Source organism: Cantharellus anzutake (genome assembly GCF_015039405.1).
Source record: "Cantharellus anzutake strain C23 chromosome Unknown EI90scaffold_10, whole genome shotgun sequence".
Taxonomy (NCBI): Eukaryota; Fungi; Basidiomycota; class Agaricomycetes; order Cantharellales; family Hydnaceae; genus Cantharellus; species Cantharellus anzutake.
Window position 1 is genome coordinate 1568772 of NW_024066960.1, and position 69721 is coordinate 1638492.

At 48.1% G+C, this 69721-nt stretch overlaps 7 protein-coding genes across 7 annotated transcripts; 3 read left to right on the forward strand and 4 right to left on the reverse strand.

Annotated features, from left to right (window-relative positions):
• The first annotated feature begins 20326 nt into the window (after positions 1-20326).
• On the forward strand, positions 20327-22164 carry EI90DRAFT_110700 (uncharacterized protein). The gene is made up of 6 exons (XM_039051510.1): positions 20327-20608; positions 20663-20847; positions 20901-21317; positions 21380-21520; positions 21578-22041; positions 22102-22164. Exons 2-5 carry the CDS (start codon positions 20710-20712, stop codon positions 21743-21745), a joined length of 864 nt encoding a protein of 287 aa, XP_038919771.1. The 5' UTR covers positions 20327-20608; positions 20663-20709; the 3' UTR covers positions 21746-22041; positions 22102-22164.
• EI90DRAFT_3044922 (kinase-like domain-containing protein) lies at positions 21912-23243 on the forward strand. Its single transcript, XM_039059371.1, has 6 exons — positions 21912-22041; positions 22102-22176; positions 22233-22421; positions 22477-22545; positions 22609-22812; positions 22883-23243. Exons 3-6 carry the CDS (start codon positions 22236-22238, stop codon positions 23075-23077), a joined length of 654 nt encoding a protein of 217 aa, XP_038919772.1. The 5' UTR covers positions 21912-22041; positions 22102-22176; positions 22233-22235; the 3' UTR covers positions 23078-23243.
• An 11740-nt stretch (positions 23244-34983) lies between these two features.
• EI90DRAFT_3119495 (uncharacterized protein) lies at positions 34984-35502 on the reverse strand (the record flags this gene model as incomplete). The annotated part of the gene is made up of 1 exon (XM_039063214.1): positions 34984-35502. The coding sequence occupies one exon, from the start codon at positions 35500-35502 to the stop codon at positions 34984-34986; it is 519 nt and encodes a 172-aa protein (XP_038919773.1).
• Positions 35503-51076: 15574 nt separating this feature from the next.
• EI90DRAFT_3014045 (uncharacterized protein) lies at positions 51077-51849 on the reverse strand (the record flags this gene model as incomplete). The annotated part of the gene is made up of 3 exons (XM_039056734.1): positions 51077-51097; positions 51120-51616; positions 51684-51849. The coding sequence occupies 3 exons, from the start codon at positions 51847-51849 to the stop codon at positions 51077-51079; spliced, it is 684 nt and encodes a 227-aa protein (XP_038919774.1).
• Positions 51850-59878: 8029 nt separating this feature from the next.
• Positions 59879-61715, reverse strand: EI90DRAFT_110745 (uncharacterized protein). The gene is made up of 3 exons (XM_039051514.1): positions 60874-61715; positions 60336-60814; positions 59879-60276 (listed from the first exon to the last, which is right to left on the reverse strand). Exons 1-3 carry the CDS (start codon positions 61457-61459, stop codon positions 59986-59988), a joined length of 1356 nt encoding a protein of 451 aa, XP_038919775.1. The 5' UTR covers positions 61460-61715; the 3' UTR covers positions 59879-59985.
• A 452-nt stretch (positions 61716-62167) lies between these two features.
• On the reverse strand, positions 62168-63353 carry EI90DRAFT_2992298 (uncharacterized protein). Its single transcript, XM_039056131.1, has 3 exons — positions 63035-63353; positions 62839-62982; positions 62168-62789 (listed from the first exon to the last, which is right to left on the reverse strand). Exons 1-3 carry the CDS (start codon positions 63260-63262, stop codon positions 62259-62261), a joined length of 903 nt encoding a protein of 300 aa, XP_038919776.1. The 5' UTR covers positions 63263-63353; the 3' UTR covers positions 62168-62258.
• Positions 63354-64463: 1110 nt separating this feature from the next.
• Positions 64464-68943, forward strand: EI90DRAFT_3014047 (uncharacterized protein; the record flags this gene model as incomplete). The annotated part of the gene is made up of 18 exons (XM_039056735.1): positions 64464-64503; positions 64560-64628; positions 64691-64833; positions 64888-64991; positions 65168-65317; positions 65413-65500; positions 65532-65654; positions 65707-66093; positions 66146-66487; positions 66515-66725; positions 66785-67248; positions 67281-67454; positions 67524-67727; positions 67791-67943; positions 68037-68160; positions 68220-68532; positions 68602-68833; positions 68929-68943. The coding sequence occupies 18 exons, from the start codon at positions 64464-64466 to the stop codon at positions 68941-68943; spliced, it is 3336 nt and encodes a 1111-aa protein (XP_038919777.1).
• Between the last annotated feature and the right edge of the window lie 778 nt (positions 68944-69721).

Genomic DNA, 69721 nt, shown 5'->3' on the forward strand with positions numbered 1-69721 from the left:
AGAGAACAAGGACACCCTAGCGAACTTCAGGATATTCATCAGGAAAAATGAAAAGAAACGTCCCTCTCCCCCAAGCCGGAGCTTGAAATACACCAGACAACCCCTAGACACAAAAGTATTTATGGATGGCTCCTGCACAAACAATGGAGAAGTAACAGCCAAGGCAGGATATGGGGTATGGTTCGGTCCGAACGATCACTGCAACATTGGAGCTGCAGTAGATGAAAACCTAACCCAAACAAACAATGTCGCAGAAATGTCAGCAATACTCCATGCCATTGAATCAACCCTGAGCAATGCACGCCTCCACATAAAATTGGACTCCGAATGGTGCATTAAAACCCTAGGCCCGAACCTCCCCAAGTTAGAAGACCAAGACTACGCAGGAAAAAAGAATGCCAACCTGATCAAGGAAGTCATCAACCTCCTGAGAAGTAGAACAGCCATGACTACCCTCGAATGGATCAAAGGCCACTCCGGTATACAAGGGAACACCGAAGCAGACAAACTGGCAGCCCAAGGAGCTGCGAAAACCCTGGAGTCGAGAATCCCCACGACACCCAGAAACCTCCCACACTGCCCAAGAGGGGCCAGGCTCTGATCCCTCACCCAAGCTACAGCCCTGAAACTAATCAAAAGAGAAAAAAGGAGAAAAATGACCAACTCAATGTGCAACGCCACCATGGAAAACCTTGACAAAGTCAGACAAATGCTAAGCAAACTAGGAAACAGAAAACCCAACAATGAGAAAATATGGCTCGCAACCCTGAAAAACAAAAGAGACATACCAACGAACATCCGAAACTTCATATGGAAGGCGATCCACAATGGCCACAAAATCGGAGAATACTGGACAAAGATCCACAACTACGAACATAGAGGAATCTGCCTAAAATGCGACAAGATGGAAGACCTAAACCATGTACTGTTCGAATGTACACACAACCAGAGCCAGACGATATGGAAGATAATCAAAGACCTATGCTCGAAAAAAGATATGAACTGGCCAATCAACATAAGCACCACGCACATCATGGCCGCCCCTCTCTGGACGATAATGGAGGATGACGGAAAAATAATGACTGGAAAAACCAGAGCCCTAAAGATCCTCCTACTGGAAGGGGCATGGCAGATATGTGTCAGAGACCAGATCGAGACGAAGGATTGACTCCGTGGCAGAGGGCTTCAGCCTCAGCGACTCAAGCCAGGAGCGCTGTGCCAAGTTACACGTCTGTGCCCTAATTTACTTATTGGCAACGAGAACTAAGGGGGATCAACTCTAGTCGATTTTATTACTGAGGTGTAACCTATGTACAAGTTGAGTATATATAGTTACAGCAAGGGCGGGCCCGTGAAATGGCAGGGCCGAGTGGAGTGGAGCTAATGGAGTTAAACATTAGCCGATTGAATATTACCGACAAGTCGGGTTATGGGGTTAGCGGAATGGCAGGTGATAACCCAGAAACGGAAAGGAGGGATAGGCCCAAAGGTGGGCTTGCAGGGTAAGCGAGTGAATTACCCAGCGGAGGTGGGAGTGCGCTAGCGGACATCGGAGCTGTCCGGAAGCCTTTGGGGCTCCATACTTAGGGAGGCATAGGTAATATATTGAAAAGAGGGGGTGGTGACCATCGAGGGAAGCAGAGGTGATTGCGGGATATGGGAGCTCCAAGGTTAGTGAAGAAGGAGCGGAGGTAGTCCGAAGAGGTTGGAGGTAGTGGAAGTCGATGGCTGTGGATGGATATGACAATATGGAAGCTAAGATGCCACAGAGTGATAAACAGCTCAGAGGAAAATGCCATCGGAATATCAAAACACAAGGCACACAACACAATAAAGGCTGCCCTAAACGAAAGGCTGCAAAGCAAGAGAATCCTCACCAACAGCAAGAGATACGGAAAGAAGGCCTTACCAGAAAGTCTAGTCCTGGAAACCTGGAAACCTGGAAAGACCTAGTAACCGCATCCGAAAACATCCCTGCTAACTGGCTAAGTACCAGTGGGGTTTTAGTGGGTATTCCCGATCCCCCAGATCGGAGCGAGCCCCACACTCACGTGATGTACAGTGCGTAAATGCATTTCCCCACGGTGGAGTTACAGGTTTGGCTCGATACAACATCCCAATTTCACTCCCATCCCCAGGGGCACTCCCCCTAAAACCCAAACCCCCAGGTAGAAATCTACCCAGCGAAAGCTATGGAGGGTTCCACCAAAAAAGAAAAAAAAAAAACAAGGCAACAATCAAAGAATGAAGGGAGTAAAGTAGGTGGGGAGTCCGGGGCACCCTAGGGCAGGGTGCTGAACCCTGACACTACCTGGCAACTTCTACTTCCTTCCAATCCTGTTTCCTCTGACACAACTCAAGGTCCATCGCTCCTTTATTTTGTTCCCTCTGCCACTTGGATCTTATGACTATTCCCCTTGTTACTTTGTACATGTGTTGTCCTCCACTCATCACAGTGTATCTGGCCCTGCTGGATCACCATTTTTCTTCTCCATTGCAACAAAGTTGCAATGCAATTTTTCCCACCACGATTGACTGATGGTACTTAACCACCTTGGTGATCTGCTTGATGAGTTCAATGGGCACTTGTACTGCCTTAACAATTCATCAACAGATTTCCAAGTTGGATTAATGTCTTGATTTCGATCAGTCATGATTAGGTATAGATCATGAATGCCTCATGGCATTCTCATTTCTTTGGAGACTGGAATTCGCAAAACGATCTGCCCAATGAGTCCATGATGTGCATTGGCTTTTTGCCATTCATGCATTGTGGGTTTTTCAGGTTGATCTTGAGCTTTTTCCAGGTATAACCGGATTTGGGATGGATGTAGTGCCTTAGACACATATTCTTTGAATGAGCAAATTGCACCACTAAGGTATGTTTTTCGCTTTGCCCCCTTTTCTTTTACTTTTCTTTAGGTAATGTATAACCCAATATATCGGTACTGTAACCTCGATGTAAACAAAGAAGTTTTGAATTAGGGAGTATATAAATTTTAAGAAAGAGAGCGAGAGTAGATCAAACAAATGATCAAAAAAGGAAAAAAAAATTAAACAAAGAGTGGAATTGTGTATATACATTAGGTCATGATCAACCTTTTGTAAAGAAATTTTGGAAGAGAAAAAGAAGAAAAGAATGATGGAAGGGTGTTGCCATGCTGATCCGGATGGATAACACACATTACAGAGCCAAACCCACCCTCACTTATTCGCTACTTCCCCAAGCCATGTCTTTTCATGCAAGACAGTGAAGGGAAGAAGGTTGATTGGTTCTCATAGATGATCATAGTCCAGATCATCATTAGCACAACCCCTGTTGGATTATTGATTGTAAAAATAAAAATAAAAATGAAAAAGTAGAGTTCGACATACTCCATTTTTACTCAGACATGTACCTCCCAAAGACTCATCGCTAGGAGGCCTCTTCACTGTTTGAGGAGGTTCATGAACTTGGTCTTGTGAGATATTGAGTCTGATTGGAATGGATCCATACAGTTTCAATCGACATGACAGTCGTTGCTTGCTGTGTCCCCAAGGAATGTACATGTTGTCATCAGAATCATCTCCACTGTCCAAAAGTTGCTGGGGCCATCTGGTCCGTTGCTGTGATAGCCGGTTACGAATCCAATGTAGGCAAAAACTGCACTGCTGATGACAACAGCTAGGACAATCCCTAGGAGTGGCAAGGTTAATGGTGACGGATGTAGTGGTCATGATTTGGAAAGATGATAGATGTACAGCAGAAAACAGATTTGTTGACACTGTGATGGTGTCAGAGTCGGGAATATTGTCAGAGTCGGAATACTGTCAGAAGACAGATGGAAGACGGATGGGGTTCTGTCTGAGTCGGGGTCAGAGATTGTGGCAGAGTGTTAGACACTGGTCTGGGGTCGGCACCGAAGGTCGCCATTAGCGGGCCGCTATAGGCCGTGATGGCCGTGATGCTGCAAACAAGGCCCAAGGGTAGGGCATTTGGCCTCAGCGACTCTAAAGGAGCACTGTGCCCCCTAGCTGTCTCTTGGCCCTCATTTCAGACTTACTGGGGTTGCCTTGTTGGGGTCAGGACTTAGAGGTCGTGGTCAAATCGATATTAGAGCTAAAGTACTATAATGTAGTATACAGGATATATATATGAAGGCAGAATGAATTGAAGCGGACCAGGGCCGAAGGCCGAAGGGTCCGGAAGCAAAAGGGAACAAGGAGCGGGGTTGGCCGCACAGCAGCCAGCAATGACCGAGGGTCAAAACAAACAATAACAGATAAATAAAGGAAGGAGTGTAGGGCTGTGATAGCAGTGATGGTATCGTAGCGGTGCTGGACTCGGAGTTGGGCTGGAGTCGGGCATGGGAATGGTAGTGGCCCTGTAGGGGCCAAGTGGGTGGGGTAGAGGAGTCGCGCTGGGCACGGTGCCGGAGGCGGACTCAGGGCAGGAAGGTTGGTGTGGCTGTGGGGGAGTCGGCCAGGTGCAGGGGAGCCTAGGGGCAAGCAGGGGAGTGAGCAGGGAGTCCTCATGGAGGATAGGGTTGAGGTTGGGGCTCACGCTCACGCACGCATAGCGGGAATGGGCTCGGGCAGCATCGGGACGGCAGTAACTTGCAAAAAGTGTAATGGCAGTTCATGAACTGTCATGGAAGTCATGACATTTCATGAATGGTCACCAAACTTCATGAAGCAGCATGAAGTGTCATACACAGTCATGCCAGTTCATGACAAACCATCATGGAATTTCATGAACCTGCATGGGGGGTCATGATTGCTCATGACTTAATGGTTCTTCCAGGCAGGTTTTGAGTGGTTACATGCCTGTCTATGAAGTGTCATGAAGTGTCATGAGCCTTCATGGGGCTTCATGAAGGACCATGGACCCTCATGAATCACTATGAGTCATCCCAAGAATCACTGTGATTGATCATAAATTAGGATCCTTGGTACAACAATGACAATTGGGGGCATAATGGTTAATTACATGTTACCCTTAAGTTGAAAGTGATATGAAAGCATCACACAAGAAAGTCATGAATACCATCTGTCAGAGTGTGCATGTGCAGAGGTATGGGTGTGTCAGGGCACACCTGCCCAACCTGGCTCCACCCACCCTCACCCAGTATCCCACTTATCTCTATTCCCCACCCTCCATCACCGTTCTCCATTTCTCATTCTTCTTTCCTTTTATTCTCTATTCTATTTCTATCTACACAGATGACCTTTCTCCATTCTATGTATCATTGACCTGCCCGCAACACATGCATGACACACCCAGCCCTGGATGACCCGGACGGCTTCATGGTGCAACCCAGCATGCATGCATGCAGCACACACCTTTGGGATCCCCCATGGGGACACCCAGGTGACTGCGGCTGCATATGGGGTGATGTGGCAACCTCATGTGACCCAAGCTGCATGTACATAAATGTACCTGGAGTGGGAACCAAAGAAGTAACCTTCTTCTCACTATTCCCACTTCAGTCTAAGTGGCCAGGGACCATCATCTGCATCAGGCCCATCAGTATGCACACCCGCTCCATACCCTGTGAGGGCCCCAGTGCCAGGCATTACATCCAGGCCCCGACCCCAGACGCATCCCTGACAAAGTGGAAGCAGTGGTGTGTCTGGAAGCACTGTTCAGTGTTGGCAGAATGAGATTGTGGCCTCAGCAACTCAAGGGGAGTGCTGTGCCCTGAGCTTGACATTTGGGGGAGATCCCTTATTTGTGGAGCAGGGACTTAGAGTGGACTTCAAGCAAACTTGTGGATTGAGCAGGCCTGTTGAAGACAGGGCAAAACTCAGTGGGGACAGACTCAGAGGGGGGGGGAGCCCCCTTTTGCAGAAGTTGAGACTCTTTCCAGACAGGGGGGGTTACTCTAGTTGATTTCAGAGTAAGGTCCCTGAAAGTATTTACAAGGTATAAATAAGGGAGAGAAATCATGGGAAGGGCCAGTCAGTCCAGTGCAGAAATGAGTGGGGACTGTTAAATTGAATCAAGGACAAGAACCCAGGTAATGGGAAGTGAAGAATGAATAAGTAAACAAATGAGTGGTGAGGGTTATTGGTGTGGGAAGAATGACTGAATGGGACTGACAACCTTGGTGCCAATATAAAGTGGATCAAGTGCCAATATTGGTGAGTTAAGTGAATGAATAGATAAATGTATTAGGTACATAGCAAGAAATGGATAATGTGTTACCAAGTGTCATAGCCCTGCCAAAAGTGCCCATCTGTTACTGCTCTCCCGCTTCCCCACCACTTATCTTTCCCTGTCAGTCCTCTCCATAATTCGTCACTCAGTGGTGCCAATAGTTGACTCCATCTGTGGTCCCACATTGGCACCTTCTCCCTTCCCATCACCACTCTAACTTTCCTGATCACTCAGCTACATGCTATTCATTTATTGCTGAGCACCCACATGTCCTGTTCCTGCCCATTCACTTAACTTACTTTAGTGGCCAATATTGGCACCTTTGATCCATCCCTATATTGACACTTGATCTGCTACTATATTGGCACCCAGGTTGTCAGTTCTCTCAGGTTTCCTCCCTACTTTGCCTCTTTGTTTAATTGTTCATTCCACTCTCATTCATTCTCTCACTCTCTGTCTCCCTGGTTCTCATCCCTCATTTAGTTTGTCACATTCACTGCTCTGCCTCCCATTTAGGCACCAGACTGACTGGCCCCTCTTCTGTTCTCCCTTTTGTATTTATGCATTGTAGATTACTTTGTCTTCACTGGAGCCTACATCACCACAAGGTTCCCTCTGCTATGCCTGAAATACAGGATAGCCTAGAGTGTGTGGCACAACGCTCCCACTGAGTCATTGAAACCAACATCCCAACATCCCAACATCCCAACATCCCAACCCCCTGACACCTTGCAACAGAGTAGGCTATCAGCTAAGTGATCACTCACACTACCATACTCTGCTCCGCTTCCCATAAATACCCTTAAACACTGTTTCTGACACCAAGCAGCAAAGGTAGCTGGAGGAAAAGCAGAGTTCAGTGCAGTGCCAACACAAGTCCATGAGTTGGAGGTTGATCAGTCAGTGCTGTCACAAATAAGGTCTGTCACATGACAGTTCATAAGTGCTTGTGACATCTCATGCATATTCATGCATGCTGATGACTCATCATACATGTTCATGGAGCATTATGAATGTCCATGATGCATCATGGGACATTATAGCATTTTACATGATGGGGAAAGGTCAAATATGACACTCCATGACACTCCATGAACCTTCATGACAGGTCATGACAGGTCATGAAAGGTCATGAAGGTTCATGAATATCATGACCACTCATGAACCTCCATGAGGCATCATGTCATATTGTGTCACCAGCTGTCATGAACCTTGTCAGCACATGACGGTTCATGATGGTTCATGAAATTTGGTGACAGTTCATGACAATTTGTCATGAACTGTCATGAAATCCAAAATTTTCAATGTAAAAAATGTCTGATTCAATTCAATTGTCATGACATGTCATGAGGGGTCATGAAATTTTGTGACATGTCATGACTCCTCATGATTTCATGACGCAGGATTACACTTTTGGAGAGTACCTCCGGGATGGGCAGCTAATGGGCTGGAATGCACGGCTGTGACACAGAGGTCTGTTGGAGTGCACACACGTGGATATGCGGGCAGAAATATGCAGCACATCTGGAAGCGCTGTTCAAGGTTAGCAGAATGGGATCGTGGCCTCAGCAACTCAAGTGGAGCGCTGTGCCCTGAGCTTGATATTTGGGGGAGATCCCATATTTACAGATTGACACTTACAGTGGACTTCAAACAAGACTTGCAGGTGGAGCGGACCTGTAGGAGGAGCACGGACTCAGAGGGGGGAAAGCCCCCTTTGCAGAAGGAGGGACTCAGACCAGAACGGGGGGGTACTCTAGTTGATTTCAGACTGAGGTCCCCAAAAGTATTTACAGGATATAAATAGGGAGGAGGGAAACACAGAAGGGCTGGTCAGTCCGGCACGGTCCAGTGTGGAAATAAGCAGGGATTGTCAAACTGAATGAAGGACAAGAGCCTGGGAAATGGGAGGCAATGAACTAAAGCAAAAGCGGATCAAGTACCAATATTGACAGGTAATAAGAAGTGCATCAGCACATGGATCAAGTGCCAATATTGGCAAGTTAAGTGAATGAATGGTATGCTGCTGAGTGACAAAAATGGCCAGAGGACAAAGTGGAGGTCAGTGCATGGCACCGATGCAAGTCTGCAAATGAGTGGGGTCGGTGCAGTGCTGACACAAGTCCATGAACAGAGGTTGATCTGTCAGTACTGTCACACAAGGACAGCATGAAGGCCAACAGAGGTACAGAGGGAAGTGGGAGTGTTGACCTGAGCAGAGGTGTCAAGGGCAACCAGAAGTGGGCAGAGGGTGCAGAGATGGGCAGAGGGCATGGAAGTGGGCAGAGGGTGCGGAATGCACGGAAGCGGGGCATGGCTGTGACCACATAGCAGGGAGCAATGAGTGTGGTTCAGATGGAGACAAGGCAGGCATAGGAACTGGAGTGAAAGGTTGCTTACTATTTTGGGGACGGTAACGTTCCGTTCCCCCGTTCGCCTCAGGCCTCAGTTAGTCCATCTAAATATAAGCTTAAATGTGCTGTATATTCAACAGGGTAGAGGTAAAAGGCTACCAGGCCTTTACAACTACTCCGAGGTATATATATGTAAATTACATATCTTGGCACAAATAAATAAAGAAATAACCACATCACTATAATGGGAATTATAGCGATGCAACATAATATAAATATCACTATAATGGGAATTATAGTGAAGTAAGGTTAATCCCTTACATGGAGGGACTGAATGCCGGGAGCACCAAGGGCTCAGGAACTGTAGGTAAGGTCAGAATGCTGGCAGGGTCTAGGTTCTGATTGTTGGCCAAGTCTCATGCAATATGGCAGGGGGCCAGACATCGGGTTGGGGGCTGGTTAGGACAGGTTTCAGGTTGGCGGATTCACCTATTGGCATTGGTTCGCTGCTGATGGAGCCCCGGGATTTGTTGGTTGTGACAGATGGAGGTAAATGAAAAGAAATAAAGCAATGTTTTCTCAGCTTTAGCTGTTAGTACTGCAAACGTAAAAACGAAAGAAAAACACGGTTCCACAGATGCTTCTCAGACCATGTCTGACAGACAATGTCCAGAGACCTGTTTTCGTTAATGGTTATGATTAAGAAATTGTGATATAGACCCTTTTGTCTTACTTGATGTCCTTTGCTCCGGAAGTTGAATTGGGGTTGGGTATGTATGGATATGACAGTGGACGCTGTAGGCGGGATAATCGCCCACGCACAGACTCGGCTCGGATACCCACTTCCACGATCAGAAAACAACTTTCATTCACGCGACGACTCGGTACAAATTTGGTATCCAAAAATAGTCCTAATTCGTACGATTCTGACGATACCAAGAACGTCCCAATCGGTGGAGATTTGACGGAGTTCCGTGTTGGAGAAGTTAGGCACAGCAGGTCATGGGCATGTGCGGGCATGGGAATCTCAGGCGGCAACCCAGAATTCCAGCCTCACTCGTTCCCACGGCGTCTAATAAATTGGTAAAAATGCTCATTGGCTGCGTGAGAGTTATCTCCGGCTACATTTCCAATTTAGGCTCTTAATTCCGTAAATCCATTGAGATATCGCTTATTTTCTCTTATTTTTATATTTTGCCATCATTTCAGATATTGATTGATATTCTTTTATTGTTACTGTTACCCTTTTTTATTACTTTGCCTAATAAGGTATGCAGGTGCCATATGGTACCAATATTTCTCATCAATTATTCTAAAAATAATTGTTCCTTATATCCTGTACATACCGGATTTTGGAATAGAAGTTCTCCCCTCCCCCATTTTCTCTAAGGTGCTTGGATGCGCTAGAGAGGGTGTGAGTGTGTGGAATTCCAACAGTAGGAATAAGGGCAGTGATCTAGCTCACAACGAGTGAGTAGTGGACACTGAGCCCGGACCTTGCGGAATCCCAGAGAACCCACCGCGGAGTTAAAGATCGAGCATAGCAAAGTTTAGTCAAGAAAGTAGGATTTTGGAGAGTTTGGCCCCACGAGCTTAGTCGGCATAGAGAGCCGCGAGCCCTCTTGCAACGCTGCCTGGCACAGCAAGTACCTGCTACTCTGTTACAAAAATGGGGGCCGGAGGCACCCATTTTCGTCCATTCTGGTGCAGGAATAGGGAAGGGGGTTGGACATGAGGGTTTACAGGTGGTTTCACAGATGGTTTAACATGTTGTTTAAGAGGTAGTGTGGCAGCAGGTTTTTTGGTTGTAATTGATTTGTTAAACTTAATTACTATACAAATCATGTGATACAGAACCCATAAGAGTCTAAAATGGGAAATTCCCATTTCCATAACATCGAGTGGCTGTGACATCGAAATAGTGTTACAGTTAATGTAACAGAGGTTTAACAGTTGTCTTTACAATGACATTAACAGGGTGTGGATTTTGGTGATTGTAGATGGTTAAGTTGCCACTATTTACATGTCACATGATATTATAGTACACAGGGCCCATAAGAGGCTAGAAATGGGAAATTCCCATTTCCATAACATACTCATTCCACCTTGATTTTGATCATTAAGCAAATTAATCTCCACATTGTTTACATTTTGCATCCATGTCAGAAGGGAGAAAAGACAGAAACTGTTCAGCAATGAAACAAAGCAAATAGATTGCATATCTGCATGTGAATTGATGGGCAAGTGAAAGTGAGCGATAAAATGATGGAGACAGCCCCAACAAACATCAGCCCATGTGACTTGAGTTAAAAAGCTGGCTAGATGGCTTGCATGTTCTGATCAGTGGTTGACATTGAGAACAAGAAGGCTGTTTGGAGTGTGAGATACAACCAAAATCACAGGGAGAGTCGGTGACAATGCAGTCAAACACAATGGAGCATACTGTACTGACACGACCAACAACCGGTCATGCGTCATGCAGGGCAGCCGGTCCGGTACTTTTTTGAAAATTTGTCACACATCACACAAGTATAGTGGTTCAAAAGTCCGGTGTCATGCTATTTGGGCGGATTCCAGTGGCTGTGCAAAATTATATTCAGATTTTTCCTAAATTAGTATCTATATTGCTAAAAGCGGTACCTTGCCATCTCTTTGTCCAGATTTCTTGTTCGCTTAACCCGTTTACCTCGTCCTAACTCATCGCTGTTGACTAGAGACTCCACTGCAATAGCAAGTTCCCCAATAGACTCCACATCTTCCTCTTCAGCAGCAGTCACACCTGATTGAAGGCCACTGTCCACCTTGGCAAGGCCATCAGGTAAAGGTCTTCCATCAAGATGATCATAAACCTCTTCTAACATTACCTCTACATCATCCTCTATAGTGCTAGAGAATTCAGCTTCGAATGGTACTGTAGCAGAGCTGGAATGGATAAGGTTGTTGTTGGAAGGACGCTGGCATGGCACAGCTATTGCTTGGGCTAGAATGGCATCTTGTTCTGGAAGATTGTTGAGGATGGTACAGAGTGGAGGAGAAGTGAGGCTGGGTTGCGATAGATTAAATTCACCCAAACAGCACAATTCAAAGGCCTACATGCCAATACTTATTAGTTATGGTTATGGCATATGAGAAGGTGTAAATTACCTTTTGGATTCAACTCGGGTTATTGATTGAATGGTATGCATCAACCAGAGTAGCAGGGACCCGGTCCCTTAGTGTTCCAAGCTTTGTGTCAAGGACGATACTGCATGGCCCAACACCTCACTGTAATTGAGAATAAACTTCACGTACCACAGTGGTTTGCTGTGAATGCTTTATTGCAAGTTTGAGTGTGCATTGAATACCGACATCACAAGGTTGCCAAATCCCTGTGCAACCTCCAGGGACATAATCAAGAATGATCCACTGATAGTTATCAAACATCCAAGTTCGAAACTCCAGGGATGCATGAACAGACCAGACATCGAGCTGCCAGATGCACTCTTGAAGTGGATCCAGCGAGGGGTGCTCTTTCTCAGAAATAAAGTATGGAGCAAGAATATTTGTGACAAAAGACTTCATTGTCATCAAATTCGCCCAGTAATTCTCGGTACCCGAGAACTCAAATTGGAAGCCAAGTTGATCGGCTTTGTCATAAAAGGGAGAGCCCACAGCAGGGAGACTAGCTTTAGTCTTGCCTTTGAAGATTGCCTGGAATGGGAGAAGGGCACCACTAGCTGAGATGGCAATGTTAAGGGTAAATGCCCGCTTCTCATCCAGGCCAACAGTAGAAACTTGTTGAGAGCCTTTCCTCTCGTAAGTCGAAGCTGAGCTTTGCTGGTAAATAACCTGTGTCTGATCGGAGTTGACTCGTAGATTGCTGGGAATGGAATACAGTTTGGGACGAAAGTTTCTTGCAACGTTTTTCTGACACAACTAGACCTGAAATGTTGCCTTAAATTAAAATCCTACTATAAAACATAGGTATAAAACTCTAATGTATGAAGTTTCAAAAAAATGAGGGCAGACAATTTTTTTTTTGAAAAGATTTTTCCATTTGAGCAAATTCAGAGTATTGGATATGGCTGTATGCGATAAAAATGAGGTATGGTATCAAAATCTAATCATAGATACCAAGACTAAATGGTTTTGGCACCATTGTTTTGCTTCATCATCGACATCACTTAGCACATGTGACAGAACCAGCCTCAATGTGTCAGAAAATCCTGTATATTGTTTAAACGCCCTGGAAATGTTTCATGGCATTTTTTTACAACAACTACCCAACAGCCAATGAGAATACATTGGTCAGTTGTGGTGGTACTTTATGTGTTATATGAGACGGGTTTTTGACGATTTTGATGCTGTAGGAAGCATTTATGACACATTTATTAAGTTATTAAAAACATATTCAGAGCGTTTGAGGGGTATAAAAACGCATTCAATAATATCAAAAAATGGCATAAACAATATTTATCACAACATTTAGATGCCAAAATTCACGTTTAAACGTCAAATTTTGGCATTTTAAATGTCAAGTCTTGTGCTTTTGATCGATCTCGCGATTTCCGACACAATCCCTAAGGCTGATTTTATGTATTCCTGAACTAAAATAGCTGCATTGAACCCACTGATTGCTCTCATGTTGAGACTCAGCCACTTCAGTGTCAGGGCCCAGCCTCGGACTCGGAGGCTCCCTGACCTCAACCCCCATCTGGCCTGTCCTCACACTATGCAGGGCATGAGATGTATAGTAAAAGGAAAGATAATATATACACTTGCCTATGCAGGGCATGAGATGAGAAGAAGGGTAAAGGTCTCATCTCCCCGCATGGTTGCTATATAAAGGAATGGGTCACATGCCCACAACTATACAGCTCCTAGAGTTGTGTAGTGTGACCCAGAGGGAACATCCAGGTGGCAGTGCCCAGTAAGCATGGGAACGTTCTGGGCGAGTTGCTCGCCCAGAACTGTGGCTGTGACCCGTGGGAACATTCTGGGCGAGCTGCTCGCTCAGAAAGTTCCCACGCTATCCCATGTGCGCGGATACACAACACAGAAAGGCAACAACAAGGCAACAAAGGAATGGAAGGAAGGGATTGGTTGGGGAGTCTGGGGCACCCTAGGGCAGGGTGCTGAACCCTGACATTCAGTGACTTTAACAGGGCCTATGATGGTCATTTGAAGGGTATTTCCTAATTAGGAAGATAGGCGGACAATCATCTGGACTGAAATTTTTTAAAACTCAGTTTCACATAAATCTGCTCTGATACAATCAAAGAGCATCCAGAAACTATCCATTTGAGCTATTTACAATGGTATAATGCTTTGGTCTACAAGTGCTGAAAGGAAAGTTTGCCGGAAGCAAATTGAGTTGTCAAAAATTAGCGTCTCAAACTATAGTGGTGGACAGAGTGGGCATGACAGAGGAGTGAGGCATGGAGCTGAAAATCAGCATCTGTAGGGACCTTCTGAGCAGCACGTTGAAGGAGCGGAGCTGGATCACCTTATGTAACCAGTTTCCTACGTCCAATAACAATATTAGAGTTTGTGCTGATTTGCATACTGACTGTGTTTTGGTTGCCAAATATATAATTGTTCACTGTCTAAACAACAATAAACAACCCCCAACGATCTCACCTGATGTATAGATTGTCTATGAATAAATTTCTATATTGACTTTACTATGATTTCTAGTCAATATTACACCTAGATTTACCACTTTTCAGTAGGACGTGATTTTCCTGATAATTTACTGAAGGAAAACTACTAATAAAATAATTCCGCAATAAATGTTACTCAATACAGGAGTAACCAAACTGCTCTTTCTATTGCTTAGAGTGCATGCTAGTTATCTAGCAGGTTCAGGATTGCTCACTTTTCTCCTGTGGTGTGATAACCAAATATTACTGAGAGATTATTCAATTAAGAAGTCCCTCCACCAAATTCTCACTAATTCTCACTATGACACTTTTGTTCAGCTGTGTCTAACTAACCCTAACTCACGCTTAGAGTGACGTGTTAGTTTTATATTAGCTAACAACTAATATTTGCTTTTATCTTTTGGAGCAAATGAACCAACCACTGGTGAGGAGAATTAAACTTATATTTCTACCTGAGGTTTGAGAGGGGGCAGAAGCGGCGGCCTTTTATGCTTTTCAGAGGCCTCTCTACTCCAATGCCTCGCACTAGTTACATGTGCTACATTTGTATTATAGATAGTTCTAGAATGATATAGGGGCTTGGGCTGTGTAAGCTTAATAATGGACTTAGGACATGACTCAGCAATAAGTAATTCAGTTCTTTGTCTTTTGGGCCGATCTTGGCGGGGTCTTGTAGCGCTGAAGCTATGCTCTACACCGCCTTAATTACGAACGGTTATCTTTAGAAATGACTCAGCTATAAAGGAACTTTCTAGACTGTTCTCTAATTCACCCCTTTTTGTGAAGCTGCATCATTACTAATGTTCTAGAGCTTTCCCAATTAATTAACTGATCCGCGGACTTCTGAATCACTTTATGCTTATGATCCGAGATTCAGATTATCAATCATTCCTTTGTTCCGATTTATTTGAGCTTAAAATCAAAAGGTTTTGATGAATCATGGGAAAATATACAAGATCCGTTTTTTTAGCATTTTCTCCTCTTCTGATGCGATCAAAAACTGTCCGCCCGCGCCGGGAAATACTCTGTCATATGGTATTTGTTCCGCCAGACTTCCGGGCGCCAATATATTTCCCTTGAGTCACATTACTTTTTGTAAGAATTAGCAAATAAATATATATGAATTATAAGGTGTTTCGCCGTTTGAGCGATATCTCCGTCAGTTTTGAAGCTTTTAGAATGAAACAAAACCGTGGATAAATTTTAGAAACAGTCCTTTCAGATGGTAAAAAGATTACAGCCAAAAGTTTACTGGTTCCCGAGATATTCACATTTCTTTCCCAATGTTCCTTCTTATTCTGCCGTCTATGTGCTATTTTCTTGTTGTAGGGATATATTCTTTGAATATTACACCTATGCCAGGTTCTAGGCATGCTTGTAGTAGATTAAATCTCATGCTACATGGGTGTAGATAATTTATAATGATCTTCTAATGTCTGTCCAGTCTCATAAAGATCATGAGATCTGTTAAACATCTGAACTTGTCACCTGATTGTTGACTATTCTGATAGATCATTGTTTTATTCTTTGAATATTATTTCTTCTACAACGTGTTGCCCATTGTAATGTCCAGTTCATTCCCTCTGCAAGGAACTTCTGAACCCACTTCATGCTTGCAGCAAACATGCTCCCATCACTGCTGACGATGGTCCTGAATATTTCAGGCTGAGTGTGTGTCAGGGCACGGACGGTTATCCGGCCGGCCCTGACCCCTATCCGGATAGGTTGAGTACCCGTAAGCCGATATCTGCGTGTGATTTGCCGTAGTTAGAACGCAGGCTGTATTCAATGCGCTATTTCCGCTATCGCGTCATCCCTCACCCGTTATCGCCCCCTTATCCGCATGATCTATTCTCCTATTTCATGTCGCTTCTCTATCGGCTACCATGTGTTCCCAATGTAGCCGCGCTCTTATGAGTTGCGGAACTCATGTATATAAGGCCTTATCGCCAGCTGGGTTGGCCCCTCAGCTTTTACAACGACTAGTTTCCCGGGGAGATTCTTACATGCGAACTGACGCGCGGACTCTGACAGTGTGCTGGATATGTGCAATAATCATGCCATGGATCTGGTGGATGTCCAGTGCAGCGCTTGCCTGTCAGTGTCAGGATACCGAGCTGCTCGGAGCTAAGGTCAAGAGATCCAGTGGAGGTGGAGGTAAGACTAGGAAGGTCTGGGTCGGTCTCAATAGGAGAACCGCAAGGTGTGCTAGGCGACACAGGCTCCAGCTGAGCAGCGAGGGGAAATGAGTTGTATTCCAGCCACTATGTTACTATGTACAACATACCTGAGCAGCAAGGGGAAATGAGAGAAGAAAGCTGGTCTTCCTACTCGCTACTCAGGGTGTAATATACTGTAGCCCACACACACAGCTAATCTACGAGGCACTGTACATACCAACAATCAATGATCCAGGTTTGTCTGGCTGTGTTGGATCATGGATCATGGAACGTGGATCTTGGAGTGGGATCAGATCATAAGGCTGTACAGGGATCATGGATCATGGAATCTGGGCGATCATAGATCATGGAATCAGATCATGATGGTAAGTAGGCTGGAAGTGGCCGGAAGTGGGTGTACTCTGACAGTCAGATGCTCAATAACACATCCTTGATCTCCTTGATCATTTCTGGGTAAGATGCCTACCTTATCATGTGAGATCATATTAATGATGGTTCATAATTGTTGGCTTACCAGCACTCCTTTTTGTGTGATCATTCCACCAGGGCAATTTCCTTTCTCGACTTTTGCAAGCACTTTCGTCGACCAACATGGTCGCAATCCACTCCGATTGATCCACTTCCCAACTACATCAGCTCTTAGCAGATGGAATAGCTTCCAAGACCATCTCTGGCAACCTCTAACTATTTTTGTTGGGCTCATCTCCTTGCCCATCATTTCCGCTACTTCACAGATTATCGACCAGAAAATTGGTTGAAACCAATTTGTTGCAGATGCCAATTTACATGCTATCTGTCTAGAACATTGCATGATCATGGGGACACTGTGAGTGGCTTTTCGTTGCTTGTATTCCTTTAGCCAGCGCTGAATTGTCCTCTTCGGTCTGGACATCTCTGCGACATGCACTGTTGTTGGAGATCCAAATATGGGTGGAAGCACCTGTCCATTTATGACATTTTACATCTTTCAGGCTGCATGTAAGTCATCTCCATACACACCTTTGTTTTGCTTGCCATTATTTTTGCTGTTGTTGTATTATGGCCAACTCTCAACACCGTTCCTGCTGCCTCTCAGTTCTGGCTTGCATGGCCATTTTAAATTCTTGGGATCTTTCCTCAATCCTTTCAAATGCAGCCAAGGTTTGTCTGCGATATTCTTCTGGAGTCACTCGGCAGAAGTGCTGCAGCAGTCTGTCCTTTCTGCTTGCTGGTTGGGTGGTAATCTGCTGGCGCTCTTCCTTGATTAACTTATGGCTGAAAGTTGGAGGTCCTGAGCGTGGTTCCTCAGATGGCAGCATAAAGTGCAGGACTTGCTAGGGTACAAATCTGTAAGTTGATTCATTCCATTTGGCATGTTGATTTACTCACATTCTCTGTGTGATGATCGAGAATACTATTGAGAAACTGGACTCAGGTGAGTTGAATCACTGTGAAGTGAATATCTGGTTGGGAGAAGATGGCACGCCAATGCATTCAATGCAAAAAAGCCGCAAGATGTGGCATCTTCCTGGTATGCCGTTGGGAGCAAAGCAACCTTGAATTTTATTGTGGGCTTATTTGATCCCAAATAGTAGGACACATTCAGCCACCACTGTATGATCTCCATTGCTTCTGTCATTGCCCTTGTTGTGGAGTTGCCTGCTTTACAAAGGGAGTCACCAAGAAGGACAGTCGAGTCCCCTAGACTGATTATGAAGGGTACCCAATGATTTCTGTTGATGTGGAGAATCCCCCCAAAGTGAGTCACGTCTCCAGACACCAGCTCACTTCCAAGATGACGGAGTCCCTGATATACCAGAAGTTGTTTGTAATTGGCTAGACTTGTGTTGCACTGGGAGACACATCCAGTAAGGTGGTGAATATCGAGTGGGGATATAACTCTGGTCATCAGGTTCACCACATCCACATCGCTTTGTAGGATCTCAACATGGTGAATGACATCAGTCGTTGTCAGGCAAGAATTGGATAGATATCGCATTAGAATGCCAATACCACTCCTTCCAAAACCTGAAAACCCCTGGATTTCCTCATTCCATCGGCACAAGGTGAGTCTCTGTAATGCCACCTGTATTGCTGTCCGCTGGCTGGGGCATTGTGTTGCCAGACTCTCTGCCCATCTAAATGATTCCTTCCACAAATTCTGAAGATCCCATAGGTGGAGGTGGACTCTCCAGATTTCAAGAATGGTTATTGGGACACAATGGGAACCAATTTCAACTGAGGTAGGAAGGTTCTCGTCCACTGCATCCAACTCTGCAATAAGTTTCTTCATATCACATTGGCTAGGATAATTCACCAAGCGAACATCCTGCTCTGATAGTATATCCATCGATGGCTGTTTACTGCTGAGGTGTATGTTCAGGTTTCCTATTTGAGTTTGAAGGCCAGGAAGTTTGAATGATGCGAATTCCCTCACTGACAGGGCTTCATGGGGGAAGTAGGGTCCAATAAGAAATGTGGGGATATTCTTGTATGCGATGGTATCCTCAGCACACAAAGCAATTTGACTGGCAAGAGCGAAGCCATCCATAATGAGTAGTAGGACTTGAAAGGCGAAAATTTTCTGCATTTATTTCATTATATTTTCAAATTTTACGGACATTAAACACCCCAAGGGCTGGGCTGTGTCACACTGTTCCCAAGTTGCCAGTTGGCTGTCACGCATCACACAGCCATGCCAGTCAGAATGTCCGAACAAAATTTTTGTCACACTCCCAACCCAGCCGGTTGTTGGTCATGCCAGTACAGTAATTGGACATGATTGAGAATATTTGGAATGTGATGATGGAGAGTTGGACGTGGTTGATACGGTTTAGAGAGTGGATCAGAAGGGATGCACAGAGATTCATTGAAGTCAGAGGAAGAAGTCGGATATGGTGATTGTGAGGCCCCAGCCCATGTCTATATTCTGCCCACAACATCAATTGATGTTGTGTTGTCTGATAATTATGTCACAATGCTAATTTAGTGTTGCGGAAGCTTCTCTATTTATTTGTGCCAAGAATGCATTAGAATGTATATAAACCCTCGGGGTAGCTGTAAAAGGCGGATCAGCCTTTACTTCTACCCCATTAATATACAGCCCATCAAAGCGTATACCTAGATGGACTAACTGAGGCCTGAGGCGAATGGGGGAATGGAATGTACCATCCCCAAAACAAGTAAGAAACCTTTCAGTGATGCAGGGTCAGGTGGATGGTCTTATGGCATGAGTTGCATTGTAGTGGAGTGAGCTGAAATCCTATTGTCATATGGTCAGAATGGGAAAAAAGGACCTAGGTTACTAACGGAATAACCGCTTGCTCTAGTAGATAGTAGCTATAAGGTAATATACAATGAGTATAAGATATAAGAAATAAAAGGAAGATAACTAACCTCAGTCTCATTATATGCACGAGAACTGAGGAAGAAGGAAACTAATTCAAAAGATTGAATACAGTTTGTGGCCTTCACGGATAAGTCCGAAGTGACCAAAATAAGTAAGAAGAAAAGGTGTTGTGACCAAGTAGTCACGCTACCGCGGGAATGTGGCTGTCCAGGCGAGTTCCTCGCTCGGATGTGGGAATGTGGCTGTACGAAAACTCGTCCGGCCTCCCATAGCACACGGTTCCTCCAACAGTTACAGAGGACCCTGTGCACTAAAATTTGCAGGACCCACTATGGAGTAGCAGGAATTGATTAGTGACTAGGATACCTGGTGGGAAAAAAAAAGTTCCCATGGTGGCAGGGTCCCCACGAATTGTGAGCCAGAAGTGACCTTGCAACACACTCTGGGGGTTCGGTTTAGGTTTAGCATTTCTTTATCATGGCTGGCAGTGCTGTGTCATGGGGCTCGAAGAAACAGCTGTCCATCGCGTTATCAAGTACCGAGGGAGGATACAAATGTACCTATTGTCGCGAGCATCACCCACCCAGTCAGAGTCAGTGAAACACCTTCGCATGCTCTTCCTGCTTCAAAGCCTGTGTGACGCGTGACAAGGGGCCGGGCCGCAAGGCCGGTGTGACGCGTGACAGGTTCTTGGTCGTGTGGGGTGCATTACCAACACCCCCGCCAATTGCGCGATGCCTTCGTCTTCCAACACATCTAACGAGCAGGTCAGGGGCTGCGGTTTTCAATACATCAGCTGCATGGATATCGAGTCAGGGAGATGCAGTTCAGAGGCTGGTGCACATCATTGTCTTCGCTCTGACGTTACTGGCGCCTTGTTCCAAAATAGGAAGGTTGTGGTAATGAAGTAACATCGTGCATGCGTCCACCACTTGGTACGAGTTTGCGCTGCGATACGTAATCAGGTGCCTCGAGGTTACCACCAGACCAGTGCAACGGCCAACTGTTCATCTTCGAAGCCTCCAATCTCAACTCGAGTCCCACTCCATCCATCTGCTATCACCCCATGGCCCCTCTGCGTACTGAAGGGATGGGTCTCAACTCAGTTCCTCATCCAGTGAACCGCGATACATTCGCGTCTAATGTGGCGTATCCGCCGGGCACGATTCTTCTCCATGGGGATGAGATCGAGGACGAGGACCCGGTAAGCACTATTTAGTGACCGGACATTCCACTTGAACTGAACCATGCCTCCAGGAGAGTTTTTTTGAGACGCAACTCGGCTTCAATGTTCTTCATTCATCTATTGAGCCCATTGACAACGACAGCACCAAATCCCATAGTCTCGCGCAGACATCTGCTACTTACTCCACCATCTCTGGGTTTTCGACTTTTTCTGGTGGATCACTTATACCGTTTCGGAGAGCCGGGTGCACATATCCCCTAAGGGATCTCTGCGAAGAAGTCATCGAGAAACACGTTTGGCTTCAAATAGCAAGGATCGTCAGCACATCCTGCTATTGTTTCTATCGGAACTTGATCCTACATCGTTTCCTTCTCTTTCAATTAAGGCGTCCGGAGAAAAAGGATATATGGATGCGGATTGATCGAACTGCTGGATTGAGTTTGTTCCGGCTCATTATGAAACGTGGCAAAACGCATATCGGCGATATCGTGAGTGGTTGTCGTCGATCGATCTGTTGCCGAATTTTCTGCTGATCCCCCCAGAGGTTCAGTTCTCAGCGGCGAAGGAAGCGCTCATTAAAAGAGCGCGCCGGGAGAATGACCAAACATTTAAAAGACTACCCTTTCTTGGTGATTTTTGTATCTTCTTTCGTGTTATAGCCGAAGAAATGCTAGAGTATAAAACTTGGCCGGTACGATTCCCTGGCCATAACCCCAATGGAACATGTTCATGACTTCGGTTACCCTAGGAGACCTCTTGGGTGTTCTGTTCAATCGTACAGGAGTATCTCGGGATCTCAGGAGACGGACACTACGCATTCGGCGGTCCAATTACTCGTAACACGGCGCCTCTGATTCGAAGCAGAATATTGCGAATGGTGACCTATGTAACACCGAACACGGTGAGCCACATGTAGTACGATTAATCGGGAGGTTTTTGACATAGCGGAAGATCATGGCGAAAAGCTACCAAGGGGCAGGTCTCGATACCCCTCACTATTCCCAAGGCGTCGAATCTGTTCCTCACTTTTGTCCCGGCACATCGGCAACACAGGAAACTTCCCCAATATCACAACACCCTCCCTGGTTTCTGGAACTTCTTTTGGAGCTTTCAAAAGTTGACGGTCGCAATCTCACTGGGAGAATAAACCAACATAAGGTTTTAAAAGGCCATGGTAGCTTTGGGAAAATTTATCAAGGAGTTTACGAAGGGGCAAGAAGATTACTTGCGATTTTCCTTAGCCGATAAATTGACTAGGCATTGTGTTGCCAGGAAACTGTGTGTGTTAAGGTCCTGAAGGAAATTCGGACTTCTGCGAGCGAGGGGGTCATCACAAAATTCTGTCGAGTTTGTCCTTCCGTTTCAACGCAAAATTAGCTTACCGTGTTTACTTACTGCTCCAGAGGATGATGCGTGAAGTCAAAGTTTGGACGGCGTTACAACACTCAAATGTTGTCACGTTTCACGGATGGGCAGTTGAATGCTCTACGGAAACTGACGAAACATGTGCCAAACTTGTTTCCACCTGGTGTGAGGGAGGAAATGTAACAGAGTACCTGAAGCATACTCCAAATGCTGACCGTCGTCGATTGGGGAGTTGTGATCATCCCGCTAAACCTGAGTGATTATCTTATTTCTCCTTGACAGGTTCTTGATGCGGCCCAGGGCCTCCAATATCTTCATGCCAAGAATGTGATTCATGGTGATGTTAAGCCGGTATGAGCCTAATCTCCCCATCTCTTGAAGCCATAAATAAGGTTCATTGGGGAATTTTCCCAGGAAAACATTGTTGTCAATGGAAAAGGAATCGCCATGCTCTGTGACTTTGGGCTGTCCTGTATTCTTCTTGATCTCTCCACATATGCGGATGGATCAAGCACTGCTGGCACTGCAAGATATACTGCTCCGGAGGTGCTGAATGGTGAGGTGCAGTATCGTGATGGCAAAAGTGATGTTTGGGCTCTTGGCTGTACATCTGGACAGGTGTGATGATGTAGCATTAGTATGCAACAAACCTTGACTGATTTCTGTGCAAACCTCCTCTTGCTTTCAGATACTTTTTGATCTGAAACCATATCATGAACTGGAGACTTACCCAGCAATCCTACGTGCAATAATGGCTGGACATGCTCCATTTGAGTGGAACAATCCTGATGACTTTCTCACCAATATCAATAGGTGCCTTAAACAGAACCCCAGTGAACGTCCAACCATTGAAGAACTGGTTCTACATTTTAATTATGATTGATATGCTCTTATTGGATACTGTGGTCACTGTTGGGTCTTCTTCTTGATGTTGCTCACCTAACTTCTATGCATGTGCACCATGTAGCCTGGTCAAGGCAGAGGCCGAAATTTCAAATTGATAGAAGCACACAAATGTATTAATGTGGTCAAAAATGAAGAGAGGCAAGGTGCAAAAGTCAGAGACTCAACACCAGAAAATTTCTACTTTTGGCATGCTCTGTGGAATGCTTACTGGGTTGTGAGGGTCAGCAGTGAAGGTTGTGATTGCCCCAGTTCTGTGGCTGTGCTAGCTATCCCAAAAATGGTGGGATGTTTTCCTCTGTACACAATGAAGATAGTATGCAAATGTTTTTTTTGAATGTGGTTCATTGTTGAGATATGGGTGAGAATCACTTGAAAAAAAAAAAACTAAAGATGGAGTTAATTTATTGCTGTTTTCATAATTCAAGGCAAAGTCCAGAATTCAAAATTTGTGCATTATCTTATGCTTCATTACTCAAAACATGACCAACCTTGATGATTTTGCATGCATTAGAAAGCACTTAAATAGCACATAAACCAAATGTAATATATGTAGAACATGAAAATTTGATTCCTCAAAATCTCATGTTCAGCCATGTGGAATGATGTTGTGCCCATGATCATGTTTCCTTCCAAGACAACCTTTGTGAAGAGGGTATGGGTGGATGTGGGGTGGACATCAGTGGGGGTGGTGCATCAGAGGGAGTTGTCATATCTGTACATACCCAATCCCGAACCGACTCCCGGACCCTCATCCTTGTCACCTCCAGAGTCCTACCCTATCTCTGTCCGCTCCGATACTCACCTTCGGACCGAACATCACCCCTCTCGCCACCCTCCTCCTCTTACTCCTCACGACACCTCCACCCTTCTGTCACTCCCCTACCCTACCTCCATCTGTTCCGATACTCACCTTTGGACCTGACACCATTCCTCCTCCACTCCTCTCCCCACCCCCCTCATCACCCTCCACCCTTCCGACCCTCCCCCGCCAAACCTCTGGCAAGTTATGACCTTCTGCCGCTGTCCCACACCCTGTACCCAGACACTGCTCGTACCTTCGCTCCAAGATTCCACCATAGTTCTGACCTCGGACTTTGACTCCACCTTGGCTTAAGTCCATTGCATTGGTGACCTCATACTATGTGAACACCATTGCCAACATTCCTCGGACTTTCAACCCTGCCTCCGTAAGCTCCGTAAGCTCTGCAACCTCCAAGCTTGTCAGGGATGCGTCCAGGGTCGAGGCGGCCCAGGAGTAATGCCCGGCACTGAGGCCGTCGCAGGGTGTGGAGTGGGCGTGTGTACTGGTGAGCCCAGTCCGGGACGATGGTCCCTGGCCACTCAGACTGAAGTGGGAACTGTGAGTTGTTATTAAAAGGGGAGGCTATGCTACTTACCTGAAGTGGGAACTGTGAGAAGAAGGTTACTTCTTCGGTTCCCACCCCAGGTACTTTTATGTACATGCGGCTTGGGTCACATGAGGTTTGCCACGTCACCCCACATACAGCCACAGTCATCTGGGTGTCCCCATGGGGGATCCTGAGGGCATGTGCTGCACGCGCGCATGCTGGGTTGCACCGCGAGGCCGTCTGGGTCGTCCGGGGCTGGGTGTGTCGTGCACACGTCGCAGGCGGGTCAATAATACGTGGGTATGGGGAAAGGTCGTCCATGTAGGTAAAGATAGAAGAAAGAACTAAAGAATAAAGGAACAAAAGGATAGAAAGAAGAACAAGAGTTGAGGAAACGTGATGGAGGGTGGGGAGTAGAGGTGAGCGGGATACCAGGTCAGGGCGGGTGGAGCTGGGTCAGGTGGGTGTGCCCTGACAGAGCTCCATAGATCATACTCGGTACTTTCGCCAATTGTAATGTATCTTTCACACTTTCCCCTCACCCTTATTTGGACTGCTGCTTCTCTCCATTCTAGCCAGTTAGTCATCATCCCCACTTCACCTCATCTTCCTGCCCCTCTGGGCTTCACCCTCCCTATCTCCTTTCAGATGTACCACAGGTTCTAACCTATGACCTTTTGGTGCCACTCTGCTTCTGTCATCCCTTTGTTCCCGTTCATACACCTTTGTTCCATTTTGGACCCCCTTTGATTTCCTTGTGCTTTCATCTCCCTATTATATACAGGTGCTTGTACATACTCGTTTTGGACCTTCAGTCTAAAATCGACCTGAAATGCCCCCTAGAGACTTCCTGCTCACTGCCTCTGAAATTAAGGACCAAATGGACAAACAGCAATGGTACAGCGCTCTGCATGAGTCACTGAGGCCAAGGTCCCTCCTTGCTAAGTCTCTGGTTCCCCTCCGGAATCGTCCACCCTTGCCCAGTTCTAACAGGAGTAGGTGAGTTTCTAACCTACATCATGTGCATGTCATGAGGGCATCACAGTTGCACCCTCCTTGTTGTTGAACATCTCATTTGTGCTATGCTAACCACTGGATGTTATGGCTCATCTGGGAGCCTTTGCTCAGCTTCCTACTCTGGGATCCCCTGCTTCTCCATGTACAACTTCTTTAGTGCCTTCACATCAGGGCAATAGGCCCAAACCCCGAGTCTGATGTAACAATGGTGTACATAGAGTCACATGGCTAAGTGGCAACTTCCGGTTACCGCTTAACACCATCGTAAATATACACACCATTGTATCACTTATGGTCTGGTGTGCTGAGCGACCCCCTGAGACCTCACACTTCAGGCATCTGCAAACTCACTGAGGAGTGTGGAAATGTTATTGCCAGGATGCTGGCCCTCCAGATCCATCCGTTATAAGAGAGCGTGTAATTGTCCAGAAGTGGAGGGTGGACTCAGGAAGGAGGGACCTTGGCCTCAGCGACTCAAGTGGAGCGCTGTGCTGTTGCTTTGTTGTCTAAGGTGGTCCTTAATTTCAGGTTAGCAGGGGGAGTCTCTTGGGGGGACAATCCAGTCAATTCTGGTTCTAGTTGTTGACTCTAGTTGTTGTCGATTTCAGACTAGGGGTACAGGAAACTAAGTACAGAGTGTATGTATAATAATACAGGAGTGGAGTCAGAGAACCCAAAGGGAACAAAGGGAACTGGAAGGAAACAAAGGGGACTGGATGAGGGAACAACCCCAAGGGTCAAGGGTTGGAACTCTATGGTGCTTCCCAAAAGGGCAAGGCCAAGAGGGGAAGGAGTGGAGTGGGTTGTGGGGGATGACAGCTGACTAATGTGGGAAGGAAGCAGCTGTCTAAATAAGGAGGAAGCAACAAGAGGATTAAATGGCACCATACAGTAGAGACTGCAGGGTCCGGAGTAAGTTCCAGAGGTCCGGAGTCGGAAGTCAAAATCCAGAATATTGGCTAGACGTAATAAATGAATAAGGAATACAAGGAGATAAGATGGAGGAGGAGGTCAAAGTCCAGAGGTGGAGATGTGACTGGAGTTCCGGAGGTGGAGGTACAATGGGGTTCCAGTACAGGAGTCCGGAGCCGGAGGTGGAGCATCACAAGCTCTGGTCTGGAAGGTACAAGGTTGGGATTGGACCTGGAGTAAACTGGAGTCAGACTGGAGGTAGTGTTGGATGTTGTGTTGGAGCCAGAGGTAGAGTGGGCTCTCAACAACAACAGGGGGAGGGGGTGGTGGAGGATGTGGAGTTCTGGAGGAGGAGATGGAGGTCCAGAATCAGGAGCGGATGTCCAGAGTTGCATGGATATGACAGATGATATGAGCTATTTGGATGCTCACATGCGAGCTTCTTGGAATTATGGTATATTATTTGGTCCAAGTTTCCCTGTGCTCGGATAATCAAGATATGTGTTCCGTGTCTGAGACTTCCCATTCTCAGTCAAATCTCCACCAAATTTCACAAAATCGGTATCGTTAGAAAGCTATGGATGAGGAGAGTCGAATGGAATAAAGGGAGTTTTGACGCGATATTGGGAGTGGTATTAGGAAGTTGGTGTTTAACATTTCATTCTTCTTTTGTTGTTTGGGAATTTATTCAAAGCCAATGGTAACTGAACCTTATCGCCATTATTGGTGAAGGCTTGGCTTAGCCGAACCATATATTTCGGAGTCCTTTCCACTATTGTATATTTGCAGTATGAGTATATGTACATAGCGATTGATACCGAAACAGATATTTCCCCCCCTCCTGCTACTTTTGAAGTCTGTGTACTTGGGTGTTGTGAGTGGCCACACAATTGGTAAAGGGCTATTGTGACCTTTAGGGAAATCAACCATGGAAAGAAGATAAGCAAGAGTTACCAGAGTTATATCTTCCCCAAAATTCCCCCCCCTGTCAGGGATGCATCCGGGGTAGAGGAGGCCTGGGTGAGACGCCTGACACTAGAAGCCTTGTGGGGTGTGGAGTGGGCATGCATACTGGCAGGCCTGGCTCAGGAGGCAGTCCCTGGCCACTTAGACTGAAGTGGAAAGGGTGAGAAGAAGGCTACTTCTTCAGTTCCCACTTCAGGTATGTTTATATACATGCAGCTTGGGTCACAAGGTGCCATGTCACCCTCGCATACAGCTGTAGTGTCAGGGATGGTGCAAGCAGGCTAGAGATCTAACCCCCTAAATGCAAGCAAATTCGTGGGGAGGGAGTCTGGGATGTCCTAAGCTCATCCTAGGTTCGGTCCAGGTGCTAACAAAACAAAAATAATCACAAAAACCCGTTAAGAATTACATACCCCTGGTCCATCTTGGACAATTGTCAGGGATTCCTTATAATACTCAAGGAGTCAAGCTTAGAATTTCTTTCTCTTACTTGGATCTCTCAGCGCTACAGTCTCTTTGTAGTCAAAAAGGGAGGTTGCTTTTTGTCAGGGCCCGGCCCTCGTTCCGTGACGGGCCTAAGGGGATCCTCTGAGTCGCTGGGGTATCTAGTCCCAGTCCGAGGTCTTCAAACTCACTGAGGGGGCTAGCCCCAGCCTTCACAGGAAATGAGTTGCTGTGCATTTAGGGAGAAGGTAGTTACACTTGCCTTCACAGGAAATGAGTTGAGAAGAAGGGTAACCTTCTCAACCTCCTGTGAAGCCGCTACAAATGGGAGTCGGGAACTATACAGTTTTCGGCTCTTTGCCGACTTTCCATAATTGGCACCCCCCCGTGGGAAGATTCTGGGCGAGCTGCTCGCCCAGAAAGTTCCCACGGTCGTGGCTGTGATGGTTTCTGGGCGAGTAGCTCGCCCAGAACGTTCCCATGGGTCTGCATGCATGCGGGATTGTGGAACAGTGAAGGGAAAAATAGGAGAAAATGGGGGAAGGGTACCTGAGGGTGTGTGGGGTCAGGGGCTGTGCCCTGACACTTTTCCATTCCTACATGTACAGAGCTTTTAAACACATGGAACGGCAATAATGTGGAAAAACAAATGAAAAGAAAATATAAAACGAAAGATTGTTGTTACAGACATCATGTGGACCATTAAGTATGGCCAATAAGTCCAACAGCCAATGTGGAAGTTCGGTAGGAGGAAGACAGGAGTGATAAGCAGGCCATATCCACTAATAATTGCTGTCCTCCACCAATTTCCACCATCACACTACACTCATCCGTCTCTTCCTACCCATAGCATCCCTTCCCGACCTCTCCATTCAATTCCCTGGGTTCGTAGCTTTCTCCTGACACCAAATTTGTCCCAAATGGTTGAGATTTGACCGAGTGGTGGGTGTGAGAATTGTAAAATTGGCCCGTGCACAGGGTTAGACATCCTGGAAAGTGTCCACAAGAGTCCCTGTGTTAATTGGATCTTCATACGCATCTTTTGTGATTTTTCTGAATTTTTCTGAGCACTCCAGAGTGCATTTTGGTTGTTTATTTACTTCAGTACAGCTTGTGATTTCCATTTTGGGCCGAAAACCAGTTTCGCGATCTCCCAAAGTATGGATCTCGGCTCCGCCACATGGGACTTTCAACACCGCCACCCTCACGTGCCTTTTGACATTGTGCAGAACCTCGTGTCAGGGGACAAACCCGGGTCCCCATGACCCCTCTCTCTATAACCCAGAGCCTGACCTGTAACAGCCCATCTCAGGGCACAATGCTACTGTGGGTAAGAAAGTGAGAAGAAGGTTAACTTCTCACTTTCCCACAGTGGCCCCAATATGGCGAAAACTTCCGGGATACCCGGAAGTCACATGAGGTGGGATCCGGGGTCGGATCGTGCAGCGTGCGGAGCGTGCGGCGCAGGAAGTGCGCGGGAAGTGGAGCGGGTCTGGACGCGGGTCCGGATGCGGGTTCGGGTCCAGGCTAAGTCAGGGTATGTGCCCTGACACCCTGCGGTAAGATGAGAAATCGCCACCACCATTGTTCCACAACGGCTGGGTCAATCTGGATGAAATTTGGGGAATCCATATTTATGATTTTTCTCTATTTTTTGAGCCCTTTATTGTCTTTTGGCGGCCAGTAGTGCCAAGCATAGTTTTTGGGCTGGACCAATTCAGTACCAGTGTGTTATGTGCAATTGTACTCCATAATAAATGAAATAAAATGTTCTTATGCACCATTGGCATTGGTAGGTGATTGTCAGGGCACACACCCTGACTAGCCTGGACCCGGACCCGCATCCGGACCCGCTTCCACCTGCCATGCTTCCCGCATGCATGCATGCTCCGCATGCCGCATGCTCCAGGCCCGGTTCCTACCCCTTTGTCATATCCATTCCCGGCCATTGACTTCCGGTCCCTCCGATCCCTCCGTTCCCAACTCCGCTCCTCCCTCACTAACCTCGGAGCCCCCGTTATTCCGCAATCCTCTCGGTACCCCTCGATGGTCACCACCCCCTCATTTCAATTTATTACCTACGCCTCCCTAAGTACGGAGCCCCGAAGACTTCCGGACAGCTCCGACGTCCGCTAGCGCACCCCCGCCTCCACTGGGCAATACACTCGCCTGCCCTGCAGAGTCCACCTTCGGGCTTATCCCTCCTTTCCGTTTCTGGGTTATCGCCTGCCTTTCCGCTAACCCCGCGAACCGACTCGTCGGTAATATTCAGTCGGCTAATGGTTAAACCTCGTTAGCTCCGCTCCGTTCGGCTCCGCCAATTGCGGAACCGTCTCCGCTGTAACCATATATATATCCCACTTGTACATAGGTTACGCCCCAGTAGAAAAATCAACTAGAGTTACCCCCCCTAGGTTCTAATTGCCAGTCAGTAAGTTAGGGCACGGACGTGTCACTAGGCACAGCGCTCTTGGCAGAAGTCGCTGAGGCCGAAGCCCTCCGTTACGGAGACATTCCTTCGTCTCGACCCTGGTCTCTGACACCCTTCATGTGACTTCCGGGTATCCCCGGAAGTTTTCCTGATATGGTGGCCACTGTGGGAAGATGAGAAGTTAGCTTCCTTCTCATCTTCTTACCCACAGTAGGCAAGTGTACATACTTGCCCCTTCTTTTATATCACTTTCTTACCCACAGTAGAGTTGTGCCCTGGACAGGGCTGTTCACAGGTTATGTAAACCACGAAAATACTGGCAGTGTAAGGTATAGTAGGTTATCCTGTATAACACTCGGCACTAGTGGCCTGGATGACAGTGGGGCAGTGAGACCATATAGCAGGCAGCCCTCACTCAGGCTTACATCCCTGTATGGCTTCTTAGGCTGAAGTGGGAAATGTTAGAATGAAAAGCTAGACTCAACTAAGGTACTTGCCTGAAGTGGGAAATGAGAAGAAGGTTGCTTCTTCAGTCCTGCTTTGGCTTAGTTTATATACATGTGAGAACGGGTCATGTGGAGGTGCCACATCAGCCCCGGGTGGAGCCAGGTTATCACAGGTGGCTCTGCAGTCGATCCTGAGTGTCAGAGAAGGGAAATACAAGTAGGAATGCGCAGCGTGTCTGGTGTCGGGGTGCTCAGCGTTGGATGCATCCATGCTACAGGTGTAGGAGAAAAAGAGAGGTCGTCCATATAAAGATAGAGAAGAAGGGAAGAAAGAGAGAAAGAAAGAAAGGGTGCAAGAGAGGAAAAGGAGAAGGAGAGGGCAGTGGCATGGCATGCCCTGACATCACCCCCCCCTTAAGCTGCTTTGCCTCAAAGTGGCTAGGGGGTTCTCTTGTTCTCTCCTGGGGGTGTCCAGGTGCACTCTGTTGAACTCCTTGATCTGGTTGCACACATTGGCCAGGTTGTCGAGGGGGAGCCATTCATTCTCGGAGTTTGGCCAGCCTGTGAACTTCACCAAATACCAGAGCTTTCTGTGGCGCCAGCAGGAGTCGAGGACCTTCTCAACTTTGTACTCTTCCCCCCCCCATCTATGATTTTGGGGCCTGGGCAGGGGTCAGCGGGTCATTCAGCGATCCCATCTGGGCAGTAGGGTTGGATGTTCGTTACTGACACTACTGGATGGACTCCCTTTTGCTGTGCTGTAAGTTGGAGCTTGATGGCAGCAGGGGATACAACCTTGAGAATTTTAAAGGGGCCTGTCCATTTGTGATCTAGCCTCTTGGTCAGGCAGTCTGTGGTGTAGTTTTGGGTACTGAGCCAGACTTGATCACCTTCCTTGTACTCAGGCGCTACTTCTCGATTCCGGTCATAGTAGCGGGCCATCTCCTCTGCTTCATGCTCTAGTGCCGCTTTCGCCTCCTCTTGCATTTTCATCATTCTTGAGGTGAATACATCTGCAGCCTCAACTTCTGACATGCATGTAGGTTCCATCCTGTCAGGGCCCAGCCTCGGACTCGGAGGCTCCCTGACCTCAACCCCCATCTGGCCTGTCCTCACACTATGTGGGGCATGAGATGTATAGTAAAAGGAAAGATAATATATACACTTGCCTATGCGGGGCATGAGATGAGAAGAAGGGTAAAGGTCTCATCTCCCCGCATGGTTGCTATATAAAGGAATGGGTCACATGCCCACAACTATACAGCTCCCAGAGTTGTGTAGTGTGACCCGGAGGGAACATCCAGGTGGCAGTGCCCAGTAAGCGTGGGAACGTTCTGGGCGAGTTGCTCACCCAGAACTGTGGCTGTGACCCGTGGGAACATTCTGGGCGAGCTGCTCGCTCAGAAAGTTCCCACGCTATCCCATGTGCGCGGATACACAACACAGAAAGGCAACAACAAGGCAACAATGAAGGAATGGAAGGAAGGGATTGGTTGGGGAGTCTGGGGCACCCTAGGGCAGGGTGCTGAACCCTGACACATCCCCATTCTGGGGTGCTGGTCAGTGTCGAGCTTGAAGGGGGTGTGGCAGGTGGATGTGTGGACGTGGTTGTTGTGGGAGAACTCCACTAGTGGGAGCCAGTCTGCCCAGTCATCTTGGCGGTGGTTGACAAACACTCGGAGGTAGGCTTCTATCTCTTGGTTCACCCGCTCTGTCTGTCCATCCGTCTGCGGGTGGTAGGGCACCAAGGGGGTCAGCTTGACTGCTAGCAGGGCTGCCAGTTCTTTGGAGAACTGGGAGACAAAGGCGCTTCCTCTGTCGCTGAGAATTTCCTCGGGGAGGCTGTGATGCTTCCAGACATGTTCAAGGAAAAGTTGGGCAATTCCCATTGAGTCTACTGTCGTGACTGTGGGGATTGCATGGATGCACTTGGAAAGACAATCCACCACAAGGGGATGGCATTGTAACCTTTTGACTCAGGGAGCTCTCTGATCATATCTACAGAGATCACCTGCTAGGGGCAGGTGGGGATCTTGTTCAGCATGAGTTTCCCCACCTTCCACGAGGGAAACGATTTGACCCAGTTGCAGGCGTCGCACCCTGCTACATAGTTCCCCATGTACTTTGCCATCTGGGGCCACCAGTAGTCATGGGAGACGAGTTCCAGGGTTTTCCATCACCCTGGGTGCCCCATCACCTGTGCATTATGGTGTAGCTGCACCGGGTCGTAGCGGAGTTGCAGGTCCTTCGGGATGTACACCTTTCCTCGGTAGAGGATCAATTCCCCGTCTCTGCCCCATTCATCCGACCTGAGTGTTCCATCTCCTAATTCCTTCAGCGCTTTCACCACACATATCCTTTCTAGGATGGTCATCTCTTCTCCCTCCACCGTGATGGCTTCAGTCACATGGGCTTTGAACCACTCCGGTTGCAGGAGGGTCAAGCTCTTGTTGTTGTCCTTCCCTTTTGGGTGGTTGGCATGGCAGGAGAGGGCATCTGGTTTTCCCATGAGCTTCCCTGGGCAGTGGATGAGGGTGAAGTGGAATCAGGATAGGAAGAGTGACCACTGTGCTTGGTGGCGATTCAGCCACTGTGCAGTGTGGAAATAGCCCAAGGTAGAGTGGTCGGTGCAGATATCGACCTTTTCTTCTGCTCCCTCTATGAAGTGATGCCACTCTTCTAGTGCTCAGACTATCATGAGCATTTCCTTATCGTAGATTTTGTAGTTGCATTCTACCTCAGTGAAGCTTTTGGACATGAAGGCTACGGGGTGGAACTCGCTGTCAGCTTGGAGCTGGGATAGGATGGCACCAGTGGCAAAGTTGGAGGCATCGCACTTGAGTTTGTAGTGGCCAGAGTCAGTGGGGAAAGCGAGGACGGGGGCAGAGGTGATGGCTTTCTTAAGAGTGTTGAAGGCGTTTTCTTCACTCTCTCCCCATTCCCAGACCTTTGCTTTGCAGGTTAGTGCATGGAGTGGGCGCACTGCCTCAGAGAAGTCCTTGATGAAGTGGCAATAGAAGATCACAAAGCCCAAGAAGGACTGCACTTCTTTCACCTTCGTTGGCATTGTAGGAGTGCATAACAGGTGTGCTCAATTTCATGGAACCTTATGCAGCAAATACGTCAAAATTGGGCTCCCACCCTTGTACATTATTAGGAAAAAGGAATCGTAGGAGGGAGTAATAAGAAAGAAGAAAAAGAGTTTTCGTACGAACCGAAAGAGCCTTTTGGCGAAGGAATTGGTTGAGATTTGGTGGAGAAATTCAACCTGAGATGTCCTCATGTGCGAAGTCCGTGCACTTGACCATGACCATGGGAACAAGGTCAAAAGTTGACAGAAGAGGACGATCTTGGAATCATTAAATCCAAAAAAATGCCCAAAGACTCAGTATTGAATTTCACCTTAATCGGTTGAGTGGTTGTGGAGATATTCTGATTGTTGGGCATGACAGGAGTCATGGGACAATATGAACTGTTTGGATGCTCATGTGCGAGCTAGTCTCAATGAAAATACAGGCTAGTCAAATGATATAAATGCTGAAGAAGTCATTGGAGGAGTCTTGGAATTATGGCATTTTATTTGGTCCAAGTTTCCCTGTGCACGGATAATCAAGATATGTATACCGCATCTGAGAATTCCCATTCTCAGTCAAATCTCCACCAAATTTCACAAAATCGGTATCGTTAGAAAGCTATGGATAAGGAGAGTCGAATGGAATAAAGGGACGGAGGTTTGACGCAGTGTTTGGAGTGGTATGAGGAAGTTTGTGTTTTTCTTTTCAATCTCTTTTGTTGTTTGGAATTTTATTCTAAGCCAATGGCAGCTGAACCTTACCGCCATTGTTGGTGGAGGCTTAGCTCAGCCAAACCCATATATTTCGGACTCTTTTCACAAATTGTATGTTTGCTGTATGGGTATATGTATGTAGCGAGTGGTACATAGAGAAAGAGGAAGTCAACCATAGAACAGAAATACAGTTATTCACCCCCGAATGAGACACATTTTACCAATCTGAAACCTGTTGTCGCAACACTCCATTAAAAAATCCCAAAAATTTGTAAAGTACGAAGAAAACAAACTTGTACCTATGAGTCCCCATAATATGGAGAATGTTTCATCACAAAGTGAGTACGCAAGTAAGTATGAAATCGGGGTGTTCACCCTCCTACGAGACATGTGACATGGTGTGACATTGTGTTCAAGCGCTCATGCCGGACAGATGTTGCCCACTTCCACTGATTGTCCTGCATCCTCCAGTGATGTGAAGGGCTTGTTTTGTTGAAGCTGTGGATAATTTTCGGCCATCCACTCCCTCATTCAGACCTCCAGTGGCTTTGGTGGTGCTTTTTGTTTGAGTGTGGCCAAGTGTGCTTTTTCTTCGCGCCAGCTCATTATTTCTGCCTTCTGTGAGTTGTTGAACACTTTCCACTGCTCCTTAGCCTCTTCCTTCCATCGTTCCAACTCTTGCTCATTTAATTTTCTCTGAGCGCGCTCTGCTTGGTCCCTCAAGAAACCATCATGCATCACAACTCGGCCAAATGTCCCTTTAATGTGTCCACCATCCTCCTTCGACTTCTCTGCTTCTTCCCACGCCAAGAGCTGTGTCTGAGCTTTAGACACATACATTCCCCCTAATGCCAACTGGGCATTTGCCGCATCCACTGCATCAATGGCTCTCTCCACCAACACTTGGGCCTTCCGAAACTTGTGCCACATTTCTTGGTTTTCTTGCACTAATTCGAGGCAAGTCTTGGATCCTGAGTCGTGATTGTCTGCAAGATCCCATTTAATTGGGGGTATGTCAGAGACCAGGTTGAGATGAAGGAAAGTCTCCATGGCGGAGGGCTTCGGCCTCAGCGACTTATGCCAGGAGCACTGTGCCAAGTAACATGTCCATGCCCTAACTTACTAACTGGCAACCAGAACTGCAGGGGGTAAACTCTAGTCGATTTTATTACTGAAGTGTAACCTATGTACAAGTTGGATATATATATAGTTACAGTGAAGACGGGTCTGCAAATGGTGGAGCCGAGCGGAGCGGAACTAATGGGGTTAAACATTAGCCGACTGAATATTACCGACGAGTCGGGTTACGGGGTTAACGGAAAGGCAGGCGATAACCCAGAAACAGAAAGGAGGGATAGGCCCGAAGGTGAGCTCTGCAGGGCAGGTGAGTGTATTGCCCAGTGGAGGTGGGAGTGCGCTAGCGGACATCGGAGCTGTCCGGAAGTCTTCGGGGCTCCGTACTTAGGGAGGCATAGGTAATAAATTGAAAGGAGGGGGTGGTGACCATCGAGGGGTACCAAGGGGATTGCGGAATGCGGGAGCTCCGAGGTTAGTGAAGAAGGAGCAGAGGTATACCGGAGGGATCGGAGGGATCGGAAGTTGATGGCCGGGGATGGATATGACAGGGTAGATCACTAAGTTGGCCATATGCATGTTCAGGAAGTTTGAATGTTGAACGGAGAGGTGAGGAGGACACAATGGAATTTGTGGATGAAGAAAATGACATAATATGTTCTAGGTCATTGATGGCACGCTTCTTTGCTCAGGCATGAGCTGGGGGAAAGGTAAGAGTCTCATTGGGGCTGATGGTGGTATTCTCGGTGCTGAGCATCGTACACCTGGTGCCGGAAGATTGTGGTGATGTGTGGAGATTGTGGGTTGGGATGTTTGTGATTTGAGAGACAGCAAGCAAGGTGCAATTGATGATTGGTCTGTCACTTTCATCATCACTAACCTCGTTGTCTGGAACATTACTTCCACCTAGGTACATTCTAACATCCTGTGAGTTGTCCATTGGTGAAGGTGTGCATTCCCATTGGTATTTATGAGACATCAGCTGACTGTGAAAGTGCATAATGCGCTTAACAGGTGAGGCCACAGGGAGAGGAAGATCTTCTTGGGTGGAATGTTCAATACTCGGTGCAAGTTGTTCTGGGTGGATGACACTTGGGTTGACTGGATAGATGCCAGTTATGCAGAAGCTGGTGATAATGTGAGCTGGGGTTATGGTGTCTGTCCATGCTTGACTGAAGACTGATAGAAATGAGGATTTGTTTAGCTTCCTTGGGTAGTTTCGTAAATTAAAAGCATCATGCTCCTTTGAGAAGCCCCGCTTTAAGAGGGAGAATATAACAACATCAAGCCCCTGGAGAATGTGTGTTGTGTGTGCAGGATAACATATAACAACAATGTTGTGGTTGTGTCAGGAACGTGTCAGAAGCGTATCCGGGTGACCTGCGAGGCGCACGAGGTCATCCGGGCTCGTAAGGTCGGAGGGGCGGGACTTTAGCTTCAGCGACTCGGGTGGAGCGCTGCGCTTCGTTCTTACGTTGGTGTCCCAATTTCAGACAGAAGCCTTACGATGAGGATAAGAGTTTAGAGGGGGAATCCAAGTCGATATACGAACTGAGGTACATCCGGTGTAACCTACACACGTTATAAACACAAGTAACTAAATGAGACCGGCCCGGAAGGAGTGGCGGATCAAGCACGATATTAATGAATGAAGAAAGGAACAAATAGTTAATATCGGCAAACTTGATCAACAAAAGGCAAGCGAGGAACAAAAGGAAAGAACAATAGTCTGTAAGCGGACAAAAGAGAAAAGGCCATCCGGCCGTCTAACAAGCCGTCCGGCTGGGGGCGGACAACAATGAAGCGGGCAACCTAGGTTGGAGGGTACGCGTGCGAGGGAGGAAGTGCGGATGAGGGTGACGGGTGGACGGATGGGTGGACGGATGATGATGATAGCGGGAGGGACGGGCCAAGTGGCACTAGGACGCGTAGAGGGAAGTGTTGGATATGTCGGGTCGTGACAGTATCCCCTTCTTAGGGCCGACGCCCCTGGAGGCCCAATTGGTACACGTGGGAATCGTGCGGCCAATTCCGAATTTGAATCCGCGTGTGAAATCAAACATTCGCTCCATCAATTTGACTAAGTCCAGTCATTACTCAACAGCTCTACTCAATAACCCCGCCTCTATGTCCAAAACTCTTGAACTGCACAACATCGCGTCCTGGGAGGAGGAGGACATCCAGGAGGCGACGGACGACGAGCCTGCCATGATGCAGGCAAAGCTGAATGAGTGGGTGAGGCGCAAGGCGGTCAAAAAAGCGGCCGAGGCAGCTAGGCGGGCGGCTGAAGAGAAGAAAAGGCGTGAGGAAGAGGAAGCCAGGGAGCGGGAGGCAGAGGCGAAGCGCCAACAGGCGCGGGCGGCTGGGTCGTCCAAAGGCAAGGTGAGTAGCCAGCTTCTTTAATCACTTACTGCCACGAGATCCCTGAGGCTAACACAAGTATTTTTTTGTTTTTGTTTTTTAGCGCAAGGCCTCAGTCGACCTGCCACAGGCTGCAAGGGAAAGGCCCCCTTGTGGTCGTTGCATCAAGTCCCAGCTGGTCTGCGAGCGGGGCAGGTACCAGGCGTGCACGAACTGCACGCGCGCCAGGGCCAAATGCGACCTGGTCACGATTCGAGTGGGGACTGCGATGCCCTCACAGCAAAAGAAACTGCGGGTGATCTCACCCAGGGCGCCAGTACACGCGTCTGAGGATGGGGGAGATGATACGGAGGACGAAGAGGATGATTGGGACGAGGATGGGGGTGATGTGGAGAAGTGGGGTGAGGCGATCGTTGACACCCTCAAGGAGCTGACTGACGCTGTGAGGCAGTTGCCCAGCGAGGTCGCCAAGATTACGTGGGAGGAGAGGTCGAGGAAGAAGAAGGAGAAGTCGGAGGGTGGGGGAGCGGGTGACCCGCCCATGTACACTTCCCGTGGTGTGGGCGCGTCGCCCTGAAATCATCATTTTTTTTTGTTCTTTTTTGTATATACCTCCATTTGTGCCATACCCTAATCAACATGGCCAGTTGACGCGCGAGTACTCTAAGAAAAGTGAGGGCCCGGCTTGTCAGGATACAGCGCGTGGAAGTCAGAAACCAAGTCAGAGGCATGGCCAAGCTCTGTGGCCGGCAACCAAGAAGTCTCCTCGTCCGTCCCATCATACCCGAGCCAACGTACCAGGTACAGTAACTTACAGTTACGACGCCTACGATCCAACTTTGAATCTAGTATTTCAGCAATCTCATACTCAGGTTCACCGTCGATCTCAACGGGCGGAGGCGGAGGTTGTACGCGGTTGGGAATGGTGTTGGGGACGGCCGGTTCGAGTTGGGACACATGAAAGACCGGGTGCACGGCTCTCATAGTCTCAGGGAGGCGGATGGTGCGGGAATGGGTTCCTGGCGCGGCGATGATCTCAAAGGGCCCGAGGTTCTTTTCTGAGAGTTTCTTCGAGGGTCGGGTGGATCTAAAATACTTAGCCTTAACAAAGACCATAGTACCAACCTCAAAGTCGGGTGCGGGTGAACGCCTAGCGTCCGCAGGGCCCTGATAACGCCGTTGCGCTGAGGACATTTCCTCACGTAGGAACTGATGTAAGGAATCGAGATCAACCGAGTACTCTTGGGCGCGTACTGAAGTCAAATCTCGTTCCGGATGGACGGAGAGGGTCGGATGGTATCCCTTGTTGGCAAAGAACGGAGAGACGCCAGTAGTAGCATTAGGGGCATTGTTGTACGCGAACTCAGCCAGGGGCAATAGCTCAGCCCAATTATCCTGCTGGTAGTTGCAATACACCCGAAGATACTGTTCTAACGTCTGGTTCATCCGCTCGGTCTGACCATCCCCTTCTGGGTGATAACCCGAAGTGAAGTGAAGGCGGATGTCAAGAGCCTTACCTAGAGAGTGGAAGAAATGGGATACAAACTCGGATCCTCGATCCGAAGTGATGTGGGAGGGTACGCCGTGTTTCGAGAATACATGGAGGAGGAACAACTTGGCGAGACCGAGCGCATCAATGGTATCGTGCGTAGGAATAAAGACGCATTGCTTTGAAAGACGATCAACGACTACCAAGATGGCCGTGAAGCCAGAGGATGGGGGAAGCTGTTCAATGAAATCCATGGATATCGAGTTCCACGGGCGACCGGGGACGGGGAGTTGTTTTAGCAAGCCATAGGGCTTGTGACGAGGGACCTTGGCACGGGTGCAGGCAGTACAGGACGAAACATAGTCCTTGACGAATGAGCGGATACCCGGCCAAGTATACTCTCGATGGACCAGATCCAATGTGCGGTTCTGACCAAAGTGTCCGGAGAGTGGATGGTCGTGCTTGTATCTCAAGATCCTGAGACGAAGATCGTTTGTGTCCGGTACGTAGATACGCTTATCGAGCCTTAACAGGCCGTCCGTGTCTAGGGACCAACGAGAGTCTGCAGGGATAGGATCAGAGAGATATTCGGCAATGGAGGGGTTGGATGGCAGGGCGGTGAGAATGTCCTTGTGGATAGCTTCGACGTCAACCATAGAGCTGGCCCGGAGGACTGGAGTGGCTAGACAAGTGGCTCGTAGGGAGGCCGAGAGCTGTTCTGTGGTAAAGACAGGGCGAAAATTCTGCGGATTGACGTGGGCGTAGTCCCTATCCCCTTCTTTGGGGTAGACGTCCCAGCGTCTAGTCAACGCATCAGGCTTCGCGCCAAGTCTTCCCGGACGGAAACGGACAACCATGTTAAACTGCGAGAGAAACTCTGACCAGCGCGCCTGCCTGCGGGTCAAGAGTTTGGTAGTGGTGAAATATTCCAAGTTCTTATGATCCGTGACAACGTCAATAGGAGTGCCAGAGCCTTCAAGATAGTGTCTCCAAGAGCGGAAAGCTTCAAAGATAGCCAGGAGCTCCTTATCATGGGTATCGTAGTTGAGTTCGGGCGCTGTCAGCGTTCTCGAGCGAAAAGCAACCAGGCGAATCTCATCATCCTCGCAATGGATGGAGAGAATGCCTGAGATTGCATAGTCGGACGCGTCAGTTTCAACTATTAGCGGACGATCGGGTACCCAGTGAGTAAGGATGGGGGCGGATGTGAAAGCTTCTTTGAGGCGAAGGAAGGCGGAACGACACTCATCAGAGAAGGACCAGGCCACATTTTTACGGGTGAGTCTGGTCAGCGGAAGAACTATACTGGAATAATCATGGATGAAACGGCGATAGAAGTTTGCAAATCCCAAGAAGGACTGGATGTCCTTGACCTTACGGGGCTCGGGCCAATCCTGGATGGATTGAATCTTTTCGGGTGACATGGACAAACCAGTCGGCGAAAGGATGTAGCCCAGATACTCCGTAGTGTCAGTTGAGAATTCGCACTTCTGCGGATTGGCAAATAACCCATGCTTGCGTAGCCTACTCAGGACTTCCCGGACGTGATCCTCATGCTGAGTCTCATCTTCCGAATAGACCAGGATGTCGTCCAAGTAGACTACCACGCGAGTGTCGAGAAGATCAGCAAAGATGGTATTGACGAAGCGCTGAAAGGCTGCGGGTGCGTTGGTCAGACCGAATGGCATGACGAGCCACTCGTAGGATCCGTAGCGCGTGCGGAAGGAGGTCTTCCACTCATTGCCCGCTGCTATCCGCACCAAATGGTACGCATGGCGGAGGTCGAGCTTGGTGTAGATCTTCGCACGGCTAGGAACGTCTAGGAGGTCAGAGATACGCGGCAGCGGATACCTATCTTTCTTTGTGATCTTGTTGAGGCCCCTGAAGTCCACACAAAGACGTAGAGAACCGTCTTTCTTGCGGACGAAGAGCACTGGCGCGGCGTGGGTTGAAGACGAAGGATGGATGAAACCGGACGCCAAGTGCTCGTCAAGGAATGTACGGAGAGCCTCAAGCTCAGACTGGGACAGGGAATATAGGGTGCCAAGGGGAGGATGGGAGCCTTCCTCCAACTCGATCTTCAGGTCATATTCACGGTGCGGCGCGAGAGTATTGGCTTTACTCTTACTGAAAACATCCGCAAACTCATGATACGCCTTAGGAACAGTTGAGAGGTCGATGGGGTCAGAAGAGGTGGATGTCGAGCGCAACTCTGCTAAAGTGGACAGATTTTCCAGGCAGAAAGTGACGGACCCATCGAGTCGGGCAGTCCGGGCGAACACAGCCGGACTGACGATCTCAACGGTGATTGCCTGACGGACGGATGCACACTGTGGGTCGGAGGTCGGATTCCCTTGCGTTGGGACTGGGTCCACAACTACGGGAGGAGAGCTCAGGGTGGTTGGACTGGATTGCACAGACGTCCGGAAAGTTATACTGCTCGAGACCCAGTCAATCAACGGATTGTGTCGGGTGAGCCAGTCATGTCCTAGGACGATAGCGCAAGAGCCATCCAACGATGTGACATAGCATGTCGTTGGAGTAACCTCACCAGTGGCAAATCGGATGGGCAAATTGACGGCTTGGGTGATCATGGAGTTCATGGAGCCGTCAAATAGTCGGAGTTGCAGAGGCGCGACAGGGTACGTGGAGATGTGATGTTTATTGACGAAGGATGTATCTACAAATGTGTCAGAAGATCCTGAGTCAATAAGAGCGGAAAAGTTTCCAGACGGGAGAGAAGAAGGAAAAGACATATTTTTACGGGGTTCAGACCCCCCGGAAGAAGAAGACAGAGCAGAGCCGGGAGCACACTCCCTTGAAGTTGGAAATCGACCATCATCAGAACAAGGAGAAAAAGAGATCGGAACAGAAAGAGAATGGAGAGCGGATAGCCCAGACGCGTTCAAGCGCAGGACTCTAGACGTACGAGGAGGGTCAGCGTGACCAACCGGTCGTACAGGGCCCGGAGGGTCACTATCTAGTTTTTTTCCTCGTCCGAATCCACCACAGAATCCACGACATCCTCAGCCTGGGCTGCCCTAGCTTTGGCCGCACGGGAGGAGGACTTGGGACACTCTTTGGCCACATGCCCAGAGCGCCCACAGAAGAGGCAGAGGTTGTTCTCGAAGCGACGCTGGCGTTCTTCTTTGGTGAGCTTGCCACTCTTGTCAAGCTTCGAGGACAGGTCAGAGTCGGGTTGCTTTCCCTTAGACTTTTTAGGGTCCTTGGTAGAGCGATCAGCGGAAGTGGAGGGGTCGGACGTGGAGTCAGGAGGGTTGGAGGACTTAGAGTACTTCGGGTTCTTGCCCGATTTCGCGTTCTGCTTGGAGGAGTCGGGTGAGGTAGCTCGATCTCTTGGACGGTGCGACAACTCGCCCTTGCGCTCCCAATATCGTCCATCGATATCTTGGGCAAGAGAGCGCATGTCATGCAACGAGCGTGGCTTACCATAACGAGTGATCTCATCCTTGATCCTATCCGGCAACCCATTATAGAAATGGTGCCTCAAGGCAACCTCACCGTATCCGGGTAACTGTGAAGCATTGCGATTAAACTCAACGACGTACTTGGCGATCCTGTGATTATCCGACATGGTCAGGGTACTCAGACGACGCTCAGCATCACCAAAGGGGTCGTGCGGGCCGAAGTTTTCTTCGAGTTCTCGGACGAAAAGTTCATAGTTGTCCATCCAACGTGGACGGCGACGCGGGTTACCGTGAAGAAGTTCAGGCTCAAACCAACTCAGAGCGATCCCCTTGAGGAAGGACGTAGCGTAGATGACTTTCGTACGCTCGTTAACAAATGCTTGGGGGCGGTTCTGGAAGTTGAGTTCGCACTGAACAAGGAAAGTGCGGAGTTTCTGAGGGTCAGTACCGTCAAACTGGTCAGGCTCACGAAGCTTCGTCCTACGGCTGGGGTCTGGAGGTTGATGAGCGGCAGTGGTTGAGCGGGCCAGGGCGGCAATAGCGTCCGTCAACTGGGCCAACACACGGCTACCCGGGTCATCTGGCAGCTGATCCTCAGGCGGCTCATCACCACCGTCATCACCACCATCACCGTCACCATCACCACCACCGTTACCACGGTTGGGTGGGGCGTCTGGCAGGTCTAGGGGATTAGCGGGATCAGGACGTGGAGTAGGGTTACGAGAAGCTTCGGGGTCATAGTCATCAGCTTGGCTGTCCGGATCTACATCTCTCTCAACAGCAGCCGCCTCGTCATGGTCTTGGAATATGGAACGACGGAATCGACGGGAGGGTGCAGGAGTGGAGGAGGAAGTAGGGTCGTCACGGTCAGCCGTAAAGCTTTGGAATGGCGGACGTTCAGAAGGGTCTAGGTCATGTCTGCGCAAAAGTTCTTCAAGCGTCCCGAGACCTGGAAGCCTAGAAGAACCAGGTTCGGTGCGCGTCTGTGAACGGGTTTGATAAGCTCTAGACATAGTTCAGTGAAATAATGATAGAGCAAGGAAAAAACGTAAGAGCGATTTGAGTTCGTATATACTGTCAGGAACGTGTCAGAAGCGTATCCGGGTGACCCGCGAGGCGCGCGAGGTCGTCCGGGCTTGTAAGGTCGGAGGGGCGGGACTTTAGCTTCAGTGACTCGGGTGGAGCGCTGCGCTTCGTTCTTACGTTGGTGTCCCAATTTCAGACAGAAGCCTTACGATGAGGATAAGAGTTTAGAGGGGGAATCCAAGTCGATATACGAACTGAGGTACATCCGGTGTAACCTACACGCGTTATAAACACAAGTAACTAAATGAGACCGGCCTGGAAGGAGTGGCGGATCAAGCGCGATATTAATGAATGAAGAAAGGAACAAATAGTTAATATCGGCAAACTTGATCAACAAAAGGCAAGCGAGGAACAAAAGGAAAGAACAATAGTCCGTAAGCGGACAAAAGAGAAAAGGCCATCCGGCCGTCTAACAAGCCGTCCGGCTGGGGGCGGACAACAATGAAGCGGGCAACCTAGGTTGGAGGGTACGCGCGCGAGGGAGGAAGTGCGGATGAGGGTGACGGGTGGACGGATGGGTGGACGGATGATGATGATAGCAGGAGGGACGGGCCAAGTGGCACTAGGACGCGTAGAGGGAAGTGTCAGATATGTCGGGTCGTGACAGGTTGCATGCATATGTTATGAAGTCCAGACTGTAATGTGAGTTATGTCCATCCACTACCAGGAGACGGTAGCAGCCAGCAGCCTTGTGTTGTGTAGACTCGTTAAAGGTTTGAAGCCAGTCTAAGCCAATCCCATTGTCTGTCCACCCCTTTTCCAATACAGTGACTCTAGAACACAAAAATATGAACACACATTCCATGTAATGAATGGGTAACTTACGCAGCCTGCGAAGGATTATCCTTCAACCACTTTGAATTAACATTCTGCCCCTTAAAAATAACAACCAGAGGCACTGGAGTGCCATCTGCACAGACAGTCACAATCACACTGACATTCTTGCGATTCCCATCGCATTGAATGTGTGCCCTTTTTGTCATCCTGCGTGCAAAGACCTTGACCCTTTCCCCAGTCCCAAAAGGGAAGCCACTCTCATCCATAGCATAGACATCCTCATGTCGGAAATTGAAATGATTATACTGAGCTTGTAATAGTTGGAACCAGTGTTGGACAGCTGTTGGATTTACAGCACCACCCCGAGTACTTTCAAGATTGGCACTCCACTTGGGTTGAAGTCGGTCTTTGTTGTGTACTAAAAACCCATCAACCCAATTTTTGCCAAGCTTGGTGAGGGATGGGTGCCGTATCTGGGCAACTTCCAATGTGTACTCAATTACATGATTGTGGGTTGCTGGGAATCCACGGTTGGACATAAGAAGAAGAAAGTCTACAAGTGTATCACTCTCCACCTGATTCAACCATGACTGGTTTATTGAGGCTTCAAGGCGACTTTTTCCACCATTGAGCCTCCGCATGAATGTCGGATAGGACACTCCACAATTGGAAGCATGTTCCCAAGCACTGGCCGCTTTTTCACCCTTCTGCTTTGTGCATAGAATCTCAGTTCTGTATGAAGTCAGGGTTTTCTGCATGTGCAGCTCTGTTGCCTCAGCTGCAAGATGCCTACAGTGCTCTAAGGAGTCCGCATGCCAGGCCATTTGACAAAACAAGAAAGCAAGGCAATATCGGCTCCAGGAGAGGCAGGATTGGTGATTAACTTTTTGATTGTTCGGGTAACACAGATGAAAATTGTCATATCCATCCCCGGCCATCGACTTCCGATCCTTCCGATCCCTCCGGTATACCTCCGCTCCTTCACTAACCTCGGAGCTCCCATATTCCGCAATCCCCTCGGTACCCCTCGATGGTCACCACCCCCTCCTTTCAATTTATTACCTACGCCTCCCTAAGTACGGAGCCCTGAAGACTTCCGGACAGCTCCGACGTCCGCTAGCGCACTCCCGCCTCCGCTGGGCAATACACTTGCCTGCCCTGTGTTGTGGGGACAACTCCGTGTACCGCAAAAAGTCGGATTCTGCGGAATTTGGTCACCAACACGCAGTACATATCCGCTGACGCTCCCGATACTCATTCTATCGCTATCCAACACACCATACACTCACTCCATATTTTTCCTTATTTTCCCCATCATTCCCGACAACCCCAAGCAAAATTCCCACGCCCAACCATGCCGCCAATTTCACCCCCTCTCCAGACCTCCATACCCACACACACAACCCAGCCGTTTTTCCACCCGATAGTGATGCTCCACCTTCCTCCTTTACCCCCGGAGCACTTCCCAGAATGGCAACCCCATATTCGGATGGCTCAGCACGGTGTATGGCCTCACGTGGTCTTGACAGCACCTGTCAATGGCCACATCTCAAGAAGTACTGCACCAAATGGGACGAATAGGGGCTCGTTGGAAAGCTGGAGACGAGGAGGTTGCTGACGGGAGGATAGGCGGGCGCTGTGGCGAAGTGTTGCGGAGATAACTTTCACAATTCCCATTTCGGATCCGTTATCACATATTGCCCATTCATTCATATTTCTTTTATTGTTTCTTTGTTCCCAATTGGATATTCATCATTTACGGTTGCCTAACGGCCCGTTTACATTCCCCCATGCCATTCATTCCATTTCAAACATATATAAACTAGATAACAACTTGTACATAACAAGTTAGTATTGAATAGACCCGTGAAGGGACAAGCAGAAGTTACATCCAAGTGGCAAAGACGCCATCTGTCAAAAACCCGTCGGTTATGGAAGAGGGGGTAAATGCGTGAGTCCGAATGCAGGCAGGGCTCAACTAGAGGGGGGTCCGAGGGCTCCGGTAGTGAACCAAAGCTTCTCAGGGAGCCCGGTTCTGCTGGATGGTACAAGAGGCTCTAAGAAGGACGCAGCCTCAGCGACTCGGAGGGAGCGCTGTGCCTCCATTACGTCTCAGTTAGTCCTTGTATTTCTTATGTCTGAGGTGTCTTGTAGAACAGGGACAGGATTCACTCAGAGGGACTTTGGGTGGCATTTTAGTCGAGATTAGAACTGAGGAACTACAGGTTCTAATCTACGTGTATTTATTAAAGGAGGATGGGGAGGACTTTAGTCAAAGCCCGAAATGACAAAATGGGGAAAACACCGAAAGGTACCGAATGATACCGAGAGGTACCGAAAGGTTCCGAACGATATCTAAAACGGGGAACCGAGGTGTCGGGCCAAGGGGGGTGGAGTTGGAGGCCGGAAAATGAATGGGGAAGACAAATGGATAAAGGGGGTTAGCCGACTGAATGGTAGTAAGAAGGTAGTCGTGCTAAGAATGGGAGATGACTAATAAGTGATAACATGAGGGAGATCACCGAAGGATGCGGGTAGCTCCGAAAGCGGAGTTGCGTATCCGAAGGATGTTGGGTGACTCAAATAAATGAAATGGGTGGAGGAAGGGTTTAAGGGCATGTCACGGGATGTCGGAGGTCCATCAGGATATCGGAGCAAATCCGGGATCTCCGAATGTTCCGACTCGGGACCGAGGTTCCGGGATGGGAGTGGCCAAGGTTCGGTGTGCCGCAACCAGACCGGAGCTGAGACAGTCAGGAGGGAAGGTGACTTGGAGAGTGGGGAGGCAAGGTGTAGGGGATGGTGAAGTTGTTAGGAAGGTGTGATGTGGTGGGAGTGCGCGGGGTCGGGATTCCGGGATATGACACCATCCACGACCCTAACGCCCCCATTGAGCTAGTTTCTTACGTCTAAGACCCCTCACATCATAATACTCAGCCTTGACGTCCAAGAGAGACGTAGGTAAGTGTTTGTTTGAGGTTTTTGCAGACTCGGTAGTGCCCCAGGACCAAAACCCGGCCCCACGAACCACACCCGCACACACTACCACCCTCCCCCTTCTCTCTGTCTCGAGTCTAGGCGATAGACCCGTTACACCTGCAGAGCCCACCTTCGGGCCTATCCCTCCTTTCTGTTTCTGGGTTATCGCCTGCCTTTCCGTTAACCCCGTAACCTGACTCGTTGGTAATATTCAGTCGGCTAATGTTTAATCCCATTAGTTCCGCTCCGCTCGGCTCCACCATTTGCGGACCCATCTTCGCTGTAACTATATATATATCCAACTTGTACATAGGTTACACTTCAGTAATAAAATCGACTAGAGTTTACCCCCTGCAGTTCTGGTTGCCAGTTAGTAAGTTAGGGCACGGACGTGTTACTTGGCACAGCGCTCCTGGCATAAGTCGCTGAGGCCGAAGCCCTCCACCATGGAGACTTTCTTTCGTCTCAACCTGGTCTCTGACAGTATTTTATTACTCCCTGACTAGTACACGTCTTGTATGGCACCAAAAGCCCCTCGCACTCGTTCGCAACTACGCACATTAGTTCCCAACTCTGCCTCACCATCCCCAGAACCCTCTCAGCCTGGTCCTAGTCGATTGGCGAGAAACCCAGTTGAGTTTCAAAGCTTTTCTAACCTTGAAACCCCTCTCCCATCGACTCCGATCATGCGCCCTGTTAGGAATCGATCACCAGTTGCAGATTCCGACTTCGGAGACACCACAGAACAACCCATAGACCCCATCCACTTCTTTGGACTCGGTTCCGAGGTCCCCGACTTCGTCAATCCTCCTCCTGCTGATCCTCCTATCCCCACTGTCCCAACCGCCAACGATGCCGAACCCACCTCCAACATGGCTATTGCACAATTAGCCCAAGCCATTGCCAGCCTGGCTCGTCACACCGGACGTCCACCACCACCACCATCCTCTGCTCTCCGGACCAAGGTCCGTGAGCCCGAACAGTTCAACGGGAAGGATCCCCGAGAACTCCGAGTATTTCTGGTCCAATGCGAACTCAATTTCCAGGACCGTCCCCTCACTTTTGCTAGCGACCGCGCTAAGGTCATCTTTGCGCAGTCCTACCTCAAGGGAATGGCCCTCAATTGGTTCAAGCCGGATCTATTATTCGATCAAAATTCTACACTTCGTCCGCGATGGATGAATGATTATCAAGAGTTCGTTAATGAACTTCAAACTAACTTCGGCCCTCACGATCCTGTGGGCGACGCCGAAGTTCAACTAATGACCCTGGACATGAAGGACAGGCACCACATCAATAAATACGTCGTCGAGTTCAACCGACATGCCTCTCAACTTCATGGTTACGGAGAAGCCGCGCTTCGTCGTTTTTTCTATAACGGCTTGCCAGAATGTATCAAGGACGATATTGCCAGAGTAGGTAAACCCTCTACTCTTTCTGAACTTCGCACCTTGTCACAAACTCTCGATGCGCGCTATTGGGAGCGTAAATCGGAAGTTACACGTCACGTGAAACCCTCTTCCTCTAACGTTTTCGACAAGTCCACCGCCGCTTCTCATTCCGACCCCGTCCCTTCCTCCTCCTCTTTCAACTCCGCTTCCGGTAGTAGGCCTCTGAAGGACAATAAGAAGTCCGAGGCCAGCTCCGCTAAGCCGGACCTTTTGTCTAAACTGTCAGGGCACAGCCCTTGACCCCACTCACCCTCAGACACCCTCACCCTTCTCCTAACCACCCTCTCTCCACATTTCCCCATTCCCCTTATCCTTCCCCCCACTGTTTCACATAATGATGCGCGCGCGCGAACCCGTGGGAACGTTCTGGGCGAGCGACTCGCCCAGAAATGTACAGCCACAACCGTGGGAACATTCTGGGCAAGCAGCTCGCCCAGAACTTTCCCACAGGTCACACCCGTTATGGAAAGTCGGCAGCAAGCGGGAACTGTATAGTTCCTAGGGTCCTTTTGTGTCGGCCTCACAGGGGGCTGAGAAGCTTACCCTTCTTCTCAGCTCATTCCCTGTGAAGGCAAGTGTACTTACCCGCTTTTCAATGAATAACAGCTCATTCCCTGTGAAGGCTGAGGCCAGCCCCCTCAGCAACTTCGAGGAGTTAGCACCTGGGGAGAGTACCCCAGCTTCCACACCCGGCCTCGCCCTCCGGCCACTCCCAGCTGGGGTCCGGATCCTGACATAAACTCGGAGACAACGGCAAGCTCACGCCACAAGAGCGTAAGCGTCGTCTCGACGAGAAACTTTGTATGTTCTGCAGTCAGTCTGGCCACATGGTCAAGGACTGTCCCAAGTCTTCTTCTCACGTGTCTAAGGCCCGTTCGGCCCAGACCGAGGAGCAAGGATCCGCTTCCGCAGAAGCAAAAAATTAGTCTGCACCCCCATGGACTCCGCACAGACCGGGGGTTGCGATCCTTCCTTCCGTGCGCTCAAAGAAGTGCGTTTAAACATGTCTTCCATTTCCGATTTATCCTCCCTCCATATTCCTGTTTCTTTCTCTTTCAAATGGTCTATTTTCTCCTCTCAATGTTGACCCTTCGGTTAATGTTCTACCCATTGTAGATAGTGTTGCTGATGTACCACTCTCTCCTCCGCCCCCTCCGACTACTTCCATAGATCGATCCACCTCTCTCCGCTTCTCTTCTTTCTCTTCTCCTGTTTCTCCTCCGTCCAATGATAGGACACAAAATAGACTTTTCCGCTCCTATGAGAACGTACCCGCACTCATAGACTCTGGGTCTTCGGACTGCTTCATCAGCGACACATTCGTAAAAAAGTTGGCCTTGAAGACATACCAGATTAAACCCCTACAACTACGCCTATTCGACGGTAGCACCAACTCAATCATAACCTGTGCCATTGATATTCCCCTCCGCTTCGCTTCCGGAAACATCACCCCCACGACTTTCTTTGTCACATCACTGGATGGATCATGTTCCCTAGTCCTAGGACACAACTGGCTTACCTGCTACAATCCGTTGATTGACTGGGTCTCAAGCAGTATTACGTTCCGAACTTCCGAACCTACCAAGACAGTTACTCCGAGCTCTTCCCCATCGTCTCCGGCACCACTGCCGTTGTCTGACATCCAACCATCTGATGTTTCGCCAGCACCTCAGTCACAGGCTCCTACCCCTCCGTTACCATCTATCGAGTTTGTCAGCCGTTCCGCATTTGCGAAGGCTTGTCGGCTTGAAGGATCGGTATCCTTCAGCCTAACCATCCCTTCCAAGGACAGCCGCTTGAGGGCTGCCTCATCCCACACCGATTCCGTTGACCTCTCGGCTGTTCTGAAGGAGTATCCCGAGTTTGCAGATGGTTGTGTTTAATGCCATTCGCGATTTTCCTGTTATACCATAGTGTGTCTTTGGCAGCTTTGAGCCATTCATGGTGTTTGGTGACATCTTTTGGGTGGGGGGACTTTGCTAGGAAGGCCCAGTGGACAGCTGTTTTACCCATTGTGGTGACATTAGTTGGTTGGACACGAGTGGAGTCGATGATGGCACGTCGTTCTAGTTGGTCCGGAACCTTTTCTGCCAGGTATCTTCCTATGGTGGTGTCTGGGTGGCTCAAGGTGGCTTTTAGGCATTCAAGGGCAGCGGACGTGTCCTTGGCTGTGGCAGCAAAGTCCCAGTTTCCAAGCCAGTCAGATGTGAAGTTGGTTGCCGGGTGTGCCGAGAAGCTGAAGGTTTTCGAGAACCAAAGCTGGTGGTGTAGTAGGGTCGCCGCATCTTGGTAGGTCAGACCTTTGATCATTATGCCCCATGGGAGGGGGTCATCACCGCATTCCTCTATTTCATTGGCTGCCAGGATGGTGCAGAGGGTGTTTGCCAATGCCAGGAAGGCACGGCTAATGAAGGTGGTGGCATAGTCTTTGGCTTCGCCCATTTTGGCCCTGGAGAATGCCATGAAGATGGGGATTATGATTATGGCGCAAGTGAGCCCAGAGTCCTTGGCTATGGCCCCTTCAGGACAAAGCGGCATAGAAGGAGGGTAATGCCTAGATCACATCACTGCGCTTCCATAACCTACACCCTGATTCCCTAAGGCCCATGGGGCCGACCTTTCCATTTCCTTTTCGCTGGGGATCCAATGCGCAACCCCATATAGTTTTCTTGCGACCCCACTGGTCTGGATTTCTGAGAAACCAGCACGATATCAACTCTACCACATTGAACCCCACTCCCATTCCGACCATATGCCCCAAATTTTTTTTCCGCCATGTTTTTTCATTTATATTCTATCAACATTCTGCGAGTAGTCCAGGCAACGAACCACAGCACACAGAGGAGAGGGTGGGGCTTGTTTAGCCACTTTGGGGCAAAGTGGCATTAGAAGGAGGGTGAGAGGGCCAGGGTGAGCACCCTGACCAGACTGCTGTCAGGGCACGCCCCGACATGCCCCGCCCGACCCCCGCTCCACTTCCCCGCTCCACACCACTTCTCCCTCCTTTCCCTTTTCCTTTCTTCTTTCTTTCTTTCTTTCTCTCTCTTACATGGACCACCTTTCCCACTGTTCAATGTATCACCGGCACGCATGCCCATTTCCCCTCCTGTATCTTACCATCCCTATATCGCTGCCACCACCGCTGCACTTGCCCCACACCCACAGCAGACCCTCTCGGGATCTCCTGCAGAGGCACCTGGAGAGCCATGGCTGTGTGCAAGGGTGACGTGGCATGCCCCACATGATTGATCCCACATGTATATAATAACAGCTGGAGTGGGAACCAAAGAAGTAGCCTTCTTCTCACATTCCCACTTCAGACTAAGTGGTCAGGGACACTCACCCCATGACAGGACCGCCACTATGCACAGCCGCTACTCATCCCACCAAGTCCCGCATGCTGGGACCTTGCCACCCTTGGAGCTGTCCCTGACAACTGCCCCACATCCATCTACTCCCTATTCTACTTCCCAACACCACACCACTGCATGGTCACATGTGGACACAGAGATGACAGAGGGTGCAGCCATGGGCATCGTAAGATGACTTGCAGACCTGGAGGCGATAGAAGGGAGATGATGGGGAAGCAGCCACAGCTCCGCACAGCTGCCTGCAGACACAGAGATGACAAGGGATGGAACCATGGAGATGATGGAAGGAGCTCCCCAATACTGGTGTGGGGTCCAAGCAGGACCTGCGATTTTTTTTTCTCCCAGTGCACAATCCATCTTAGTGGGAGGGGAGCTGTTTAGCTGGTGGAGATGGACTACTGCTGCTGTTTTTCTTATTTTTCTCCCTTTTTACAACTAAGAAACCTTTTCTTAACTTTAATATTCTCGTTTATGTCCTCATTTTTATTCTTCTACTCTTTTCATGAAGTGGATAAAGCTGTGGACCAGGAGAGGATCTGACTCCCAGACCATAGCCACTTCAGGGCAAAGTGGCATAGAGGGAGGGTGATGTCAGGGTTCAGCACCCTGCCCTAGGGTGCCCCAGACTCCCCACCTACTTTACTCCCTTCATTCTTTGATTGTTGCCTTGTTGTTGCCTTTGTGTGTTGTGTACATGATGGGATAGCGTGGGAACTTTCTGAGCAAGCAGCTCACCCAGAATGTTCCCACGGGTCACAGCCACAGTTCTGGGTGAGCAACTCACCCAGAACATTCCCACACTTACTGGGCACTGCCACCTGGATGTTTCCTCCAGGTCACACTACACAACTCTAGGAGCTGTATAGTTGTGGGCATGTGACCCATTCCTTTATATAGCAACCATGCAGGGAGATGAGACCTTTACCCTTCTTCTCATCTCATGCCCTGCATAGGCAAGTGTATATACTCTCTTCCTTTTTACTATACATCTCATGCCCTGCATAGTGTGAGGACAGGTTAGATGGGGGTTGAGGTCAGGGAGCCTCCGAGTCCGAGGCCGGGCCCTGACAGGTAGTTGAGTTGAGGAGCAAGATCTGGAAGTTAAAGCCGAAGGTGGAGAAATAAAGGAGTGGATGGATAGGGAGAGTAAACACTCAATCAGGGAAAAACCAATAATCTGAGGAGAAGGGGAACTTCAGGTGGTGCACAGGATCCAAATGATAAATCCATGTGGACATGAGAATACCGGGAAGAGATCGAGAGTTGTGAATCAGGTGGAAAATTGGCAGAGTAAAAGGCAAGGGTTGATGAGTTGTGATGTTGGTAATCAAGTTAAGCAGTGCAAGAAGCGCAAGGCGAGATTTGATGAGTTAATGCGACAGTAATCAGACCCAGAAGTGTGAAAACGATGGAGCATGAGAAATTTGATGAGTTGATGCGATGATAATCAAGCCAAGGATCTGTGAGAACCACGAAAATGATGGAGAAAGAAATAGTAGAACAACGGAACATGAGGCTGATTAGTGTAGCAAGAATGAGAAAAAGGGGGAAAGAACTAAAGATGTAATCAAACCTGCGAAAAATGGACAACTGAAAGGTTGCTTACTATTTTGGGGACGGTAACGTTCCGTTCCCCCGTTCGCCTCAGGCCTCAGTAGGTCCGTCTAAACATAAGCTTTAATGAGCTGTATATTCAACGGGGTAGAGGTAAAAGGCTACCGGGCCTTTACAACTACTCCGAGGTATATATATGTAATTTACATATCTCGGCGCAAATAAATAAAGAAATAATAGCATCACTATAATGGGAATTATAGCGATGCAACATAATGATATCACTATAATCGGAATTATAGTGAAGTAAGGTTAATCCCTTACAACAACCAAACTAGACAAGTGAATGAAGGAGACAGAATTGATGACGGAACATGAGGAAAAGGAGTGATAGATGGAAAAATGAGGCTGAGCCAATGGATTGAGAACGACTAGGCCGATTGAACATGTAACCACCCAAGCATAACGATAGGTTCCCAAGGAGGATGAAGACAAGAGGAATAGAGGCATTGAACTATAAAACTTCGGCACCAGCAGGGGTCGATGGCTCAACAAACCTTCAGCATCTAACACCTGAACATCTGAAAAGAACCTATCAATATGCAATTCCCAAACACTCAAGTTGTTTTCAAGACCGTCCCAGTTATAACTGCCAGCCAGACTCCAGCTATTCCCAGGACTCTTTTCCTCGGTGTGTAGTCATCCACTTAACATGATGCAAGAAGGAACTGATGAAAGAGAATGAAGGAACGGGAAATCCCAAGGAAAGTGAAGTCAACAAAGAAAGTATGACTTTTGGATCCGACTCACCTATGAATTCAGTTCAATGGGAAATAGATTCTGAATTAAATTTCCTTTTGGAGAAAGCCCAGCAAGGATTCCAGAAACGTGATGGAATTAGATCGGATATTTTAATGCATGGGAAGGAAGTATTTGACCTGGCCTATGGATGTCCAAGTGATTCCAGCTCAGACCTACCCATGACTTCTTCTTCAAGTGATCAGCCCATGGGTAGTGCCGCTGCTAAATGGAATTACTGAAACCAGTCCGTTTCCACTCCCATTCCAGATAAACCCAAATTCCCACTTCCCAATTTAAAACCGGCATCACCCATACTCAATCATGACAATGCTGAACCTGTTTTTGAATTCACCCCACATACTCAAGTAGGAGTATCCCCCACATTTTCTGCTTTACTTAAAGAAAAGATGCAGAGTGATTATAATCAGGGATATCCGAAAGGGGTAAAATTTATTAACGTGGTCTTAAACAACCATCTAACTCAGTTAGAATCTGACCTGGATAGAACCTGGAAGACGACCCAGGACTGTCTCAATCTAGTCCAAGACGAAATGGATCTCCAAGCAAATCCACGTCGATTAGGAAGTCTGTTTAAACCATATAAAGTCATGCTGATGATCAAAGATCTTGAAGAGGTAATGGAATTGATCTTCAGAAGGATTCTCTTGGAAGCTGCGATTTGCTCTCAGTATCATGTGGTAAAGTCAATGGAGTTCCATTTATGGAATTCTTGGCAAATACTCCGGGAACATTTGTACCATGCAACGATGCATCTGACTATTCCAGGGAAAAATAACCCACTGGCATTCTATTGCAAATTTCAAGATCGAATCTATGGAAGAGTCCAGCAACTCAACATGGATACATTGGAGGAACTGCAAGTGGCAATGGAAACTTATCAGTTGGATAATAGGGTATTGTATGCGAAAGAAATATGGCCTGTAGAGCGAAAAGAGGAATGGTGGAGGGAGGAGTATAATACCAAGGAATAGTGTCAGACCTGAAGCTACTCCTAGTATTCCCAATCACAAGTACCAAAGGTTGAAAACCTGTATAGTCGCAAAACTATGTTTCCTTATGCAATCTTTTTTTTTCTCTTATGACTTTCTTTTATCTGATGAAAACATAGAAAATTCAAGGAACGAATGGTTAGTGTACCGGACAAGTTCAACCTTGAATAAAATTGAACCTCGAAAACAGAAACAAAAACATTGCAGAATGAATGACCATAAATGCATGCATGTTCCTCTGCAATCCAATATGCTATTCCTTATTTTTATCTTTATCCAACTATGGACTGACTGACAATCAGGCACTATAAAGCAGCAACACATGGTTAAGTGACATATGTGTACCTCTCATGTTAGGAAAACTATGGAACCTACCTCTCCATATACCACTGATCCGAAAGACAGCCAAAATTTCTCTAGCGACTTATTTCCACCCTGATAACTGATTCAAAAACTACTCCAGTGACACCAAAAACTCAAAAACAAGAGAATTGGCATGAACAACAGGGAAAAATCAAGGGACAATTGACTAACAGGAAGAATGGTTGCAACAACATGCTCGAGAATTAGTGTGAAATTGCAAGGGACTGCAATTATCCTGCTGTGCCTGTTTGTAGGAGAAATAATATTCGAAGAATAAAACAATGATGTATCAGAATAGTCAACAATCAGGTGACAAGTTCAAATGTTTGACAGATCTCATGATCTTTATGAGACTGGACAGACATTAGAAGATCATTATAATTATCCACACCCATGTAGCATGAGATTTAAGCTACTACAAGCATGCCTAGAACCTGGCATAGGTGTAGGAAAATATAATATTCAAAGAGTATATCCCTACAACAAGAAAATAGCACATAGATGGCAGAATAAAAAAGGAACATTGGGAAAGAAATGTAAATATCTTGGGAACCAGTGAACTTTTGACTGTAATCTTTTTACCATCTGAAAGGACTGTTTCTAAACTTTATCCACGGTTTTGTTTTATTCTAAAAGCTTCAAAACTGACGGAGATATCGCTCAAACAGCAAAACACCTTATAATTCATATATATTTGTTTGCTAATTCTTACAAAAGATAATGTGACTCAAGGGAAATATATTGACACCCGGAAGTCTGGCGGACCAAATACCATATGGCAGAGTATCCCCCAGCGTGGATGGACAGTTTTTGATCCCATCTGAAGAGGAGAAAATGCTACAAAACCGGATCTTGTATATTTTCCCATGATTCATCAAAACTTTTTGATTTTAAGCTCAAATAAATCGGAACAAAGGAATGATTAATGATCTGGATCTTGGATCATAAGCATAAAATGATTCAGAAGTCCGCGGATCAGTTAATTAATTGGGAAAGCTCTAGAACATTGGTAATGATGTGGCTTCACAAAAAGGGGTGAATGTCAGGGCACACCTGCTCACTCGGCTCCACCCAGCTCCACCTGGCCCCCCAGACCCAGCTCCACCCGGTGCCCCCTCCCCTCTTCCCTCCTTTTCTTCTTTTCCTTTCTTTTCTTTCTTTCTTTCCTTTCTTTCTTCCCTCTCCTTATTTCAATCTCCCCATCACTCTCTTCCTGTTTATCCCTTCTATTTACATGGACCACCTTTCCTTGTATCACTGTACTGTTGACCCATCCAGCCCAGACACCCTGGATGGCTTCCTGCTGTGCCCAGCATGCATGCCTGCAGCAGATGCTCTCAGGATCCCCTGCAGGGACACCTGGGTGGCTGCAGCTGCCTCCGAGGATGACGTGCCATCCATCATGTGACCTAAGCTGCATGTACATAAATGTACCTGAAGTGGGAACCAAAGAAGTAACCTTCTTCTCACCTTTTCCACCTCAGGTAAGTAGTGTAGTCTTCCTCTTTAATAACAATTCACCTTTTCCACCTCAGTCTGAGTGGCCAGGGACAGCTGTCCCATATCAGGCCCGCCAGTATGCATGCCCGATCCACCCCCTGCAAGGTCCTCAGCGCTGGGCACTATACCCAGACTGCCTCAACCCTGGATGCATCCCTGACAGTGAATTAGAGAACAGTCTAGAAAGTTCCTTTATAGCCGAGTCATTTCTAAAGATAACCATTCGTAATTAAGGCAGTGTAGAGCATAGCTTTAGCACTGCAAGACCCCACTGAGATCGGCCCAAAAGACAAAGAACTGAATTACTTATTGCTGAGTCATGTCCTAAGTCCATTATTAAGCTTACACAGCCAAGCCCCTATATCATTCTAGAACTATCTATAATACAAATGTAGCACATGTAACTAGTGCGAGGCATGGGAGTACAGAGGTCTCTGAAAAGCATAAAAGGCTGCCGCTTCTGCCCCCTCTCAAACCTCAGGTAGAAATATAAGTTTAATTCTCCTCACCAGTGGTTGGTTCGTTTGCTCCAAAAGATAAAAGCAAATATTAGTTGTTAGCTAATATAAAACTAACACATCACTCTAAGCGTGAGTTAGGGTCAGTTAGACACAGCTGAACAACAGTGTCATAGTGAGAATTAGTGAGAATTTGGTGGAGGGACTTCTTAATTGAATAATCTCTCAGTAATATTTGGTTATCACACCACAGGAGAAAAGTGAGCGATCCTGAACCTGCTAGATAACTAGCATGCACTCTAAGCGATAGAAAGAGCAGTTTGGTCACTCCTGTATTGAGTAACATTTATTGCAGAATTATTTTATTAGTAGTTTTCCTTCAGTAAATTATCAGGAAAATCACATCCTACTGAAAAGTGGTATATCTAGGTGTAATATTGACTAGAAATCATAGTCAAGTCAATATAGAATTTTATCTATAGACGATCTATATGTCAGTGTCAGGGCTCGGTCCTCGATCAGGGACAGCCTGACCTCAGGCCTGGGTGTGTGCGGTGTTCCGGGTGGTTGGGCGCTAGACCCTGTCCTCACAAACTCACTGAAGGGACTAAGCGGGGATTGAGTTGTCATGTATTACAGAGGGTAACTACAACTTGCCTAAGTGGGGATTGAGTTGAGAAGAAGGGTAAGTTTCCCTATTCCCCGCTTGGCTACTATAAAAGGGAAGTGTACTGTACAGTTCATAACGTGACTCCAGGTAGAAGCCAAGCATGTTCCCACGACTCGGAAAAGGTGTCACATGGGTTAAGGCGAGTTGCTTGCCTTGACCCACGTGATTTTTCCTGCGGGCTCACATGCGGGCTGAAGTTGTGAGAGATATGTAGGGATGGGGAGGTCCGGGAAGTGGGGGAAGTCTGGGAAGGTGGTTCTGGGGTGTGGTTGGGTGCCCTGACAGCGGGGTCAGGGGCCGATCCCTGACAGTCAGGTAAGATCGTTGGGGGGTGTTCATTGTTGTTTAGACAGTGAACAATTATATATTTGGCAACCAAAACACAGTCAGTGAGCAAATCAGCACAAACTCTAATATTGTTATTGGACATAGGAAACTGGTTACATAAGGTGACCCAGCTCCACTCCTTCACCAGAGATATCCGGGACATATGTGGAGGATAATGTGGAGGATGTGACTAAGCACTTGCGTAAATGCCACACATAGTAAGCTCTGGGTGCTTTAGCACTGTATGTTCTTTAGTTACAGTTTCTCTTCTCATTTCTATATTACATCTGGGTTGCGAGTGAACCGCTGAAGCGGGTTGCCATATATGGAACTCCGGATTTACAACACAACCTGCACAACCCTCGGTGCTGACCCTAGATGTAAGGTGTTGGTGTAGGTGCCAACCCTGGTTAGCCTAAGTCCTCAGGCTGTCAACAAAACTAACTTATATGAAGTTGTATTTGCAACAGTTGGGGGAGGAAAGGCTTCGTTTTCCTTTCCACTTTCCCATGCTGCTGTATCTACTTTTGTATATACATGTTTGTTACAAGACAATTATACAATGTGCAAATGGGAATTAAGGGGTGGGGTTACCACTCCTTACACCGGATCAGTATCTAACATCACCATATCACACCTCCAACCCTGTCACCTCTGCTGCTTAGTGCGATGATCTTTGTTGGCACTCTTCTGCACAGGTATTCTCAACTAACCTGACAATATAGAAATAAACTAGCTGCTTCAAATGCTAAAGAAATCACTTGAAAAAGAATCCTGTTTCTTCAACCTGAACGAAGCTTATGTTCCACATTATTCATCGCTTCATTCCAATAATCACCCTCTGCCATCTGATGCAGGGCTGTTTGTCTGGCTTTCAGATATACATCTTAGTTTGTCCAGCATCTTCCAAATTGCCAGTGACAATTGTTTTTGAAGCTTATCCTCAAGGGAGCAAGCAACTTCATAAGATATTCCCATACTGGGAAGGGCCCACGGGAATATTCGACCATGCGAGCCTGGGAGGCTGAACTGGATATCTGCTGAGTTCAGGAGGGTTACCAGCATGTTGCAGCACCAACAACATTTTTTAGCCACTCCAATTGTCCTTGGCTTATTGGAAGTGCTCTTCAAAAGAAAGATTAGCGGCATGCCACCACCAAAGATGTAGGACACTGACAACTTACATGAAATATCTCCGGAAGTTGGGTATTCTGCGTGTTATTAGCTTGGCCATTGTACTGTGCAATGGCACCCATCAGCGATGCCTCGCAGTGGACTGTACCATGAAACTCCCGGGACTTTCGAAGCCTCACAACAGATTGCCAGTACCATGAACGCACCCCCGAGTTGCGGCCTCTGGATTGATCCTCCCAATTTTTAAGGGTTTTGTTGAACATATCCGTGAAGATTGGTACTGCATCTTCCATTGCTTTCGGCTCGACAGGAGGAGCGGTGATCGCGAGATGGAGACGAAGCCTCGGGGTACGTCGAATACGTGAACTGGAAAATAAGAAATCTGTTGCAGTGATCCACGCGACGGCGTTACCAAGGTATCGCATGGTAAGAGCGACCGGATCCTCTTCTGTCTCAGCGGTGAGCTCCAAATTGTCGCCATGTGTGTCATCGGAGTCTTCTGTGTTTCCAGCATCGGAGCGAGCTGGAGCTGATGAAGAGGTTGTGCTTTTAGATCGTGGGGACAACGGAGACATTAAAATATTATACCTTGCCGACGGTTTAACACCAGGATAGCGTTGACAGACCTCAGTCGAAGCAGATATTTGAACCCCTCTGATTCAACCAATGTTTGGAGCAATTTTAGAGCAGTCGCGCCCACGGCGGTGTCGCCTGCCACTTTCTTGCCTTCTAGCTCGAAACAATCCTTGCACAATGATAGGCACGATAGAAATACTTCCATCCAAGCTGGAGCTATGTCTTTCGTCCATGGTGCGAAATATTTCCTGTTGGACTGTCGACATTGGATGCCCACCGTCTGGAATAGGCGAATAAGGCGTTCTGGTATTTCACACTCAGTCTTCACAAAATGGTCCCCGTCGCTAGGTTTCCATCCTTGGAGAATCTTATCTAATGTCGTGTCTTGAAAGATGAACTTGTCAGATCGGAGTCGATGGGAGATGATCGGTGCGCATCGCCGAATGATAAATTCAGTGATACGTCGAACGGCAAGGGCTTGTTCGGATCTACCTCGCCGTGCGGTGCGGATATTATTAAATAAAGACATGACATCTGCTGCATGCTGACTCAGAGTGATATCCTCTGGGGGGCGGTCGCTAAATGCAATGGTAATCATGAATCAGGGCGACGCATAGAATGGGGAGCCGATCACCTGTTCAAGAGTTCGTCGCGTTGGACGTCGTCCAGATCTTTAGATTCAATCTCAGTCACAGTGACACCAAATGCAACAGGGTCATCTGATGTGGGATTCTGGGTGACAACAAAATCGTTTGAGAGCGCACTCTCAGGGGTATTTGAATATTCGTTATCGTCTCTACCAATCGTCGCAAGGATATTTACGGAATCCACCGTCGTTCGCGCGGCGACTGCAATCGGTCCAATGTTCGGCCCCATTATGCCTCTCCTCTCGTCCGCACCACGGGTGAGGAGCGTGGCAATATGCATCGCAACTTTGAACTCGATTGACGAGGGGCCTTTGGTAGGAGAGCTAGCTTGAGGATCAAGAATTGACAGGATCGTGGTAAGGGCACGGATTCTCAGGTCAATGTCGTGGATGTCGTGGGAGGCCGTGGTGGCTTGGTGGCTTGCGCTTTGCGCTTGGTGAGCTATCCAACTCAGCATAGTCTCACTAGAAGTGGTAAGACGGTATATAGTTTCGTGGAGGACAGCAAACCGAATAGCTTAGTGGAAAGGAACTAACCCTAATAGACAAATAGATCGGCCAACTCTAATGTTACAATGTTACAATATCATTCGGACAACTCCGCTAAATACAGACCGGCAACAAGGCTGTGACCATGTAATGCTTACATAAGCGAAACTTGCATTGAGTACAGAACGTGAATAGCACCAGAACGTGAGAACGTTTGCGTGCAAAAGCTATTATTTTGCGCGTCCAGGGTACGAGTCTAGGTTTAACCATTCAATCCTTCAGGTTCTTCGACGCCCACCTTCTCGACATATTGTTTTATGTTTTCTTCCGCCGTCCCTTCCCAGCTCATGCTCTCCGTCTGCCACGCCTTCCAACTGGGCATGGTAAGTTGATACGCCATCAATTCTGCGACGAGGTCAGGGGTAGGTGGCATGATTCCATTTTGAGAACCAGAAGGTGAGGCATCGGTGTCGAACCCTTGCAGGTTCGCAGACTGGTAGATAGGAGAATTGCGCCTTGGGGGGCCCGAGCGGTTGAAAGTGAATGAACCTTCGTCTCCCTCGTTTACCACATCGTAATTGACCATCCAATCCTGCCAAGTATTAGTTGGCTCCGGGATGGGTGATGGTTGGTGGAAATTTCTCCCGCGGACCATATATTCGTGGGTAAGGAATAGAAGAGGGAGTGGCGAGTGCTTGTCTTTGGGATCAAGGGCAATGGCCTTGCCGTGGAACTGTGCCAGTTCTAGAGACTCAGCGTAGCTATCGTAGTGGATGAAGATATATTTTTGGATCTAGCTGCCAGTTAATTGGTAGCACGAGGGCAAAGAAACCGAGACTTACATCTGGTCGAAAGCGAATGAAAAACTGCCAACGTTCGAATGACCGATTATGGTTTGGGCACATCGTCAACCCATTGCGGGGCTCATGCCCAGGCGCTTCCCTAGCACCCTCTGGAATCCATCCTATGTTCCTGAGGAACGTCCACTAGAAAGAAGGTAAGTGACTCTGCTTGCATGCGAGTCCATATGGGACGAACCACATGACAGTCCGAGCGAGCAACGATATGACAACGTTCTAAAAGTATCCGATTCCTGGACCCACAAATCACACACTTGCGCTTTGCAAAGAACACATCACGGTTGTCTAGACCCTCCTTGAACGCTGCCGTGTCAGAATGTCCAGACTCTCTCTCAACGTGGCGGAAAAGTTCTGCAGGTGGCTCTGGTGCAGTATAGGGGAGAGCACATAGGTTTAGGCACGACATCGCGATCAAGAGAAGAAAAGCGGCGCTTGCAACTATCAGAGACTGAGAAGACCAACACGTAACCTAGCATGCTGACCAACGCCAATTCGCTCAAAGTTTTCCTTCAAGTTTATTCAAAGCACATGATTTTGTTTATTCGTCTATTCGCCTACGGTCATCTACATAAACAGCCACACGATTAAACAATAAATTATTAATGTAAACAAATTAGTTAGCGCGAGCGCTTGAAAGCGCCATCTCCCTCGTTCACCACGCTGTCTCTGACGATCCAATCCTGCCAAGCATTAGTTGGGTCCAACATTCGCTTGGGTTGGTAGAAATTTCTTCCGCGGACCATATATTCGTGGGCAAGAAGTAGGGGGGGGGGAGTGGTGAGTGCTTATCCTTGGGGTCAAGGGCAACGGCCTTGGGTGCCTGCTCTCCAGACTCTCCAGTGCTATCGTAATGGATGAAGACATACTTTTGAATCTGGTTGTCATTAATAGGTAGTACGAAGGTGGGACTCACTTCGCGAATGAAGAATTGCCACCTATCGAATGCCAGATGATGGTTCGCGCACACTGCCAACCCGTTTCGAGATTCATGCTCAGGGGATGCCTTGGCACCTTCTGGGACCCATCGTATCTCGTTGGGCAACTTCCACTGGAAACCAGATAAGTAGGCCCGCGCGCGTCCAATTGCACATGGGACGAACTGCAACGTTATATATCCGAGCGGCCAACAATAATACGACACTGTTGCAAAAATCCTTCATTTGCCGACCCAAGCTGTCTGGATCGGGCAAAAAAAAGTTGCGCAAGTGGCTCTGACGTCGTATACGGGAGAGGATAGAGGATGAAGTGCGACATGACAGTCGAGAGAAGAAAGGGCTCGAACTTGAGACGGCGCAGCCCTCCCGGCCGAGCTATTACAGTAGCACAAGGAGAACACCGGACTCATGATCTGGCCCTATGCATTTAAGCCACGGGTCTACAGTCCTGGAACGCCTCCCGTGCAGCTGACTCATCTGATTCCGCGCATTCCGATATTACCGTTCCGACTCCAGATAAAGTCCAGCGTGAAAACGTCTCGGTCAGGCCCCACCCTGTTCTTATTGTCTATAGTTCTTGCGTTGATCGGATGTCCGGCCCATTGTGCAGGACAGCGTATGAACTACTCTTATCTCCCAGGATGGTAGCCTCCTTCATAGAGTCACGCGGAAATGCACTCTGAATACAAGGCTCAGTACAGCATGGATACCGGTTATTCGCTTCACTTTTGGCCCTAACATGTACAGGACATTAAATGGGCTGCACAGTATTGAGACGTTTAATTCGAGCTGGGCCTGAGCAACATTCTTGTGGCGCGAGACAAAGCAACTGTGAAGGTTGGTCCATATAGCATCGGAAATAGTGACATGAACTTCCAGTATATAGTATCGCGCCATAGCTACTATTGGGCACTGTGCTGGCCCAAAACACAGGGCACTTGAACCTGAGGTCGAACATTGGCTTCTCGTGGGAATTGGTGCAACACAGCCACTCCCACCGCTTGCGTCCCTTTCCGCTGAGAATGGTCATATGGGCGACCAAGTGCGTGATGCGGCGTATGCGGCGCGCACACGCACTAAATGCTGTCGATATCAGAACTCCGTTTCAAAACCCTTCGAGCATGCATACATCTGGCGAGGCGCTGGGAGACCGGCCCTCGTCAACTTTTCACGGCCACTTTGCACAGGCAGCGGGTATAGGTCAGGTAACCTCGCGCGTGTTTCTCTAAAGGGGTGTTTGGTATTATTAAGGCCACGACCCGTCTGAAAGCTCAATAATTAGTCAAAACAATATTTAGGGAACTTCAAGTCGAAATGTCCCTATCAGAAGGGTCATATCTTTGTTTTTACCTTATACCACAATTTGGTGTCTTCAGTCGTCGTGCTTCTCAAGTCGGGCACGGTAACCCGTTCAACCTCTCCCACTTCCCTTCTCAGCCAATACTCTCCCTTCGCTTGAGGCTCTTTCTTTACCTTCCATACGGACCACGGGGCGCGAAATGTCTGGCCTTCCAACCCCTCGACAGGTGGCAGCCAACGTCCTCTCCGTGACTCTCAAAGCCACAGACTCTGGCCTTGAAAAGTTCTCCCTAGCTGCGGAAAGCGTCCACACATCATGAAGCTCCCACGTTCCCGGCGTGACGGAGGATTTTGATGACAATAAACTTCACTCCCGGATCTCGAACGGGATTGAGGCCTTTCGGGCCCAGGTTCGTTTATGGAAACACTCAAGCTCATCAGGACAAGATTCGTTATGTTGACGGAAGGGGAAGAATCCTTCCTGATGTTTATGCTGAAACAAGGCTGTTGAATTTGCCTCCTGCGGTTACGGCTTTATTGATTGTTTTTAACAGGAATCATAACGTAAGTTCCCCCCCCCCCCCGCAATGCTCCGTCCTTTTACATGCCTCGCCAGTACATAGCCGACCTTCTGTTACGCATTAACGAACGAGGCACCTGGGAACAAGATATTTCCAAACTCGCCCCCACGCCCCAAAAACTCAAACAACAAGATCACGAGATCTTTAACACTGCGCGTCTTATTAACTCTTCCGCCTACGCTAACGTCGTCTTGGGAGACTACCTCGCTGCTATCCTTGGCACAGTTCGAGATGGTTCGAGTTGGACGCTGAACATTGCTGGTGAGAGGAGAGAAGTGGACCATCGATTATTGGAGAGGGGGACTGGGAACAGTTGTTCGGTTGGACTTTATAGGCTACATCCTAGTATGAGTAAGGAGGATGCGGAATATACCGAGCGGGCTTTTCATCACTTGTTTGGTCCAGAAGTTGACTTTAACACGGTGAGTGTTTTTCGTTTTCTCCCCAAACCCACACTAACCCTGTTTTGCGTAGATCATTCCCAAGGACTTTGAGGTTGTTGTTGGCCAGCAACAACTTCGAGCAACCTACGGTCGCGTCAAAGACCGAAACGGTAACAAGGTCCAACCTCTCGGACTTGAGGATCTCTCCGAGCCTCAGGCGAAAGACCTCATCGATGACAGGAAACCACTTGGTTACCTGCTTCCCGAGTACGACTACCGTGGATTCACCAAGGAATCCGGTAGACCGATTGCTAATCCTCGTGACCCAAAGACGTTTAAATACCCAGATATACTTGTTGCCAAAGCTCTCGTTAACGCCACAAGTGTTCCTGTACATGCATTCCAGGCTAGGGGTGTTCCCGGTGTGATGAGTGTTATTGAAATTTTGGGAATTTAACAGTCTGGGAACTGGGGCTGTTGTTCGTTGAATGAGTTTAGGAGATTTCCGGGGTTGAAGCCTTATGCTACGTTTGAGGAATGGAACTCTGATAAGAGCGTTGCTGATGCTTCCAGGAAGCTTTATAGGAATACGGAGAATTTGGAACTGTATGTCGGTTTGGTGGCGGAGGAGAGTAAGAAAGTCATGGATGGTGCTGGATTGTGTCCTTCTTGTGAGAGGAATTTCTTACCGAATGAAGTTAGCTAAATTTTGACTTGACTTTGATGGTAGACACCATGTCTCGTGCTATTCTAGCCGATGCTGTCGCTCTCATTCGTGGAGATCGCTATTTCACTTACGATTACACACCCTTCAACCTTACAACATGGGGTTTCATTGATAGTACCCGTAACGTCCACAACGCTTCTTGGGGTGGAATACTTGGCAAACTCTTCACTCGCGCACTCCCTCGCCACTTCGATGCTCCATCTGTCTACACTCACTCCCCCCTTATCCTGCCTACGGGACACCCGCGCGCCATGGACAGGGTCCTCACGAAGCTCGGTCAGGCGAAAGGGTATACCTTCACGCCTCCCGTTCCTCAAGGCGAAACCATTCTTATCGCGGACTCCAACGGCATTTACGACGGAATAGGTGACCTGAATAATTCACACGGCCTCATCACTCTTTACAGTCAAAAGATCAAGGACGTGGGACTTATCCCAGGCTACCTCAGTGCCATCGATAATCCTCTTGTGTTTTCGCGCGTGCAATGAAACTTGTTCAGGATATTTTCATCCCCTCGGCCGAGCTGGACGATCACGGGAAGTGGTTCTACGATAAGACGATCGAATTGATTGGGCAGAAGAAATATGTCGTTTACGAGAAGGGACCGACGCTTGTGGACATTGTGAAGGATGTGTTGAGATTTGTTCCGGTTCATTGGGCTTCGTATCAGATTGTGAGTGTCTGGTTTTGGCGATGTTTAGTGATGATACTCAAGGGGCTCCGAATTTTTTTTTTTCCTTAGGCTGGTCTTCCTGTCAATTCCAAGTTCGAACCCCGCGGTTTCCTCTACGAGCAACAGTTGTATCAAATGCTCAGGGAGATTCATACGTATATCTTCGTTGAGGGTGATCCAACTATGCAAATTCCTGATCAGAGACAGGCGAGAAACAATGTTGACCGTCTTCGTCGGTTTGTGAAAATCAGTCTTAGGGAGGCCAAGGGCGGTGTGAGTATTATTGTGTTTGATGATCGTGCAGGTGTTAAAAACGCTTTGGGTGTTTGATACTAGATTTCGGCTACGGTTCTTGGTGGCCTTGCCCACCTGTTGCTGGGAGGAACCCATCAACATCATCGTGTCCTTCAACGTCTTCTTGACCTCAGCACTCCTGAAGATGAGGCCGCTAACGATGTAATTAGCGTCATCTCTACTGCTTCCATCAAAGTGAGTCTTCCCCTTCTGGAACAACCTGGCGGATACTGATCGGCCGACGATTAGTCTTCACCCACGTTATCAACTTTTATCTTCCCCCCCCAGGACAAGAGTGCCGATGATAACGCTGAGAAGAAGGCTCTTTACGACAAAATTATTGCTATCGCAAGCAAGGGGTCTGATTCCAGTACCAATGCCACTCTTGAGGGTTACGTTCGCGAAGCTCTTCGTACATTTTCCCAGAGCGAACACCTCACCCGCGTTCAACTATTCATTTCTCATTCCTAGGCTTGGATCCTGTGGTTGAAGGTGTCTACCGTATCGTAACTAAAGATATCCCCGTCGGCTATCTTACCTCCAAAGCTGGTGATAGACTCTACTTTGACTTAGCCAGAGTCGGAAGGGACGATCAAGCGTTCGATTCCCCTGAGATTATAGATCCTACCCGTCCCGCTTCCGCTTATTCTACCTATCGTGGTGATACGGTATTCAAGACTCTGGGCGATGCCTTCGTTACCTGTGTTACTGCTCAGGTTCTTCGTGCTGTTTTCACCCAGCGTAACGTACAACGTACGAAGGGGGTTGCTGGAACTCTACGACGGTAAAGCTTCCTTGGGTTGATTTCAACGATAGAGTGTTCAGGTACAAATACACTGTTTTACGTTTTCAGATACCGTGAACCTGTCATCCGCGTCGACGATACCGTTCAAGCCACACCTGTCGAAGTGGACTTCAAGTCCGTCGACGAGGATGGAAATATCGTTGACACTCCTTGGAAGGAAACCGTCTTCAAGTACACACTCACGCCTGGTGATCCAGAAGAAGCTGCCGATCGGTGGTCGTATCTGGACTCCGACATAGGACATAGGCCAAGCACCTGGGCTACTGGCCTCACTCTTAGCGTATGTAATCATTTTTCCCTCTGCAACCCGAAACATTTCTTCTGAACCATGTGCAATGCTCATCAGTTTCAATGATCTTGCCTGCCCCTTCTCAGCCTCGTCTGAGATGACTCAAAGAAACTCCTTGTATCGGAATATTCTCAATACATATGTATCAATAATACCTATTTCTTGATTAGCCACCCCTGCGTGCACATGATGTGATCACCTCATGCTGTGTTACTTTTCCCACCCTCAAGGAGCCTTTTGGTTCCTCTTGTTCTTGTCCAACCGCATGATAAACGAACCGTTGTACGCTCGTCGGCCACTTTTTTTTCTTGCGCATTGCTTGTACGGTGTACCAAGGAGTTTGGCAGCCGGAGCTGCTCCACTGGTAAGTAGGCGGGCATTGCGAAACAGGGGTGTCGTGTCCAAATCACCGTCCCCTGACATATCATTCAGCGACATGAACTGACGCCTCTGGGGCCCTGGGGTGATTGGATCCACTAAACTCTCATCACACTTTCGAGTCTGGCCCGTTTGGTTTTCGGCTCTGAACTGATCCACTCAATTCCTTCCTTGGACGTTACCGTGGCTCTTGAGTGGCTGCTATGGTTGAACTCGATCCAAGCTGGAGGATTGATTGGATCACGCTGGAGTCGAGCTGTACGCAGTGCTCCATCGAAGTGTTTCCGTGAAGCGCCCGGGACTACATATTTCGGGGTCGCTCTTTCAATCCAGAGTGTTGATCTCCCGGATTTTAACGTAGCATAACGCTGCGAGCTCTATGATTTTTTTTGCTCGAAGCACTAAACAGGGGGGTAAGAGATTACAGATCTACCAGCCGATCGGTTCCGATCTGGGTGGGCAGCGGGTAAGTTGCAGGTTTTCATTGGCTTGGAATATTGT

What these genes read in the sequence shown, in the direction of transcription:
- EI90DRAFT_110700 (XM_039051510.1), top strand. Translation starts at nt 20,710, where the DNA reads ATGGCCCCTCTGCGTACTGAAGGGATGGGTCTCAACTCAGTTCCTCAT. An exon ending in AAACGCATATCGGCGATATC is followed by an intron (nt 21,318 to 21,379) that starts GTGAGTGGTTGT and finishes CCAGAGGTTCAG; the next exon opens with TTCTCAGCGGCGAAGGAAGC. An exon ending in TAGAGTATAAAACTTGGCCG is followed by an intron (nt 21,521 to 21,577) that starts GTACGATTCCCT and finishes CGGTTACCCTAG; the next exon opens with GAGACCTCTTGGGTGTTCTG.
- EI90DRAFT_3044922 (XM_039059371.1), top strand. Translation starts at nt 22,236, where the DNA reads ATGATGCGTGAAGTCAAAGTTTGGACGGCGTTACAACACTCAAATGTT. An exon ending in ATGCTGACCGTCGTCGATTG is followed by an intron (nt 22,422 to 22,476) that starts GGGAGTTGTGAT and finishes TCTCCTTGACAG; the next exon opens with GTTCTTGATGCGGCCCAGGG. An exon ending in TTGGCTGTACATCTGGACAG is followed by an intron (nt 22,813 to 22,882) that starts GTGTGATGATGT and finishes TCTTGCTTTCAG; the next exon opens with ATACTTTTTGATCTGAAACC.
- EI90DRAFT_110745 (XM_039051514.1), bottom strand. Translation starts at nt 61,459, where the DNA reads ATGATTACCATTGCATTTAGCGACCGCCCCCCAGAGGATATCACTCTG. An exon ending in GGTGTTAAACCGTCGGCAAG is followed by an intron (nt 60,815 to 60,873) that starts GTATAATATTTT and finishes CCTCTTCATCAG; the next exon opens with CTCCAGCTCGCTCCGATGCT. An exon ending in AACTTCCGGAGATATTTCAT is followed by an intron (nt 60,277 to 60,335) that starts GTAAGTTGTCAG and finishes TTTCTTTTGAAG; the next exon opens with AGCACTTCCAATAAGCCAAG.
- EI90DRAFT_2992298 (XM_039056131.1), bottom strand. Translation starts at nt 63,262, where the DNA reads ATGTCGTGCCTAAACCTATGTGCTCTCCCCTATACTGCACCAGAGCCA. An exon ending in CTCGCTCGGACTGTCATGTG is followed by an intron (nt 62,983 to 63,034) that starts GTTCGTCCCATA and finishes CCTTCTTTCTAG; the next exon opens with TGGACGTTCCTCAGGAACAT. An exon ending in TCATTCGCTTTCGACCAGAT is followed by an intron (nt 62,790 to 62,838) that starts GTAAGTCTCGGT and finishes ACTGGCAGCTAG; the next exon opens with ATCCAAAAATATATCTTCAT.